Source organism: Aptenodytes patagonicus, chromosome 2 (assembly GCF_965638725.1).
Source record: "Aptenodytes patagonicus chromosome 2, bAptPat1.pri.cur, whole genome shotgun sequence".
Taxonomy (NCBI): Eukaryota; Metazoa; Chordata; class Aves; order Sphenisciformes; family Spheniscidae; genus Aptenodytes; species Aptenodytes patagonicus.
The window spans coordinates 120,786,418-120,857,391 of NC_134950.1; the positions used below are offsets into that span (position 1 = coordinate 120,786,418).

The 70,974-nt window shown below is 41.7% G+C and overlaps 3 protein-coding genes across 4 annotated transcripts; 2 read left to right on the plus strand and 1 right to left on the minus strand.

Moving 5' to 3' along the window:
• Window positions 1-2,648: 2,648 nt before the first annotated feature.
• GLB1 (galactosidase beta 1) lies at window positions 2,649-50,806 on the plus strand. The gene is made up of 16 exons (XM_076330980.1): window positions 2,649-2,751; window positions 14,708-14,877; window positions 21,860-22,010; window positions 22,305-22,365; window positions 24,139-24,233; window positions 25,533-25,713; window positions 26,984-27,042; window positions 27,942-28,063; window positions 28,163-28,203; window positions 28,682-28,794; window positions 31,828-31,902; window positions 36,891-36,980; window positions 38,924-39,037; window positions 40,164-40,295; window positions 45,391-45,630; window positions 49,708-50,806. The coding sequence occupies exons 1-16, from the start codon at window positions 2,698-2,700 to the stop codon at window positions 49,966-49,968; spliced, it is 1,959 nt and encodes a 652-aa protein (XP_076187095.1). The 5' UTR covers window positions 2,649-2,697; the 3' UTR covers window positions 49,969-50,806.
• On the plus strand, window positions 5,813-10,386 carry TMPPE (transmembrane protein with metallophosphoesterase domain). Of its 2 annotated transcripts, none has more exons than XR_012994695.1 (2): window positions 5,813-8,861; window positions 8,978-10,386. XR_012994695.1 is itself a non-coding variant. In XM_076330982.1 (2 exons), the coding sequence occupies exon 1, from the start codon at window positions 5,863-5,865 to the stop codon at window positions 7,180-7,182; it is 1,320 nt and encodes a 439-aa protein (XP_076187097.1). In that variant the 5' UTR covers window positions 5,813-5,862; the 3' UTR covers window positions 7,183-7,220; window positions 8,804-10,386. The 2 variants fall into 2 exon arrangements, 1 of the variants encoding a protein (XP_076187097.1); XM_076330982.1 differs by having other exon boundaries at window positions 5,813-7,220; window positions 8,804-10,386.
• A 16,136-nt stretch (window positions 50,807-66,942) lies between the features above and the next one.
• Window positions 66,943-68,049, minus strand: CCR4 (C-C motif chemokine receptor 4). The gene has a single exon (XM_076330983.1). The coding sequence runs from the start codon at window positions 68,047-68,049 to the stop codon at window positions 66,973-66,975; it is 1,077 nt and encodes a 358-aa protein (XP_076187098.1). The 3' UTR covers window positions 66,943-66,972.
• Between the last annotated feature and the right edge of the window lie 2,925 nt (window positions 68,050-70,974).

The window sequence follows — 70,974 nt, forward strand, 5'->3', positions numbered from 1 at the left end:
GTTTATTTTAAATAGAAATGTGCAAACTGGGCACGAGTAGAAACGCTATGAACTCTGAGCAAAACACAGAGCAAAGCAGGGAATTCCGGTACGATTGAAGCATAACTGATGCTTGCTTATTTATTTTCAATCTGGGAGCAGAGATGCATTAGGCTTAGTGGTCCCTTTACTTCTAAAGGAGCACAGCGTGCGATGTTTTAATCCCTTTTCAACTTAATTGTGTCCTGGTAGACCAGGATATGCTGAAATAGGTGTTGAGTCTTGGGAACTGTACACGTAGTGGAAGTGAGTAGCAAAACACAATGTGGGTTTCACTAGTTCTACTGTTTTTTAGGGCTTTGGGGAAGTCTTACTCACAACTGGAGGCAAGGGTATCTGCCGATACATCATCTGCAGTTTCTGGGACCACAGCTGCATCTGGCAGCTATTCAGTGGGGATTTCACTGCTGCTGTAGTACGTGTTAGTAGAACCTCTTGCATTCACTAAGAATGATGTAGGGTGATACCTGCTTTTAAAATGGAGCCAACTGCTTGGGAAGAAGAACAGAAAACACGTGTCCGAAGAAGTTAACAGCAGAAGCAGCTTAGTCACAGAACATGTACGGGGTTTACAAATACTATCATGATTGTTTGCAAAGACTATGATGATTGTTTCCAGCACTCATTGTATCACTGTTGTGATCTATTGCCATCTACTATAAGGAAGTCTTAATGAGGAAATGGCATATTAAAAAAAAAAAGGGGGGGGGGGGAGGAGTCATCGAGGAAAGCAGGCGGGGAGCTTGGAATTGCACTGCCAGAATCCAGTGTTTTCAGTTGTCTGATTTATTCTGCATCAGGAAATCTCCTCCCTGCCTTTATGATAGCGATTCTGCATGACCCGGTGTCCTGGGTAGTATGTACAGAGCAACAGTCCTTTATTGCAGTCTGGGAAAAAGGGAATGTGTGTAATATTTAAAACGGCTGATACTGGTTCCTGGTTGCAGGCTTCGTTGACCCAAGGCATCCCTTCATAACCACACTATTGCCTACGGGAGACTTCTGCAGAACAGAAGGGAACGGTCAGGAAGCAAAGATGATCTCCTTCAAGCAACTGCCTCTTGAAGCAAAGGCTGCAGGAGTGGTTTTCTTCTCCATGATGCTATCACGGAGTTACCTGGCAGAACAACTCGAGCTCAGGATGCGGCGTTGGCTTCTAAGGCTGCAGATGGCAGTATTTGCTAATGCACTCATGTTGATAGGATCTCTTCATGTTTGGAGAAGCACAGTCACCACGTTCTCCAGGTCTTCAGCTGCCAGCTCCTTCTTTTTCACGCCATGGAAAATAGCTGTGTGAGGGGAGGGGAGGAGGGGTGAAGGGCCGGGCTCACCTTGAAGTGGGCGAACTGCAGGTACTTGCAGGGCTCGCGGCGCTGGAAGTCCTCGAGCAGGTCGCGGCCGGGCTGGGCCTGGCGGAAGGCGGGCAGCCCCTGCTTGCAGCGCCGCAGGCACTGGGCCCGCCTCAGCACCCCGGCCAGGAGGCGCAGCTCGGCCAGCGCTCCCCCGGCGGCGCTGCAGTTGCGGTGGCAGAAGGCCTCGCTGTCGCGCAGCAGGCGGTAGAGCCGCATGCTGACCTCCAGGTAGTTGACGCCCTCGGGCCAGTTCTCGGTGCTGTAGTGGTCCAGGCCGTAGCGGCAGGCGGACTCGAGCGGCATGAGCTCGTCCCGCGGGAAGCTGCGGAAGCTGTGGCGCTCGTACTGCGCCGCCGCCAGCGCCAGCCACATGGCTGCGCCTTCGGCCGCCGCCCGGCCACCACGTCGCCGCCACGGGGAGAGCGGGGCGGGGCCGGGGGAGGGGTCGGGTCGGGGTCGGGGGAAGCCGGTCCGGCCCCGCCCCGGGGAGGGTGTGCGCGGCGGTGGGGGAAAGTCGGTGGTGGGGAAAGCGGGGCCGGGGCGGGGGAGCTAAGGGCGGCGCTGGCGCCGGGTCTGGCGGGGGAGCGCGCAGACACCCTACGCTTAACAGTGCCCGATCTCGGAAGCTAAGTAGGCGTGGCCCCAGTTACTACTGGGATGGGAGACCACGCGGGGACACCCTTTTTTGCCTCTGCCCCTTTCTGTTTTGGGTTTTTTCCCCTTCCTCTCTTGCCCTGGATTTCGTCGTCCCCCTTCTAAAGCCTCCTCGGCGCAGGATGTGGAAATCGGCCGCATGGGTGGAAATGGGTGAAGGGCCATCTGCCACCTCCTTTTTGTCCCGCCGGCGCCGCGGTCTGCAGCGTCAGCACCTCTGTTGCTGGCCTGGAGACCGGGAGACGCATCTTCCGCCTCCTTGGGGCGGGATGGGTGGAGGTGTGCGAGGCCTTTCTGCCCAGCCAAGGTGGCGGGGGGGCTTCCTTCGTCCCCTCTGAGGAGCTGGGGGCAAGTCCCCGGGCCTGGGCCGGGTGGAGCGTGTGGGGTGGTGGGAGGCGAGGGCAGCAGCAGGCAGGCGGGCAAGGCAGGGCACTGATGGCAGCGCGCTAATGCTGCGGGTGCCGGTGGGAAGGGGGGATGCCCGTGCTGCGCCAGGCAGTTCCCCGGGCAGGCGGCGGGGCGGGGCGGGGCGGGGCGGGGCGGAGCAGGCCCGGCCCGGCGGGGCAGTCAGCTGACGCCGCCGTGTCATGGGACGGCGGGCTGAGGAGCGTCCGCTCCGCCGTTGCTCCCTGCGTGCCCGCCGCCGTCCGTCATGCTGCGGCTCCTGCTCCCGCTGGCCGGCTTGGCGGCGCTCCTCCGGGCGGCGGTGAGTCCCCTCGGCTCCCCCTCCCCTAAGGGCACCCGCTGCGCGGCGGCGGCGGCGGGGGGCTGCGCCGTGCGGCCTCTTGGCTGGCTGTTGGGGAGGGCCCGAGCCCTGAGGGGCGCGGGGGGCCGCCGGGCGGGCACGGCTCCCGGCTGGTAGGGGGCCTCCTCCTGCCCCCGGAGGAAGCCGATTAACTTCGGTCCGTTTTTAATTCATTAGCGATTTGTGGCTCGTGGTGGTGTTCTTCAGAGCGCCGGTGCTGGGCCTGCGGCTGCGCCGAGGGGGGAGCTGCCGGGGCAGGTGCGGCGGCGGGCCGGCTCCCTCTCCTGAGCAGGCCTGCCTGCTCCCGGCCACGCCGGCCGCCGCGCTGGGCCCTCGCCCTCGCCGTTTTGTATTGAGGAAGGGCAGGCACCGCCAGCCCTTGCACCCCGGGCGGTGAGCTGTGCCGCCTTCTTCAGGGGGTGATCGCCGGGGTCGCTGCCTGCTGGACGTGCGGGCCGAAACGGTGCTGCCAGCTGTACTCCTTCCACCGTTCAGACTCTGCTCTGAGAAATAATATCTTACAAGGCCTCATTAAGCAACCCGGGGCGGGGGTGTGGGGGGGGAGGCAGGCAGAAATTGAGCTGCAGTTACCTGATACCGACACTCCATTAGCAGATGCCATGGGAAAACTTGCTCTTCCTATGGTGTGCGAGAGGAGGGAGAGGAGTTTTCCCTGTTCTGCCCAGGTTCAGCATTGCCTCTCTTGTTGCAGCTTCGTCCAGTGGCACGCCGTACCGCTGCCTAGCCAGGGGCCTAGGCAAATCCTTAGTCTTTGCAATTGCTGTGGGAGCCGTGCCTTGTCACTTACGCCTTGCGTTTGAAGCAGCGTGTCAGTATTATCTTGATAGATGTTGCAACTGAATGTTGCGCAGGTGGTTAAAGCTGTGTGAAAAGTAGCACAGCCTCATGGGAGACCTTTGTCACAGGGAAGATTGGGTGATAGTAAGTATGGTCTCTGAGGGGTGGGGTTACGGCTGAGACTTAGAAAATTCCGAAGAAGGTGGTGGGTAAGAGGAATGGAGAACCAATACTCAACAAATTTGGTAGTATTAGAAGGGGGGCACTTGGTGGATTTAGTAGATCAGCTATTTATTTTATCAGAGATAAAATGCTTCAAAAGTATATAGTGAATTTCAGGAATTTGCTGCTATAGGAGGTGGTAGAAGCGGACAGTATTTAACAGATTCCAAAAAAGGATTAACCAAATTACAATACATCAGGTTCATAAACAACATCCAGAAATGACTAGGCAAGGATTTGCCTTCAAACACCCCTAATGTAGCAGCTTTGTCTGCTGGAGGAGTATGAAGGAAGCAGACCACAGGCAGTGGCCGGGGTCATGTCGTTTCCTTAAACAGCATTTCTTACTGCTATTGTCCAGACAGAATATGGCCTGGCGTCTAGAGGAACTGTGGACTCAAACTGGTAGGGCATTTCTTATACTCTTATCCTGCTTAGCTTTGTTTATTTTCTATAGAGGCGCGTGTGTAAAATAGCACTGTTTTTTAAGAATAGTGTTGTAACAGCTGAGAGGACTTGAGGAACTGGGGCCGGGAGGCACGATTTCTCTACCAACCCACAGCTCCTGGACCAAGCAATGAGGGAAGGGGTCTTCTTAAAACTTGGTCTAGTTGTCAAAATATAGCAGGGTCCTCTCGTTACAGAGGTGCTAGTGTTCTTTTAAATTAGCTTGGGAAAGTGTATGCTGCAGATAAGCAACCTGGCAAACTCGGGTTTGTAGACTTCTGGACTCAAGCTCACTGCGGAGCCCTACAAGGCTGCTTTCATGCCCTAGTTCTGAGATTTCTGGCTGTAATGATTGCTTACTTTTTCTCTAGTTGAGTGTGGACTGAGAGACAGGAAGTGTTTTGAAAGCTATGCAGTGACATAGGCTTACTTTATTTAAAGAAGTTTGTTATCTCAAACTTGGTCTGTATTGTATGTTATGAAAGGCCATCCAAACTTTTTTCAAGTATGGTTAAAATAAAACAGTGGGTTTATTTTAAATAGAAATGTGCAAACTGGGCACGAGTAGAAACGCTATGAACTCTGAGCAAAACACAGAGCAAAGCAGGGAATTCCGGTACGATTGAAGCATAACTGATGCTTGCTTATTTATTTTCAATCTGGGAGCAGAGATGCATTAGGCTTAGTGGTCCCTTTACTTCTAAAGGAGCACAGCGTGCGATGTTTTAATCCCTTTTCAACTTAATTGTGTCCTGGTAGACCAGGATATGCTGAAATAGGTGTTGAGTCTTGGGAACTGTACACGTAGTGGAAGTGAGTAGCAAAACACAATGTGGGTTTCACTAGTTCTACTGTTTTTTAGGGCTTTGGGGAAGTCTTACTCACAACTGGAGGCAAGGGTATCTGCCGATACATCATCTGCAGTTTCTGGGACCACAGCTGCATCTGGCAGCTATTCAGTGGGGATTTCACTGCTGCTGTAGTACGTGTTAGTAGAACCTCTTGCATTCACTAAGAATGATGTAGGGTGATACCTGCTTTTAAAATGGAGCCAACTGCTTGGGAAGAAGAACAGAAAACACGTGTCCGAAGAAGTTAACAGCAGAAGCAGCTTAGTCACAGAACATGTACGGGGTTTACAAATACTATCATGATTGTTTGCAAAGACTATGATGATTGTTTCCAGCACTCATTGTATCACTGTTGTGATCTATTGCCATCTACTATAAGGAAGTCTTAATGAGGAAATGGCATATTAAAAAAAAAAAGGGGGGGGGGGGGGAGGAGTCATCGAGGAAAGCAGGCGGGGAGCTTGGAAGTGCACTGCCAGAATCCAGTGTTTTCAGTTGTCTGATTTATTCTGCATCAGGAAATCTCCTCCCTGCCTTTATGATAGCGATTCTGCATGACCCGGTGTCCTGGGTAGTATGTACAGAGCAACAGTCCTTTATTGCAGTCTGGGAAAAAGGGAATGTGTGTAATATTTAAAACGGCTGATACTGGTTCCTGGTTGCAGGCTTCGTTGACCCAAGGCATCCCTTCATAACCACACTATTGCCTACGGGAGACTTCTGCAGAACAGAAGGGAACGGTCAGGAAGCAAAGATGATCTCCTTCAAGCAACTGCCTCTTGAAGCAAAGGCTGCAGTGGCTGCAGGAGTGGTTTTCTTCTCCATGATGCTATCACGGAGTTACCTGGCAGAACAACTCGAGCTCAGGATGCGGCGTTGGCTTCTAAGGCTGCAGATGGCAGTATTTGCTAATGCACTCATGTTGATAGGATCTCTTCATGTTTGGAGAAGCACAGTCACCACGTTCTCCAGGTCTTCAGCTGCCAGCTCCTTCTTTTTCACGCCATGGAAAATAGCTGTGTTCACGTTTCTAGCTTTGGCTCATTCAAGCTTCTTTACATTGCTATTTCTTGTTGCAGAAGAGCCATATTTCTTGTCTTTAGCTGCCTACACTTGCCTGGGAGCCTATATAATTCTTATCTTCTTCCTCTTCACTCTAGGCTCTGTAGAGCAGGCTTACAAGTTCTTGGCTGGGAGAGGTGCTAAGGCAGGTACTGGCAACAAGAACAGCAGAACAGCAATGAAAGCAGTTTTGGCAGTCATGCTGACTGTTGTGCTGACTGTTGTCGGGCTGTTAAATGCTTCCCGGCCTCCCACTGTGAATTCAGTGGAGGTTCCACTTCACAAGCTGCCCTCAACAATGAATAATCTGAAAGTAGTGTTGCTTTCAGATATCCATCTGGGTCCTACAGTTGGGAAGACCAAGCTTGCCATGATTGTAAGAATGGTTAAGGCTTTGAAACCAGATATCACCGTGATTGTTGGGGACCTGACTGACTCTGAGGCAGAGATCATACGACCTGCTGTTGAGCCTCTTGGAGAACTTAACTCCCCTTTGGGGACTTACTTTGTCACAGGAAACCATGAGTACTACACATCAGATGTTAGCAACTGGTTTGAGCTGTTAAAATCATTCAACATTCGGCCACTGCATAATGAGAATGTGAAGATTGTTTCACCGAAGAGCACTGATGACTGGTTCTGCCTGGCTGGCGTTGATGATATTGAAGCAGATGTACTGCGCTACTCGGGGCATGGCATGGATTTAAAAAAAGCTCTCAGAGATTGTAGCAGTGAGCATGCAATAGTGCTGTTAGCTCATCAGCCGATTGCTGCAAAGTGGGCCCTTCAGGAGAGACCAGACATAAATTTAATTCTCTCTGGCCATACTCACGGAGGGCAGATGTTCCCACTAAATGCTGGGGCTTATTTTCTGAATCCCTTCTTTGTTGGCTTGTACAAAGTTGGGCAGAACACCTTTGTCTACGTCAGTCCGGGGACGATGTACTTTGGAATACCCATGAGGCTGGGCAGCAGAGCTGAAATAACAGAGATAATTCTATGTTCTCCTTGAGGAGTTTTCCATTTGACAGACTTCTGCCATCCTTTTTGGTCAGTATATTGGCTCTTCTGCTCTGAAAGCAAATCCTTTTTCAGGGAAGCCAGAGAAGATGTATTAGGGTGGACTTCAGCAGGTTCTGTTAAGTTTGAGCAGAACACACTAACTGTATCTTGGGCCTATGAAACAAATCGGGGGCATGTTAAAATACTGAAGAAATTAATTCTTTGAGTTCATTATTATTGAGGTTCTACATTTAAAGATAACACTGATGTCATGGAGATAATGTGTGTCCTGTGCATGTTTAGTAATATCTGTGTCCTGTGGCTGGTTCATGCTCCACTGTTTATTATCCATCAGGCAGTTGCCTTATCTAATCTAAGACAGGTGAAGTTCTGATCTTTTGCAGTGAAATCACTCATGCATGTTTTGCAGAAGGGACTACAGAGTGTTCACTGAGTACGTAAACTCTAGAAGCCTTATGCTAGAAATGTTACAGGAAGGGAATAATTTTGGTTTTTCTATTGAGGCTGGATATCTTTATCCTGCTATCTGTCTGCAGCATGCACTAGGGCTTCCAGTCTGAGCTGCTTACCAGTACAGTGAGGTGCCAGGCATCAGTTCCCGAAATTCAATTTTTTCCAGTTAAAAAGCTGGGGAGACTGATATCAAAGGGTGAAAGTAGCTGTCTTTCTGCAGGTGTTTTCCCCAGAATAACTGGGCATCTCGTAATTACTTTCTGCAAATAGCTCTAATAAAAGCAAATGAGAAAGAAAACTTGTAATTAACATAACTTCTTGTTGCTGTCTGAGCATACAGTACCTGCTGATGTGAAGCACAAAATCCAAAGCTGAAATACTCAGTCTCTTTCATCTTCATTCTGTATTTTTCTGTTTATGCTTAATTTCTGTGATTTTTCTCTTACAAGAATAAGAAGATGCTATTTGAAAACAATGCAGATAGGTTAATGCTTGAATTTTGTTTAAGGTTTTAATATTTCAAGTAAACAGTGTCCTTTTTAAGACGACTAAACTCTGCAGCAGGTGACTTTCCTTAATAGCATTTGCGCATCAATGTCCTGGTTGTCTGATAGGCACATAGCAGAATAACTGCTACAGGATAATGAGGTATGGAGAATTTCTCTCTGTCTTTCCTAGAAGGGCTTAACACAAAGTAGTATCATTCTGGGAAATTTGAGAGATCAGAAAATATTAATAAAAACATTCTTGCTTCTATATCTTTGTGTTCATCTAAGAAAGCCAGGATGTAAATTAATGTGCGTATATTGTCCAGGCTGATGAAAGAGTTTACTTCTGCGCATCTTCCCCTCTCCTCCCCTTCCACCTCAGTGTTGCTGTATGAAACACCACGAACAATACAAATCTGGGAATCCTGCCTCTGAGGTCCCCAGCTGTAGCCACTGGGTCTCCCTTGCACTGCCTTTCTGCCCACCCGTACGTGGGTTCCTCTCAGGCAGACCTGTGTAACATGGGGCAAAAGAGATCAGTGCTTATCCAGGAGGCTGAGGATGGCAAGACTAGAACTGCGGTGTTAGTCTTTTCCTGCCTTCCTGTGCGATACTGAACCAGACATACTTCCTCTGTTTTATTCTTCAGCTCCTGTTCTCGTTTTGCAGGAGGTGTGTGGGGCTGTATTTGAAGAGTACCATAGGCTTTGAAAAGTTGAGTTTTTCTGTAAGTGAAGTTTCACTTCATCTACTCCCTTCAGCCCCCCCCCGGGCAGTTTCTAACTTCTAAGCTGTTTTTGTATCCTATTCTTCTGTACAAACATCTTGCATTTTTACTCACAGGCATATTGAGAAATGCTGTGAACGTGTCATGTGCGCTGGAAGGTTGGTGGAAAAGCTGGAGAAATCAGTCTGCTTTTAGAAAACTGAACACCTGACCAGCCAGGCTCTCTACTTGCCGGGCTAGATAAGTCCCAGCACCTATAACTTTGTAAACTATTTTTATGCTTGTGCAATAATATCTGCTTAAGTATCCTAAAGTTTCCATGTGTATTTAATACCACTCACTGCCTGCATAGGGTCCTTCTGAGATTCTTTCCCATCTGTGGCGTAGTGTCAAATGGTCTTATGTAGAGAGAATCTTGATAGCCTTGATACTCTCTGTTTACTTATCAACATGCCTTCAGTTAAAAGCTGTGTTCTGGGTTTAGTGGTGCAGGGTATTCCCTCTAGGCCAGTGGTCCAGAAGGATAGCTTTTCATTTGTTACACTGAGGGTTATTACTGTGTTAAGACGACTAATTGTGAAGCAAGTTTCCTTATCGGGAGGCTTTTGTGGGACTGGTTTTAGATGGTGTTAGTTTCCCAGTGAGTTGCTAGTAGTATTTTTTCTTTTTTTCCCCCTACCCTTTTTATTTCTCTCCCCATTCTGTCCAAATGTGTGCAAAAACCTAGCTGAAGTGGTCCTTCCGTCCCAGGGGTGCATAGATGACTTCTTTATTAATTTGTACATGCCCTGCTTCGAAGATCTTTGTGTATCCTTTTAGGAACAGATACTATCCTTTTAGGAGTGGTCATATTAAAATTTCATAAATTTATTGAGATCTCCCCATGTGATTTAATTCTTGCTGTTTTTTTTTCTTTAACTCCCTCCCTCTGAAAGCTTGTTTGCTTGATGATGAGTTATCACTTAAAATGTTTTCTTTCTGTGCCAAAACACTTCAAAGACTTTTCTTATTTTGCGTTTGTTTTTTTTTTAAAGTATGAATGGAAAGTATCCTTTCAACTTTCTTTTTGATAGTAAGAGGAATTAACCTTTTCTGAAATCATTCAAGACAGCAATCCCTAATTGTCCTTCAAGGCTTTTTCTATACTTTTTCCAATTTGACTTGAATGTGCCTGATGTAGACCTGTGTTCAGTATTCCAGATGAAAAAAAATTGCTGTGCTGCTTATTTTGTAATTTTTTAAATTTTTTTTGGTAAATTTTTTTGGTGTGTATGGAATGTATTTGATCTGGAGAACTTAACTAAATGAATATATATTTCTTCCTATAAAAGGCCAGTTCACTGGGGGAGGGGGAGTTAATCACTGTCAGAATAATACCAGAACAGAATAGTATCATCAGTTCGTCAAAGTTATATTTATTACATTATATAATCAGTATAGAATGGATTTGAAAATATGTAAATTGTGGTATAACAAATGCTTTAAATGTTGGGATTTAATAAAACTTTATTCGCTTATCAAGAAAGATGCCTCTAATGACCTTTTATTTTGTACCAATGTTTATTGTAGCAGTATATGCTGAATAGTTTTAACACACGAATTCTATTTACCAACAAAAAGCTACTGACAATAAATCTGACTAGTTTTGGAAAATCTTACACCCACACTGCTAAGTGAGGCATGGTGGAAAGTGGGAAAGGTAAGGCCACTATTAAATTTGCCTGATGCCTACTAGGGGGAAGAAGTGCAGGCTGAAGAGATGTGGATGTGATGCAGAGAAAAGAACCACTGCAAAGGCAGAGAAAGGATACTAAGAGATGTTTTGTGGTTTGGGTTGGGGTTTTTTTTTGGGGGGGGGAAGGAGCAGAAGAAAATGAGTGGTTTGTGATTCTCAATTTTGATACTTAAGCTTTGGAGTAGAGAAAGGGATGTTCTGTGTTTGAATGGTCTACATAAGAGATGCTAGAAATCTTCACAGGTGGAGAGGTTCATTGAGGATTTGTATCCACATTTGTTTGCTTTCCAAATAAGAAAAAACCCTGTTTTGTAAATTTGGAGAATAAGAAATTCTAGCCACTGTTAAATAGTTTTGTGTGCTGAAGCTATGAATTTTTTTTTCCTATGTTGAGAGACATACGCGTTATGAAATGTTGAAAGAGCATTAACATTGCAAAAATAAATTCTTACTTGATTTAAGAAAGGATAAATTCTTTAGTTCTTCCCTTTTCCCTGCAAGTATGTTATAAGCATGTAAGATGCAATATTATACCATTGCCTCTAAGGGTCTGATTTTTCAGCTGGGCGTTAATATGATGTGGTATGAATGAACTGGCATCCTAAACAGTGTGCAGTTAGTTTTGTGTCTGTTGAATCTGCTTACCAGACTACCAGACCCACTACCCCATCTTCTAGGAAGATGCAGGGAATTAATTCCTGCTGTATATTCACAGCCGTGAGTATACAATATTGACAGTGCCAGACATAAATTCATGACAAGAACTGTTTTGTTTTTGTTGCAAACTCTGGTCTGCAAGCAATGGGTAGAGTCATGCACTGACAAGAAAAGAATGTTGAATAATTGATCATGAAGGGAATTCTGTTTAGAATGGGCAATGAATGAGGTGAATCAGAGTTAAGTACTCTGGAAGCTTCCTCATTCTCCTTTCCCCCATAATAATACTGTACCAGGAAATGTATGAGTAAGGAAGGTGATTTACAGTTATGGTCACAGCTCTAAAAGCATGGCCTTTAAATGGTAACCAGTTCAATGATGATCACTTTCATAATTAATATCTTCTATTCATTGTTTTATTGTTTTAAGAAATTCTTGTTTCTCTGCCAGAGGTCTGTCCCCTGAGGGTGGAACTATGTAAACAGTTGATTCAATGTTCAGCATCTCAACAGTTATCCGCCATAAATGGCGCAAGTGTCTTTTCCATAGGCCTCTTGATGTGGTTAGTCTAAGTGAGGGGGTTAAAATCCTCTTTCAGAGGAAAACAACAGCAATTTATTTTGACTTTCCTTCTTTATTTCCAGGGATAATGGCCTTTTAATGTGCTTTTTTTCCCTAATGCTTCTCTTTTTTTATTTTTTTTTTTTTTTTTGTAATATTGCAGAATTGTGTTGCTGCACCTGGGTTCTGAGTTTCATTTAATCATGATCATTTTGAAGCAGTCAGTTCTGCATTAATGCTGCAACTTATCACAGTGCCCTAGAGTAAAAAACATCCAAAGAATGTGAAACATCTGCTTGGTGTTCCTTAGGGTGAAAGGTTTCCTTGAGGGATGCATACACACAGTACAATTCCATCCTAGTGCAGCATGCTCAGGATTGAAGCTGCAGGTTATAAATTAAAGATCAGCAAAATGTCACTTAGATTTGAATTGAAAGGAGAGTAAGCAGATGGTAGATACCTGTGCATCCTCTGCAGCAGTAATTTACTTGAGGTTTAACAGCCTGGAGTTACTACAACAACATAATTTCCCAGGGAGAATCCCAACCTTTTGAGTTACTTTTGTTCCAGAGCAGTTGGTTTGTATTTCTCAGCTCTGTAAGGGCCTGATTTTGTGGACACCTGGCACATCCATACCTTTGTTTAGTCAAGATTTATTTCAACTTTCATGGAACTATTTGTTAAGTAATGTTAAGAATGGGTCTGTGTTTGTGGGATCAGGGCTTAAATAGCTTCCCCTATGCAATGCTTTGCAGTCCCTTATAGTTCTTGATTCCCTGCCAGCTCAGGGCTGTATCTTCTCACATCTGTTGTTACATGTCCACCGCAGACAATTTCACTTGTTCACTGTTGGCAGAATGTTTTGGATTGCTATGTGCATTTAAGACATTTTCCACAACTTTATTTTAGGTTGCCTTTATCACAGTTGCAACACACTGTAGTCTTCCTCCTCCTTGGAGTTTGTAGTCTTCAAATGTTTGTAGAGTGTTATCTCTCTCAGTTGCTCCGTTTAATGGCAGTCTAGGGATAGGCATGTTTACTCAGCAATTTCGTCCTCCAATTTTCAGGAGAGTGTGTTTTTTCTTTGTACTCTTGTTCTTTTGTCCTGTGACACATTGCACTGGCTCCTTTTTGCTGTCTTGTTGCACTAAGAGTATGGTCTTGATTGGCAGTTGTGTCCAGTTGTTGGCCAGGAGTCTCAGTACTTGCAGCTTTATGGTTATACATGCCTGCTGTATTTAACTTTTTCCATTCCTTTCTCTTTAGTCTACCTGTAGTTGTACACACTGTTGTAACAACATTGTTCAGCGGTTAACAGAAAGAAGTGGTTTCATGGGAAGGTTCTTCAAAACTGTGTGGTCTGTTGTTCCCTAATACCTTTGGGCAGATTTCCTCGGATGGTGAATGGCTCTTGTGGTGTGGGAGTCACCTGGGGTTGTATGGTGGTCTACCTCTCTCTTGCCTTTCTAATTTCATTGCTTTTGTTTCATGAAATCAGCTTCCTAATTCCTAAGCCCCATTCTCAATATGGGACAGGCCAAGGCCCATCTTTTCAAGAACAAGGCCAGTGTCCTTCAACAGCTTTTAATTTATGCTATTGAAAGGTGTGTTTCATTTGGACTAGTATAATGTCCAATGAATCATGAGGTTTGTTTGGTTGACTTCTGACTTATTTTCTGATAGGTATGGAGAACTAACTGATTACATTTGCTGACTTGTGATTTTACTTCAGAAATCCCTACTGATCTCTCATTGAAGGGATTTTTTTTAAATGCGCTCAGTAATGAATCTGATAAAATGCAAGTGAAAAGTTATAGAACACAAAGACAAACAAACAGCTATTCAGTGGTGTGTGGAGGACAAAAGTAGTACTGGTGACAGGGATGCCAAAGATACATGGGAGCTGTAAGATGTGAGATGTTAAGGTTTGTTTAAAAAAAAAAATAAAAATTAAAAGTTAAAGGTTCTTAGACGTAGGGCCAGGCACTTCAAAAAAGGTCTTCTGTTTTTTCTTGTCTTTAACAAGCAAAAGAAGTACTGCTGTTGGTCATACTAGTTTAAATCTTACTAAGATCATAGGCTCACTTGAGGGGTAATCCCATGCTCTTGAAGTTAAGGTATTTTTCTTATGGCTAGGAAGTGCAGATTCTTATTCTTAATTTACTTACTTCTTTTTAAGTTTGCTGGTTTGGGTGTGCTTAGCTGGAAAAGTATTGAAAGTAGGACTTTCTCAAAAAATGACTAATTTTTAGTGACTTACGTAACTGTATGCAGTTTGCCAGACTGATCTATCAAACAGTTTTATACTTACTAGAAAGTATACTTTACTATATAGTAAAGTATACTAGTAAGCTTTCAAATGTGTATGTATCAGTGTCCCGGGGCATTTAGAATGTGGTATTTATTCCTCAAAAGCTCCCAGCTTGCTTTTGCTTCTAAACTTGAGTGTGACATTAAGTTGGAATTAGGGTTGTGTTTTCCAACAGTTTAGTAAGTTGGAGCATTGAGTATGAAGTGTTGGCACTCACCAAATCTCCCCTAATTAATTCCTCATCATTTGCACTGGTGTAAGCAACTGCAAGATGTATCACTGTAGAAAGACGGTATATATACTCGTTAGAAGTGGAGAATGCATGTGGCATATTTTGGTATAGTAGTGAATCCTGTCATTGCTGAGTGGTTGGCAGATGGATTGTAGTCCTTCAGTGTGTTAGGCTCAGGTGGGCTATATGTAGCTAGTGGAGAGCCATTCACCATCAGTTATTTTACCACTATTCTACCTTCTGTTGCCGACAGCCCACAGATGTTGTATAGACTGTTCTCTGTGTCTTTCAAGGCAGAAAAAGATTATATTGTGGCTTTTGTTTGTTTGTTTGGGTTTTTTTGTTCGCAGAATATACCCCAGAGGAGTTTTGGGATTGATTATGACAGTGACTGCTTTGTCAAGGATGGGAGACCTTTCCGCTACATCTCAGGTAGCATTCACTACTCACGGGTGCCCCGGTATTACTGGAGAGACCGCTTGTTGAAGATGAAGATGGCAGGACTTGATGCCATTCAAACGTAAGTAGTTGTTGACTTTCAAAGTGATTTGTAGTCCTGGGAAATGTATGAGAAGTAGTTCAGTGGAATGCTACCATTGTTACTTGGCTTATTAATTTTTAAGTAATAGGTGAGAAACCTCCGGAGAAGTGAAGGGTGGTACAGGATGACCTCTAAGAGCATAGACTGGAACAACTGAGCAGGTTACAACTGATGGTCCACTTCCCTGCTGATAGGCAACACCTCTTGCTTCACAACCCAGGGTGCAAATATGACCTGAAATAAATTGTTGCACTGTGAACTTTGGCAACTATGAAACAGTTGTATGTGTTCTGCCTCTGCCAAGGGCATCCTAATCTCTGGTCAAAAGGCAGACGAGGTGAGGGGGGACAATAACCTCTTAATACAGCCTAGGTTATATCGCCCTGAAGCCTTGAAAATACTGGCAACGGCTGCAGTAATATTTAAAGCTATTTCACCCGGAGTGTTTAAATTTAGAAAAATGGTTGGGGAGTAGGTGTACTTTTAAAAAAAAAAAAAAAGAAGACAGTTTAAACAGCTTTCAGTTGCGTGTACCAAACCTTTAGTCCATCTTTCTTGTCTTTCCTACCTGGCTGTGTACTTATTACAACAGATGAGGCACAGATTAAAAAAAATGCAGCTTACTCTTATTTTTGCCAAAGCTTCCTTGACAAGGGGAGAGGAGTGGCAGAAAAATGTAAGGCACAGTCTTTTCAAGCAATGGTTGTAATTCCCAGACATGTTTGTTTTTCTTTCCTGAATCGTTACTAAGCTTAGAGCTCCTCTTTGAAACAGCCTGCTTGTGTGCTATGGACTGCCAGACAGTGTTTGTTCAGGCAGTGCGGAGCCTGTAGGCCAGGGCACTTTGCTCAGCGGGAGTGTTGTACCATCTCTCCTTCCCCTCCCTTGAAATCTGTATTTTGTTTGACCTGCAAGTTGCAGGGTTGCCTTGTACACTTGGGGATGTGATTAGTAAGGGTTAGTATGTGAAGAACAGATGGCAGGGAAGGAAAAGAAGTTGCTTTTTTTTTCAAATTTAGGGTTCTCTATTCTTTTGTATGTCTTAAAACTCTTCCCTGTGTTGTGATGTAGTAGTGACTTTTTGTTTGGTGAGTGTTTTTTGTTGTTTTCTAAGAAAGCAAGCAAGTTCTATCTTCCCTCACATAAGAACAATGAGATTAAGTAACACACTTGCTCAGGACAGAGTTGCTGGAATTGCCCATATAATTATTTTTTTCTGCAATAAAAGTAATCTTAAATGGACCTGAAAATTATACCTTTTGATGTCTGGCTTGAAGATCAGCCTGGGTCCTGATAGTGGCTCTGTGACTCCTACGATCTGTAGTGTCTCATACTTCCCTTATGTCTCTGATTTATTTTCCTCCTCCTCGCAACACCCATATATCTTCAGTGCCCTCTGTTAATTTCCAGCTTTTTCAAGCTGTCCCTTCCTTTTTTTCTTTGAAATTTCCTGTTCATGTCCCTGCTGCATCACTGGTCTTTTGAGAGAGGAATCTTTTCTTTCCTATTCCCCCCCTCGCTGTTGTTTAATGGCAGAATTGCTGTAAGGCTGGGTTTTTTTTTCCTGTTGCTTCCTTCTTCCTTTGTAATCTCCTGCTAACAAGGTGGTTTTTTTCCTTCTTATTTTCCTTTTTTTCACTTGCTGAGATCTCTTACTCTGTGCTTTACTGTTTTGCATTAATGTCCTGCTGTGCAGGAAGGAGTGGAGATTGTCTTGTGTTGCTGGTGTTGACTGGTCTCTCTTGGTCTTAGGAGAGCTGAGTTGTTTCTGTTCAGGCACAGAAGGTATGGTATAGCTAGCAAGTGTTGCCCTGTGGTTATGTGACCTATGGCCTTAGGTGTTGTTGCTGGATCACTGATGACAGGTAACAGGTTTTTTACAGCCTCCTTTTCTTTTTGTAGAGCAGACTGGGATTCTTTAACTTTCTTCCCCATCATTGGTTACCTTTGGATTTTTTCTACTATGGTGAAAGATAGTTCCTAAATGTGTATCTTATAAGCAGAAAGTACCCCTGTGCCTTGCATTTTCTACAAGAATCAAATCCATGCATCTTTCCATTTGACACTGATCGATCTCTCTCTTGATGCTAAAAAAAACCCAACAAAAAACCACCCACCAAAACCCTTTTGTTTTTCTTTGAAGTTTGCAGATAATTAAGCCTTACTGCTCTTGATTATTTAAGATAAAGCAATAAATTTTCGTGTTACCCCAAACAACTCTGCTGTGATTTTGTGTGGTTTTGGTGAAAATGGAAATTGGTCTAGATGATTATTAGTTGTGTTTTTGTTTGTTTTCTTCTGCCTACTCTTTCCTGGATCAGTAAAACTATTAGCAAGGGACTGAGATACCAGTTGTGTGAAGTTGTTCTGGAATGGGCAGCAGCACTGCCAGACCTTCTGGCAGAATGTGGTAGCTGGACTCCCAACCTTGGGGCCATCTCTGAAGACTGTGATTTTGCTGCTTGGGGTTTTTCCCCATGAGACAGGGAAAGGTCTTGCTATAATTTGAAATATGGGAGCCTTCCTTGTTCTTATCAAGGTGCTCCCAGTGAGGCTTACCACTTCAAGGGAAACAGGATCCTTTTATTACAGGATTGTCCTTGTAAATACCTTGTGGTCCAAGCAAGCCAGACCTGCTCTCCTTCCTGTTCTCTGCAGCCTCATTTCCAAAAGACTCGCTATGCCTTGATGCATCATTCAGCTAATGACTGAGTCAGCAGCTCATCTGGGACTCTTGAATGGGTGAAGTCAGTATATGTATATAACCATCTTCACCTGGAAACATGTTAAGCAATAACAGAATATGAGAAAACAGGTGATGGGAAGCTTGAGCTTACATTAAAGCTTAAAATATCAAGGCCTAAACCTTCCCAATAGCAGGCTGAAATTTGATGTTGTGGTTGGTGTGACATCCCAGAAGATGATGGAGGCGTACCTAGGAGCTCTACTCCCGGCCTCAGCAGGTAGCACGCAGAGGCATCTGGTCACACAAGGGTAACTGTCCTTGTTTTCAGTTCCTGAAATGTGTAAGCCAACTAGAAACGAATGCTATCAAAGACATCTGGAAAGGACTGAAAGTTAGTGGTTTGTTTTGGTTTTTTGGCATGGAGGAGATAAACAATTAACCACTAGATGGGGCTAAATATTTGCAGGATTTACAGATCAGTGGAGACACTTCCTGGAAGAATCGGCAGTTACCTTACAGGGTCATAGAAAGTTAAAGAATGTTGAGTGTTTTATTTGTTTTACTGTATTTGTTGACTACTGAGCAGAAAACTGTAAACCTGTAGAAACTCCCTCTAAGAAAGAGCTGCTGCTTAGCATATCTATTAAATTGTGCTTATTTTTTAATTACTTTTTCCAAAGACTCATAATTGTGTAATTTAACTAGCATGTATAAAATGCTGCTCTATTATTTATGAAATTAGTACAAGCTATTTAATTTTACACTATTAAAAAAACCCCCAACTGGTACTACAGAGAGAATTATGCTGCACACTAAGGTAGCTGAAGTGTGGGGTTTTTTGCCTGTTGACATCTCTCTGAAATAGGAGAGGAAAACTGTGACTTTTAAAGAAAAGGAAGGTTATAGGATAAAGCTCAGAAATTGTATGTAAACGGAGAGTAAATGCTATTACTCAAATACAGAAGAAACACCACGTTTCAAGTTTGAAAAAGGAATGTGGCATTCCTTCATAAATTCATTATTCTGTAGCTAAAGCAGTACAGCATTAACAACTGTCTATAAATTTGTACAATGGTATAAAGGAATTATACTTGCTAATAATAACAATTTCAAGGTAAAATGATTTAATTTGAGGATGTTGCTAGCTGTAGAAATTATACTGGGGTATTAAAGTGTATTAGTAACAATTATTAGACCAGTGTTTAAAATACATTTGTATCATGATTCATTCTGTAAGAAAGCATTTCACATAATTTTTTTTCTTCACTTTCTTCCCTTCTTCTCCACTAAAATCTGCTTTTTTTCTGGCCTTGTGGGGAAGCATGGGACATAAATTAAAACTGTTTCTGGAAGAATTTTTCTATCTTCTTCCATCTTGAGCGTAAAGGAGCTGGAGAAACCCTTTTGTCCTCACATCAGACGCTATTAAGCATATTTAGACCTTCAGACTTGTTTCTAGAACAAGTTCATAAAACTCTCCAATGAGTATATTTTTGTAACTAACAGGTTACAAGGTGTAGTTAAATTACAGATAGAATGCTTTTCTCATATTAACCTGTAATTTACTTACCAGTTATAAAGAACTTGTTCGGTAGCCTAGAGAGAAAGGAGTATAAGCAGTCGCTGTATTTCTGTAGTATTATTTTAGGCAGTGAGAAACTGTTACGAAGTTAATATCTAGTTGTCTTTATTTAGCTCAAAAAGGTGCAGCTCTCTGCTAGAAGCATTTTTCAGTGAATGAGTTGCTACATCAACATGCCTGTTAATTCCTCCCAGAAAGAGCTTTGTCTCTTACTGCAGTGTCATGTTGGTGATTCACAGTCAGATGGTATTTTTCAGTGGTACCTGCAGACCCTTTTCCTATTAATACCACTTCCATATGTCGTCTTTCTCATTTTGTATTTTTTGCCTTTTCCTATGCAAGAGAGAATTAAAAAGTGGTAACTCTTAATTCCTTGTTGATATCGGACTATGTTGCTCATTAGTTAAGAGCATTTAGAATCCTGATTATGTTCACTGATGGATTTGCAACTGCTCCCCATTTGCAAAGCGTGCTGTGCATTATATCACCCAGATGTCAATAAAAGCTTTGGATATAGTTAGACCTACCAAAGTGACTTGGGATACTCCTCAAAATATCCCATTGCTTTCCCAGCAAATTGTGGGTTGTTCTTTTGTAGTTAATTTTTATTCTATGTTAATGTTACACCAACTAGCCTCTAATTTTTTTTCCCCTTCTTTGCTTATAGGGATGTCATAGAGCAAAGTACCAAAAGTCTTGCTAAGTCAAGAGACATCACCTTTTTTCCTTTTCTCTAATCCTCTAGGCAAGTTTTCCTGTGAACAAATGGAGTTAGGTTTATCTGTCCTTGACAAATCTGTAGTCACATATATATAACTTAAAATAATTCTGTATTTCTAAGCAATAGTTTTGAAAATAACATAGCTGTTATGGCTTAGAGCAAACTAAAATTGTTCTGCAGTGATAACCTGGATAATGGTATATGGAACAGGGAAAGCAAGCAAAATATGATGCTCTGGTATTGGCTTCTTTGAGGTAGGTTGGTCATTTGTTTGTTTTAAATAGTTTTCTTCTTTATCTACTTTGATCTTAAATGTTACCAATCAGCTTGCTTCTCTGCTTGAAATTTAGACCAAGAGCACGAAACTAAATTAACATTGAATGTATTTTCACATGGTTCGTCTATTAATTAAATGCACATTTAGTTTGTTCTACAAGTGAGTTAATCATGTGCTTCGGAAACAATTAGAGCAGGTTGACAAAGAAATAAAATATACTACATAGAGGGGAAAATCTGCATTTTGATGCATGAGTGCATTGGTTTGACTCCATCCTGGCGTAAAAATTTTAAGCTTTACCTTTTCAAACAGAGGCTTAAGATTTTGGCATTTGTGAGGCTATAATATTAACCAATGTTTCTGAAAGATTATAATTTTTGTATTTGATGTTCGTGTGCACGTATGTGAGTGTGGCCATTTCAGTAGTGTGCTCATATGAGGGTTCCTGTTTTTCTTGCTTATTGAAAGCAGTGTTTTCTGCGCTTTCTTTCCCTCTTGGGTAGTTCTTACAAAACTAATTCTGGAACATATAAACAAACCCAGACAGTAAGAAAAGTGTTGCCTGAGAGGATCTTCACTTGACTAGCCACAGTTTTGGTTTTACAAATTTTTCTCAAATTTGTTCTCTCTGAAACAGTGGCAACAGTTTTCTTAGAGGAATTACAAACCTATGTGCAAAAAGGTAAATGCATGGAGAATGAGTTTTCCCATTCTCTTGAATCCTTGCTCAGGCTGTACTCATCCCTAATTTTAATGTCTGTCTATGCTATGACTGCCACTTAGTACTATCCCAAGCCAAAACTCTCATGGTTGTCAAGCACAGGCCATAAGCTACAACACTGCATAGTAGCTGGTAGATAACGTGTTTCTTTGTTGTCTTGCAACCAAGTGTATTTTTTTATCTTCTGTGAGATGCTCTGTGGTGAGGTTGTGGTTTCCTAAGTCCTGGAAGTAGCAGAGAGGTGTTCTCTGAAACGGTTATTGGCTTGTTTGGCAGCTTTATTACTTGGTTGAAATGAAGTTTTATTTTGTCCAGGCTCCTGGGCACCTTAGCATCCTCTAACTTGACCGTTCTTCCCATGCTGTTTTTCCAGAACCTGCATTGCTCCTGGTCAATGAAAACTTTCAGGACCTAGATGCAATACCATCTGAGGCTTGGACATTTTTACAAATTTTACAAAGTTCTTTGTAGTGGCAGCAGCATGGGCCTGTCAGCCTAGTTGGTATTTCCTGTGCAAACTGGGTGATCCATTAATAAAAGGTCATGCGCTGTTTTGGGCAAGCTTGTTCTTGACCGCCTTCTTAGTGAGTGGCTTACAGTATTCATCTCTTCACAAACCTCCCACCACTATACAACTGGCAGCTGACTTGCTAACTTCAAAACTGTTAACTACTTAAATTTTGGAACAGACATCATGGTTTCAAAATGGCACTACCAAAATCTGTTCTTGCATTGATACAGACTCCTGCAGACATACTGCAGAGTACTAAGCCTTATTTCAGTATTAATTTTAACACCTTTTGCCGTATGAAGTACCTCACAGAAGAAGGGCCCTAGAGTTATTCTTGTATGTTACTGATCTGAAGACCGGTTCAGCATTACAGATCTCTGGGGCGTGTAGCGCAAACAGTTGTTATTCAGAGTTCTGGTTTACTCTCAGTTTCCTAATAGAAGGTGATCTTCTTTCTTCACAGGTATGTGCCGTGGAACTACCATGAACCCCAGCTGGGCATGTATGATTTTTCTGGTGACAAAGATCTAGAGTATTTCTTGCAGCTTGCTAACGACACTGGTTTGCTGGTTATCCTGAGAGCTGGACCTTACATCTGTGCAGAATGGGACATGGTACAGCCTTTTGTAGCAGTTATCTCACTTCTAGGTTAAATCTAATGCAAGTATTTCTGTCTTAAAGTAGACAAACATACCTGGTATATCCTTGGACAAGACTCTTAGTTTAGCGTGTTAAAATCCATGCATCCTACGTGACTTCTTACAATGCAAGCTTTGTGTTTGTTTTTTCATTAGGAATTACTTGTAGAAAATCAATCTTCAGGTCTCAGTATATGTTTTGGTAACAGGCTAAATTGTTCTTACATTTCCTAAAAATGGTCACTGAAGTGATTCCTTTTCTTTTCCCAGGGAGGTCTTCCTGCATGGCTGTTGGAGAAGAAATCTATTGTTCTCAGGTCTTCTGATTCAGGTAGAGGCATCAAAAAGGACTAGCAAAAATACACTTTAGCAGCAAGGCAACTTGCTGTTTGAGGCCATTACTAGATAACTTAAGCTGAAATATGAATTATCTTGTGAGTAAAATCTTCAGTACTTTTAATTAGAAGTGTGCATTCAAGAAGGATGTAGAACGAACAAAGTAGGGTAGAAAGTTTCCAAGGCATTGACAGGTTTCATGAAAACTGGTGCCAAGAGAGAAATCCTTGTCACCATTGAGGAAAAGACAGGTAGCTCTCAGCTTTGAGTTTTTCGGTTTTGCAACGGCCAACTGGCCACTCATTGTGGGGGTCCTTCCTGGCTGGTCAGTGTGCATATAGTTCCAGAACTAGTTATAGCATTCTTATATGCTGCCTGGTCATGGACCGGACATGGGTCTGGTTGGGGCCGGTCTTGTTCAATATCTTTATCAATGATCTGGATGAGGGCATCGAGTGCACCCTCAGTAAGTTTGCAGACGACACCAAGTTGGGCGGGAGTGTTGATCTGCTCGACGGTAGGAAGGCTCTGCAGAGGGACCTGGACAGGCTGGATCGATGGGCCGAGGCCAACTGTATGAGATTAATAAGGCCAAGTGCTGGGTCCTGCACTTCAGCCACAACAACCCCATGCAACGCTACAGGCTTGGGGAAGAGTGGCTGGAAAGCTGCCTGGCGGAAAAGGACGTGGAGGTGCTCGTTGACAGCTGGCTGAACATGAGCCGGCAGTGTGCCCAGGTGGCCAAGAAGGCCGATGGCATCCTGGCCTGTATCAGAAATAGTGTGGCCAGCAGGAGTAGGGAAGTGATAGTGCCCCTGTACTTGGCACTGGTGAGGCCACACCTCGAATACTGTGTTCAGTTTTGGGCTCCTCACTACAAGGAGGACGTTGAGGTGCTGGAGCATGTCCAGAGAAGGGCAACGAAGCTGGTGAGGGGTCTGGAGCACACGTCTTATGAGGAGTGTCTGAGGGAACTGGGGTTGTTTAGCCTGCAGAAAAGGAGGCTGAGGGGAGACCCCATCGCTCTCTACAACTACCTGAAAGGAGGTTGTCGCGAGGTGGGTGTCAGTCTCTTCTCCCAAGTAACAAGCACTAGGACAAGAGGAAATGGCCTCAAGTTGCGCCAGGGGAGGTTTAGATTGGACACGAGGAAAAATTTCTTGACTGAAAGGTGGTTAAACATTGGAACAGTCTGCCCAGGGAAGTGGTTGAGTCGCCATCCCTGGAAGTATTTGAAAGATGTGTAGATGAGGCGCTTAGGGACATGGTTTAGTGGGCATGGTGGTGTTGGGTTGACGGTTGGACTTGATGATCTTAGAGGTCTTTTCCAACCTTAATGATTCTATGGAGGGATGAGATGAGACAGGAGATTAATGTGGTTATTGGAGTGTGTATTAGGGGACAAAGATATATATCATATTTGACTTCAGTTCTGCTTATTGTGGGATAAATTATTTAAAAAAATAGTACACATAGCAACATTCAAATTTGTTTTCCTGTTGAAATGTATTAGGAGAACCTGTGTGAGACATATTTAAGTCCCTCTGGTGATTTTCAAACTTCATCAGTATTTAAATGTTTTATTTTTTAGTAAACTGTACTGGAAGCTGACACTTATGAACAAGTGTAAGAGCACATCAGTTCATTAAATGCTGTTCTATTATACTTTACATATTTAGAACACTAGGTAAAAACTACCCATATATGATTTAAAACAAAAACTAGAAAAAAGAAAAGTTATGAAACATTTATACTTTGTGTATCACAGATTACCTGGCAGCAGTAGAGAAATGGATGGGTGTCCTTTTGCCAAAGATGAGGCCTCACCTCTATCAAAATGGAGGTCCAATCATCATGGTGCAGGTAACTTCCTGAAAATCAAATTAACCCAAGCAGTATGGATGCTTATATTGCTCTTGCACGCACTCCATGGGTGTTGGGTGGTAATGTCACAGATGGTCCTTAACAGTTTCAGGTAGCCGAAAGATTCTGATGAAATCCCTTATCCTAAAGAACCAAATGCGCTGTTTCCAGAATTCAGAGAGCACTTGTCTGCTCTATCAGAATTGTTTCCCACAACTATAGAAAGCAATAGAGGAAACTTGTGAAGCCTTTTAGATCTGAGTTTCATGCTGGTTCTCACATAAAGCCACAACACATTACAATTGCCTGAAACCTTCGGACAGGAAAAAAGGGAATAAGGATACCTGCAGATAGAAGCAAAAGCAGTATGGATTAAGCCTAAAATTTGTGACAAAAATGGCCTCAAAATTTAAGCTTTTTAGTTCTTAGCACTTAACTTGAGCTGTAAATGTTTCAGGACACAATGTTGTGCGTCCGTGGTGAGTAACTTCTTTCTTAAACTCCTTCTAGATGTGCAGTGGTGATTGTTCCATGTTCTTAGTATTTGACTGTAACAAAATCTTTGGTTTAAGTTTGCGGGGTTTTTTTTTTTAAACTCCCTGGTTTGCACAGAATGGGATAGGAGACCCTTATAATATGCCCAGGATCATTGTTCTTGAACAACGTATTATGTCTGTTGAGCAAAAGCACTGGGCAAAATTATTCCTTGGCAGAAATAAGATGTTTATAACAGGATTTTCAGAAATAACCTTCAGGTGTGCATGGCATTGGGTCTGGAGCTTGAAAGTCCATCCCCTTGGGAAAAGGGCAAGATGCATACCTCTCAGTAGTAGCAGGGTTGTCATTCTCCCCTCAGTCCTTTGAGTCCATTGCAGGGCTTTGCTGTTCATGTGAGCCCCTTGTAGGTGTTTCTGTTCTGGAAGTCCAATTTTGCTGCAGTTTTGATCATGTCACAACCTGTTCTATGGTTTTATTGTTCTGCTTTGGAGGTGGGTCATAGCTCTCCGTTTTTAATAGAGACTGTGTTTTGATCACTGTTGCTATGTGGCTAGGGTAGAGATTTTTATGTGGAGGGTGATTTTGTAGGAAAATAACTTATCTCCACACAATGATTGCTCCACCGTAAGGTACAGGTGAGAGGAATGAGTGCCTAGAAGTGTTGTCTTCTCTTACTCCTCAGGTCTGGAGTTCAGCACTGCTGTCAAAGGGAGAGGATGGTTGGATTTGGGCTTTCCATTTTTGGTATCAAATGCAGACTGAAATTGGCTACTGCTTTGCTGACTTGCTTTTACTGTGCAGGTAGAGAATGAGTATGGAAGCTACTTCGCTTGCGACTATGACTATCTGCGTTCCCTTCTGAAGCTCTTTCGCCAGCATCTTGGGGATGAGGTGGTGCTGTTCACAACTGATGGTGCAAGCCGGTTTCACTTGAGATGTGGAGCTCTTCAGGGTCTTTATGCAACAGTGGACTTTGCCCCAGGTTGGAGACTGTGGTTTGTTACCAAAAATTCTGTTGTGTGTGTTTGTGGCAGGAGAAACTGACCTGACTGCTTGACAAACCTGACGGCTTTGTTTAAATGGGGTAATAGAATTATAGAATATCTCAAGTTGGAAGGGACCCATAGGGATCATCGAGTTCAGCTCCCTGGCATTTGTGTATATTTGATCTACTCTTAAACGTACAAGAATCACCCACAAGTACCCATTTAGAGAGTCATAATCGCTTCCTCGCATAATGAAATCACGAATAAACAATTTGCGCTGCTCATAGTGCATATCTCCTAAAAATTAGCAGTAATTGTTGGCATTGATTCCATTGATTTTTTTTAATTTTTTTTTTTTGATGCTGGGTTTTTTTGTTGTTGTTTTTTTTTTTAATGTACTCTGTCTGTCCCAGAATCCAGCCCTCATAGCTAATTTCTTTTTAAGGCAGTGGTTACTGAAAAAAAAATTACTGCTGAAGATCATAATTAGAAATGTGCACACTGCCACAATTTGCTGTGATATAGGCCTGAAGAATGGCTAAGCAACCATAGTGTGGTCAGAAAGTGCCCTTTTGGTAGAAGAGGAGAGTTAAGGATATAAATGTTCATATACTGCATGGACTTGGGAAAATAGGCTTAAGGCAAAAGAAACAAACACCAAGAGATCTTTCAATTTTTTTTTTACATGTGGCCTCTTTTGTACATTATTCTCTCTACAGTCAAAGATGTGTGCTTAGCTGGAATTTGTTTTCTTACAAGTAGATTGAAATTGTGAACTCCTTCATGTGTATCGTTAATGAGATGGTGACCTACTCATGGAAGTAGTTATTTCCAGTCCCTATGGCTTCAGCCACTAGGATTGATCAGAAGTGAAAACTCCTTTTTAGAGATTGCCTGGCTTCTGTTCTTCCCCATTGTCTTGGTACCACAACCCCAGACCTATACTTTCCGATGACCAAGTAGCAATTCAGACACATCTCAGACTTTTTGGTGCCAGGATGTCATTCCTGAGAAAAGCTGGGTTTTCAGAAGATGTATCTCAAAAGCAGGCATACATGCGTGCATACATGTATGTTTATATTTTAAATAAGTTCTGCAACTTAAACACTGGAATCAAAGGTATCGATTCCTGTGTTTTCTGAAGTAACTTTCTTGTCTGGATTTTTGCTAGATGTTGGAAGGGTGATAAGACACCTATTTCAGTAAAATGAAGGACTGAAAAAGTCATGGGTGTAGCAACTCAATTTTATTTCTATCTGCTTATAGGTGGCAATGTCACAGCAGCATTCTTAGCTCAAAGGGGCAGTGAACCTACGGGCCCTTTGGTATGTCTTTTCACTTAAATTTCTTGTAACATTCCTAATCTTGCAGTGGTTAATAAGAGGGGAGTTGACAACAGTGTGTTGGACAGTTTTAGGGACATGTTTACAAAGACATAATTTCCAAGTCAGTCAGAAAAACTGAATAAAGGAGCTTCTGTGTGTGTTTGTCAAATCCACATTAACTGCTGTTCTGCAAATACTATTTTAGACTCAAAAGGTATTGATTTTGTTTCAGTATTTTTCCTTGCTAAAACAAATGTTTACAAAGCAGTGGAAACAGTAAGTATGATTAGATGAGTTAGTGAGGTACGTGTGTGGGTGGAAGTTAAAAGCAAAATTAAAAGGGCAGGTTAGAAGTTGCTTCCTGTTTTCAGCTACCCTAGAGGTTTTACACAAGCTATAATGGGATGTGAGATTGCTGGAAGCCATTTTGACAAAGGAAGAAGGTCCGTTGTGGGTATAAGATTGTCTCTGTGCTATGAAATTGTTTAGAATGCAGTTAGAGTATTTGAAAGACTTGTTTTCCATTACATCTAGTCTACATACGCTTTTCTGCAGATATTGTATTGGTTCCATCATTTATTTGAATGCCAAGCATCTGAAACATGTTCATGTTGACAGGTTCCAAGGAAATCCATGCCCTTTGGTACTTAAGCAATTATTTTCAAAGTGTCCCTGTAAAATTATTGAAACAATCCTTTAATTTTTCTGACCAGTAATCTGCTGAGGAGGACTGACTTAGTGTATACTTTGCTGTATTTATAGTAGTTTAAAAATGGCTCGAATGAGTCAAGGTGCCTTTTTTCCTTCCCTCTTACAGTTAGTAACCTTAAATCACATTGCATTATGTTCTTGTTCCCTCTTCATGTTTTCCCTTCCTCTTTTGCCCTTCCTCCTTTCAGGTTAATTCTGAGTTTTATACTGGATGGTTGGATCACTGGGGGCACCGTCATTCTGTTGTGCCTGCACAAACTATAGCTAAAACACTTAATGAAATCCTGGCACGTGGTGCTAACGTTAACCTGTAAGTGTGTGTTCAGTAGAGGTTAATTTTGGGGGGGATTTTTTTTTTTCCTGATTCAGCAAAACCTGATTTAAGCGGATGGCTTTTTTTCCTCTTTAGGTACATGTTTATAGGTGGGACTAACTTTGCCTATTGGAATGGTAAGAAATTATTTAAATGATACTAATGATGTAGGGGAGCTGTTTATGAGTTGGGTAGTAATGTGTTCTGTGAAAGAATAAGCTATGCCTGCTTTCACATGGCAAAAGATGACTGCTCTAGCTGTTCTCTGTCTGTTGCCAGCACATTGTACTAAACCCACATGGTATTTATCTTTGCAAAGGCTACTTCTGCTTCACTCAGTTCTGTGAAACAGTTGAAACATGGATAAATTTGTTTCTCTTCAGAATATTTCTGAAGACTGTATAGCAGAGCAGTGTGAGCTCAGAAGGACGTTGTCCTCCATCAGGAATAGTTTCTCTATGCCAAATCCCAAATACCAAGGCCTACATTGAATCTAAAAATGTAGCGGAGTCTGGCTGTGATTGGAAAGAATTCTGAAAGTTGATACCTTTGTAAAAAAACCAACTCTCTCACTGTTTCTATTGCTTTTTTTTTTTTCCCCCGCCCTTCCCTTAGGTGCTAATATGCCCTATGTGCCACAACCCACTAGTTATGACTATGATGCTCCACTGAGTGAAGCGGGGGATCTGACAGAAAAATATTTTGCCTTGAGGGAAGTCATTGGTATGGTAAGTGTTCCTAGGACATGTTTAGAATGGTTCTTTGAAACATCCCTGGCATGCTGCAAACTCTTCTCGCTCTTGTGGTGGTATAAGTTACTTCTGAATTTACTATTTTCTGCAGGTAAGGGAAGTGAAGTAGAACAAGGCGATTAGGCCAACCTAACTGCTTGTTGTTACAAAAGGGGGAAGATCTTGCACCTCTCTGGCTATCTGTTCTGTCCCGATGGCTCCCTCCTTCCTTTCAGGGTTGGGGATACAGGTGCAGGTCTGACACCGAAATGATTCAGCTCTGCTTTTTTGCTGTGTTTGTTTTCTTTCAGCTCAAGGTCAGTAAACTGAATTGGCTGGCTCAGTCAGATGAGAGCCAGTGCTGGCACAAGAGGAGCAGAGGGAGGCAGGCAGGGAGCAGAGATGGAGGATGAGTGAACAGAGCTTTCCCCTTGCAGCATCTATCAGCCATTCAGTCAGCTCAGGCTCATCACTCGATGTCAGCCTGATGCAGTGCAGCTTAGTGCTTTGGCTGTCTGTATCCCAAGCTTCATGTTGTGGTTTTGGGCCTCTGTGAGAAGAAGCATGCTTATTCAAATGAACACATCTTTTTTTTGTGATGCCACAAACGGTAGCTAGTGGGTGAGACCAGCTTTGCCTTTGCTGTAAAAATGCACAGTATCTCTACAAACTGGAGATTGAAGTGAAACATGGAACCTGTATCTAGATTTTTGAATAGCCTTGCATTGGAGGCTGTTCAGATGAGGCTTAAAAACAGATTCCATGGAAATCCCAAGGCTCAGGCTTATACTTGTTGTCCTGTTGCATGCCAGCAACATTCCTATTCACTAGAAGACATTTTTTTGATGGGAGTAGATCTCCCAAAAGTGTGTTACACTTCCTCTAGGGTTGGGCACACCTTTACCTCTGTACCTGTGGAAGGCTGGCTGTGGATCACTTTCTTCAATTTCTCCATTATCCCTAAGCTTTCCATTGATGGGATAATTTTGTTAGCCTTTCAAGGGGAACGTCCTGTCTTGATACAGCTTTTCTCACCAGAGAAATTCCCAGTCTTCCTATTTTTGAGTTGTTTTCTTGAAGGCGCGATCCGTATCTGAAATGTAAGTTGTGTTCTAGTGCACTGAGATAGCTTTGATAAGGTCTGAAGTGTTCAGTATAACCTAAGGTGTGTTGGGTGATGGTACAGCTTTTTTTGGTGTGGTTTGTTTATCTCTTAACCTTCTATATCCATAGGTTCTTAGTGAAATTTTCCTGTCTCTGCTGTGGGTTCTAAACCCATAACACTCTATCTACTCAATTGCAGTTTGAGGTGGAGCTGATGAAAGAAAACTAAGTTGCCTGTAACTAATGACTGCGTTCAACATGTTAGCTGTGCTACCACGCTAACACATTATAACCTTCCTTTACTGTTTCCTTCAGTTAATAAATGTAATAAAGAAGAAGGGTTTCAGTCTACAGCTTTTTTCAACTGCTGACAGCATTCTCTATTTTTTACTATTTGGGCTGAAACTTCCTACTTTTGACTTCTTCTCTTGGGTGAATATAGTTTTTCTTTTCTTTAAGCCTGAATATCTTGATTATTTTCAAACACAGAGAGGAAGAAATATACTTGTTACTGGAAATATAAATCAGGCTTTCATCAGTCCATAGCTAAGATTTGACAGGAGGGCATTGGGAATTATTCTGCTGTGGTCTTTTTTTTTTTTTTTTTTTTTTTTTTTAAAAAAAAGACCAACTAAACAACAAAAAACCCCAAACCCTTGTCTTGGTGCAGAGGCGAGCTTTTGAGCATGAGTTTTATGCTGGATATACCATGCATAAGCCCAGTAAATCATGCCTTGTGCTAAAACTTTCAAGCTGAAATTGAAGTAAAATCTCTCAAGAAAAATGCCCCTCACCAAATTTATTTAAAAAAACCCCTGAGAAGCTGCCAAAGTAAGCACTCAGAAGTCACTGAATGTGCAGATTAAGATAGCCTTCACAAGGGTGGTCATTTGTGCATGTGTATTAAAATGTAGGCTTAGATTGCTTGGTCACATGGATTATCTCGTTTGCAGAAGTTTTTTTTTCTCTATAATGTGCAGACAGGGCCATGTTCAGTAAATGAAAGAACAGATGGGAAGAGTGGACATTGCAGGAGACAAGTAATGGCAGGAAAGGGATAAGGGGACGATGGCAAGGAGAAAAGAAGGTTGTAGGCTCAGAAAGGAGGAAGCTAGGGTATGGGGCAGAAAGCCACTGTCTAGACTTGCCACTCCTCAAAGGTGTCCAAGAAAGTGGTGGATATCCTTCACCCCTTCTCTCTGCTGATCTGAGGTGGTTCTTCCTAGAGATACAGGGCAAGTAGTAAACAGAAATAGCCCGGCAGTCAGAATGTTTCCTTGTCAAGTTTCCCTATGATTGACTGGGCAGTTGTCTAGACCAGGACCAGAGGGAAGCTAACGATGGGATCTCAAGGATTCATGGAGCTGTGGAGGAGGCTGTGGTCTCAAGGCCTGCTTCTCAAAGAAACCAGCCCAGGCAGTAGTGGATTAGCAGGTGGTGGTGGACTATAGTAACACTGAAAGGAAAGGCACAAGAGGCTAATAATTCCCATATGGAAGTGCTGCTAAGGAAGGCTCAGGTGGAAATACTGCCCTACAGACTTGGAAAGGTTAACTCAAGCTCCCATGGACTGGGGAGACGACTGCAGGAGGGTTGTAGAAGACAGTAACGCAAGCTCTAGCCACAGGAGGGCTCCAAGGGCACTGTGATTCTTTGGCAGCTCGTTTGTTTGCTATGCTTTTTTCCATTACTTCGAGTTGAATAGTTATTAAAAATTGTTTACCATAAGTGATCGAGTCAGATGGTTTGGTTTTTATTGGAAAAAAATCCATCTTCAACTAGATGCAGCTGTAGTCTTTTAGCACAGTGAGATTATCTACTTTTAGCCAAAGTTCTAATTTTGTAAATTGTGAAGTGGAAAGTAATTCAGTTAAAGCAAGTTTGTATTTAAGTCTTGTGTGTTTTTTCCCCTCCTTCCCTTTCTAGTATAAGCAGTTACCAGAAGGTCTTATACCTCCGACAACACCCAAGTTTGCATATGGGAAGGTTCGCTTGCAGAAGGTAAATTAACATCTGTAATATGCTGTGTGTCTTTCTGTAATGCTGTATGTTTGCTTTTTGCAAAAAATGTTTGAGGGTGTCATGGCAGTCTCTAGATACCACACAAAATACAGAGGAAAACCTTGAAAGCAAACTTTCAGGAGGGAGGGAGTAGAGCTTGGGAGTTAGGAGTCATGCCCATGGTGGAAAATGAGAAAATGTATGTTCTCTGGACATAAAAAGATAATTTTTACAAGATGCAGTATATGCCTGAAGTTTTACTAAACTGAAATTAATATATTATTAACACAGCAGAATCATAATTGTCTAAGATAACTCATGTATGAGTAATGTAGCTGGGGGAATGCTAGCATGAGAGCTATGAACAAAGAGTGTTTTTGTAGCTGGTGATGCCTCTGAAGTAGAAGCAGCAGGTAGGATATATCTTTTAAATACTTATAGGTGTTTAAATTCTGAATATGGAACATTTATCAATAAGACTTTCAAATTTATTGAAAAGTTTCTTACAAGATTTGTGAAAATCTGTAGCTGATGAGAGAAATTAAATTAGTTTCCTGCCGAGGGAAAAGCACGTAGAACCTAGCATGCCGAACCCAGCCTTGCTATATCCTGTCTGACAACAGTGGTATAGCTGGTCAGCACATGAGTAGCTGGGGTTTGTCCATAGCACCATCATTTTAGGACCAGTGACAATTTTCTGTGAAATACAGTTGAGAACTAGGTTCCTGCAGTGAGTGTAGAGGATGGTTTAAGGGGGGATGGAAGAGACAACAGGTATGAACTTGGCTATATTCATTCTGCTGGGCACAGAAAAGTTGTTTTGAGGTGGAGGATTACTGCAGTTGGTGTACTGGAAACTGTAATTCATATGCTTTGATTTTATACTTTTAATTTGGCAGCCACCTTTCCAATCAGTGATGTATCTGATCTCTTACGCGCTGCAGCTGAAGCGTTGCAAAATTTGGTAGTGATAAGGCTTTGCAGATGTCTTCAAGTCATCCCGCTCAAGTGGTGGGCAGAAATACTTTTTGTATAAAAGTGATTCACCAGTGAAGTTGAAACAGATCTGTATCATTTTCAACAACCTTTGAGTATCTTCAGACCTTTTAGGACAGGGGTTGTCATATGAGGTTTCACTCAACTGGCTTATATTTGGTAGTGACTAATTATATACCATTATCAGTACACCCACCACTTCTGCTATCATAGGTTGTCAGCATTTGGGAGTCTAGCAATCAGATTTTGACTCTCCCATCTCCTCATGGTTCATGGCCCTCAGATAGGGCTGTCCAATTTCACTAGAACAATGAACTTTCATGCCTTCAAGAAATGAATGCTGCAGGGTGCCTGGCCCAGACACCTGTCTTACAAAGGAGGAGTCAGATGACTAAACCTGCTCAAATATCACAGCTTTGACCTGGCCGTCACACTGGGAGCCCTGTTCCTGCACCTTCTCACCTTTTACACTTGCTGCTTTTTTGAGAGGAGGTGTTTTACTCTCCACCCAACAGTTTTAGGAATCCAGATGGCATGTCGAAACTGCCAGGTGTGAGGTTCCTATCATTGCCTGTACATATACTGCCATCTGCACTGAAAGTCTCTAGAATTGTTTTCTGGGAAGAAGGCTGCTTTTTGCTTTGTGAACCTACTGCTTAACTTCAGCAGCAGTTTACTCCTCTACTTGGTTACCCTGCAACACAGGATGAGTCTCAAATCACAGAGGGTTTGTACTGTTCCAGCCAAAGCTGTCCTCCCAATTCTGTCGTTCATTCTAGTCTCTGCTGGGTCCAGGTCCAGTGCACCTTGTTGTATGGAGAAGCCTGAATGTATTTGGGTGAATATCAGAGACTGAATATTTTAAATGATAAGACTTAGCTTTGGTAATAGTAAACTTCCCAGCTATATCGTTTGCAGTGACAGTGCTAAAACAGGTACTATGTGAAGCTTCACTGTGCAGTCAGAAGTCCAGCAGCCAGCCTGTTATGCAGGGCGTTGAATCTACTGCAGTGAACCAACTCCCTTGATACTTTTGCAGAAAGGAAGAGGAGACTCCAGAGTATTTTCAGGAGTCATATGGTGTACTTTACAGAGGTACATGTAACCAGAGCAGGCTGTTCTCTTCCACCCCCCAAGATACTCTGTGACAACTCAGTCCTTAAGTACCTGATCAGCTGCTCAGGACCTAAACTTGAGGAAAAGAGATCTTTGCCCTTAGCAGTGCTTCCTGTCATGTTTGCTGTTTTTTGGAGGTTTGCAAATAGGTTGCCCCAGATGAAAATAATTGGGGAACCTAGGCTAGTTAGGGAGGGAAAAGAAATAATAAAAAAAAAGAAAAACTCCCCTGCTGTTCCCTGATCAGGCAGTTGTTAGTTTTGAGCTATTGAATTATTTTAAAGAATGCTCCTGGGTGGGGAAAAAAGGTAATTTATTAAAAGATGCTGGGCACACTGACATTGCTACAGAAGAGCAGAAGACAGGAAAGCAGGCAAGGAGGAAAAAATGTTACTGCATAGATGCAAAAGAGAAGTGTTGAAGATGAGGAATGAGGGCAGGCAAAGGCAGAACAGCAATAGATGGGCTCAAGAAATGTGAGCAAGGTGACAGGGTTTAGGGGTTTAAGACCCAGAATGGGGGGAGCATCCTTTCCAGAGGGAAATGAGTGAGTTTTAGTGCCTGCAATGTGCCTGCGTGGCTGTGCAGGCTTGTGAGCAGGTGGTGGTTTCTGGTCACCGCTTGGAGGGCCCTGAGGAGTGCTTGGTCACAAGGAAATGCCTGCCCCAGCACTGCAACTCACAGACTCGTAGGTTCTGGAGTTGTACTCAGTTCTTGGGATATGGAGAGCTCAAGCCATAGCAAGTAGCAGGCAACGCTGATATGAGTTGGGGCTAGAAAGGGGTTAAGCAAAGAGGATGCTGCCAGTAGTTGATATCATTCCTGTTGGAGCTATTTTGTTTCTTTTTTTTTCTTTATGCTTGATCTTACACTTTGGTTTTGAAGACCTTGCTCTTTTGGTCAAAGCCATTGTTTGACTGACAGCCTTCTTGCCAGGGTGAACATGCTTACTTATGGACTAGTGAGGGTGACCCAACCTGCAGGTAGCAATGGCAATTACCCTTTGCACACTTATGGCGTCCTTTTGCTTTCTTGTTCCTAGATAAAGAGTTGAGATAAACTCATTTCAAAAGTCCATTTAGATCTATGTCTACCTGCTTGTTGTGGTTTAACCCCGGTAGGCAGCTAAGCCCCACACAGCTGCTTGCTTGCTCTCCCCCAGTGGGATGGGGGAGAGAGTCGGAATGGTAGAAGTGTGAAAACTCATGCGTTGAGATAAAGACAGTTTAACAGGCGAAGCAAAAACTGCATACACATGTAAAGCAAAATAAGGAGTTCATTCACTACTACCCATCAGCAGGCAGGTGTTCAGCCATTCCCAGGAAAGCAGGGCTCCATCATCTGTAATGGTTACTTGGCAAGATAAACGCCATAACTCCGAATGTGTGGGCCCCCCCCTTCCTCCTTCTTCCCCCAGCTTTATATGCCGAGCATAACGCCATATGGTATAGGGTATCCCTTTGGTCAGTTGGGGTCAGCTGTCCCAGCCGTGTCTCCTCCCAACTTCTTGTGCACCCCCAGCCTACTCGCTGGTGGGGTGGTGTGAGAAGCAGAAAAGGCCTTGACTCTGTGTAAGCACTGCTCAGCAGTAATGAAAACATTCCTGTGTTATCAACACTGTTTTCAGCACAAATCCAAAACATAGTCCCATAAAGCTACTATGAAGAAATTTAACTCTATCCCAGCCAAAACCAGTACTATGCTGAAGGAATAATTGCGTGTACATAGATGATTCATGCTGACTTCTGTCACATACGGCATTTTGCACAGTGATGTACATTTTAATATATAATTTAATATTTCAGCACTGCTGAATTTCATGTATGCTCTGCAAAAATTCCATACTTCTGTTACTGAAGTAGCCTCAGAAGTCTGTATTGCTGTGACTGCTTTATAGTATACAGTTTTATATGATTTTAAATGCCTAATCTTTTTTGCTGTTTTTTTCCCAAGCGTTTGAAAGTAAATCTGCATTTGAGAAATATTTTGAATGTCTGATGTGTAATTACCACTGAACAGTGACAATACTTCTGGTGAAAAAGACTGACATGTTGCATGAAAAATATGAATGCAGTTGATTTTTGAGCTTGTAAGACACTAGGCATATTGTGTGCATGTTAACTAACATAAAATTGATAGTGGACTTTGAGAGAGAATTGTAGATGAGTAGAAAACTCTATAATCACAAAAGGAAATTGCAGATGGCAACAAAAGGCAATTGAATTGTACACGTGTAAGCCCTTATTCAGCAAGGTACTTACGCATGTGACTAACCTAAACCTTGCTCCCAGGCTCACTAAAATCAGTCCAGCCACTTATACGTGACACTGAATTACAGCCTTAAGGTTTCTAAAATTATTTAAGACTAAATAGGGTAAATTCATCTTGGATAACTCTTGATGGAACCAAATTGTATCCCTACTTATCTCAAAATGATTTCAGAGTAACTTGCTGGAAATCAGTGGCATTTTCCCTAGCTTGATTGTAAGTAGAATTGAGCAAAATTTAGATAATACAGTTGTTTTGTATTAATTGTCCAGAGCTGTTGTGTTTGTTTATACAACTTTTGTGAGAAACTCCTGGGTTAGTTCTCATTAAATAATAAAGGGTCACTTTTATTTTTATGAATGCATACCAAATTTAGAACGTCTGGATTTTTAAAACATTGCTCCACATGTAGCATGTTTCTTTCAGGGTTCATTAGTTCTCTGTACTGTATTGTATTATTAATGTGTCTGTAAGGATGATGTAACAGCTTAAGATTTCTTTGCTTTCTGGACAGATGCAGCTAGCTGGCAAAGTGGCTGGATATGCAAGCTGTTATATTTGTATTGAAATTTACTGACCTTCATATATCTGCTTTTTCTATGCTGCAGGTGGGCACTGTGGTGGAGGTTCTTGACAGGCTGTCAGCTGCGGGACCAATGAAAAGCACTTACCCATTAACCTTTGTTCAGCTAAAGCAGGTGAGGATTCCTTCAGTAGGCACTTTGCAGTAATTTTGTGAAGTTTATTTGAACAACCCTCTGTGGTATGACTCTTATGTCCAGTGTCTTACACCTTGTCTCAGCACAGAAGTAATAGTATTATAAAGGTGTACGGGATTTTTGCATTGGAGATCTTTCCATATTCTACAGTGCTCCTGTTTTGCACCCGAGGTTTTCCTCTTTCCGTGAATGTAGGTACATATGCTGTCCAGGCTTTCACCTTTATCTGACTCCTCTCTGAAGTATTGCTTTTCAGGTTCTTAAGAGACTTTTTTTTAATCCATCTCTTTCTTCACTATTAATTTTCCTTATCCTGTTTTTTTTTCTCTGCCTCTCCTCAACCTGCTATCAGAGTGAGCATAGTGGCTGAGACACTGCTTTCTCATATAAGTCAGGGGACCTGGAGATTAGGGAATGCAATCCATTTGACGCTTCTGTGGGCCTCCTACTTATTTGTAGTCCTTTACTTTTACTACATGTATGGTGAGGCAAGAGAATGCGGTGAGAGAAACCTTTGGGAGCAACCTCTTGGAGTTGTTGCAACCCACTGTTGAGGTCATTCACCCCACTGGTTGAGACAGGAAAAATACCTTTCTCTGTTTTCCTGTGGCTTCTGCTGACTCCCACTCTCCCCTATGTTCCCTCTGTGTCAGTCTCTGCATCAGTTTCCCTGTAAATTTTGGTGACTTTCCATATCTTCCCTCACAGTCAAAGATTTTTTCCCTTGCTGTTGAGGGACTCTGTCTTTCCATTAAGGTTACATGACTCCTTGATTGCTTCTGTGCCAAATTTCGCAGAGACTGGAGCATGGGTGCTAATTGCCTGCAGCTAAAATAAACTACTTGGAGAGAATGTGATGGTAGTAGTAGCTGGGGGAGGGAGAAGAGGGGGGAGCAGTTGAGCAGATGCCTGGCATATGGCATTAGTCAAGCAGGGGTTCAAAGCTCAGATTTTTCCTTTCCAAGCCACTAATACAGAGATGTGAGAGAAGCTGCAGGTAGTACGTTGTGGCTGGATGGAATTTCTAGTGGGCTTTTCTCTCTTGTCCTCTGGCCTTCCCACCCTTAGTACTCTGCTTAGGAAAACTCCTGAGAGAAGAGGGCAGCCAGCAGATCTTCCTAGCATAGAATTAATTTTTTTATTTTCCTTCCCTCCCTGCCCCCTTCCCCCTCCCTTTTTCTAAGCACCTTGTCGTAAATGTAATAATTATAGCAGAATGGAAATGGTTTACTCTCACTTCTTCCTGCCAGGGTTATGTTCTAATCCAAGTCTTGAAGATAAACGGTTTTGTGGCTACTGAGTGAAAGAGACGATGCATTTTTTGACTTGTTTTTAACTTGTGTTTCACTTTGTGATGAGAACAAATCCAATGACTGTGACTTTTTTTTTTATTTCCTGATGGGGAACTTAGTGAAAAATATTCCAAAATGTTCCTGATGTAAATCAGGTAGTTTTTAAAATGGATAATATCAACTTGATGAATATGTCAATTTATGGGCACTGGGTGACAAATGCACTTTCAAGTTTGTTATATAAACTCAGTTATGAAGGGATTTTTCCAGCTATCTTTTCATTGATTTTAATGAAGAAATAATACTGTTGGTCATTAACTACTTTGTTTTTATTGAGGAAATACCCTCATAGCTAAGACCCTTATCTTTTAAAGTTACATAAATGTTCTGATGAAACATTTAAAAATGGAAACTCTGTGGAATTTACACCCATTACTTAAAGGTCAAAGTGAACTCTAATCTGAAGCTGGTATCTGTGATAGATGCTATCTGAAGTGAATGAAAGTTAACGTTTCAATCTGAGCATGTAGGCAGGAATGTGGGATTTCTAATTCATGACCTGAACTGAAGCTACGGAATGACTTGGTTCATTAATCTGTTTGGGTTTTTTCCTTTCTTTTCTTTTCTTAGTATTTTGGGTTTGTACTGTACAGAACTACGCTTCCAAAAAACTGTACGGAGCCAACACAACTGTCTTCACCTTTAAACGGAGTCCATGATCGTGCTTATGTCTCTGTCGATGGGGTAAACATTGTTTGCTGGTATTCATTTCTGCTATGAGTGGCCTTCACAAAAGTCATGGATACAGTCTGCCTTTTTTTTTCTCTCCTTTCTCCAGCTTACCAAAACAACTTTTAGATAATCTTATTTAATAAGATGAAGGAAGTAAGAAAGTATATAGTTGATTCATACTAAATGTTCATATTCATATTTCAGAAAATATGACTATCTGTTATTTCTAAGGAAAATGTAATTGTTTCCGTTTTTGAGATATTTGAATGTTGATACAGATTCATGACTTCAGTGGGAAAAAAAAAACCCAAAAAACTAGAAGAAGGGATTACTTGCAGGTTCATGAAATACGTTAATGATATGCTCGGTGGCTTTCTACAGTGTTTCCATAGATTTTTTTTTTTAATTTTTTTTAATTCTTTTTTTTTTTTTCCTATGAGGGTAGGGGGAAGTGGAAGCCTGAGCCTATGACTTACCTTATGAAACTGGCTTCTGACCACAAATTAAAAAAAAGTTTATTGTACAGGATGTGAACTTCATCTTTCTTCCTTTAAGCAGGGTTTTGTTCCTGCTTAATGAGAATTAATATCAATTAATGGACTTTGATAGCCTATTTTTTAATTATTCTTTGACGTGTGCTGACTCTCATCACCTTTGTGTCCAGGTCAAGCTCTTCTTTCCTTATGCTCTGGGAATGGGAATAAATAAAGCTAAATATTGATGTGAGCTTAATTGGAAGATGAAGCCCCTCTTAATCACTGATATTGCCAAAATATTTTCAGTCAGTAGACTAAATTTGAGAACTTGCTTTTTGTGAATCAGATGCATCAAAAACACCAGGGTTCTAACAGCTGCTTGAGTTAGTTGAATTCAGCTAAGGAAAGAGATGGTGTCAATTAGAGAAATGCTGCCTAGTAGCACATGCAGTTGAGGGACTAAAATGTGAATATTGACATAGCAGCTTTTTGTGTGTGTGTGTGTGTGCTTGCATGCAAGAGGAAAGGAAAATTTTTTTTTTACTTTTTTTGTGTTTTCTTTCTTACCTTTCTTTTCTTCATGCAAGTTGAAGAGACAAATAACAGGGTTTTGTTGGTTTTCAATGGTTATTGTTTTCTTCCTCTTGGTGTAATTCATATAGGTTCCTCAAGGTGTCCTTGAAAGGGACAAATCACTTATGATAAATATAACTGGGAAGGCTGGAGCAAACCTGGACATCTTGGTAGAGAATATGGGCCGAGTCAACTTCGGTAGATACAATAATGACTTTAAGGTAAGTAAAATCAATTGAGTTACTGGATTGTGGTGGCTTTTCCTCTTTTCCACAGGTAAAAGATAAAGTAGTGGGTTAGAGCAAAAGGATCAGGATTACACAGCTGTAACTTTACTTCAAAATATAACTATTCACTAGTTTTCATTTGAGTTTTTCCAGTCACTGAAATCAAAGTGGAATTAAAAACTGACAGACATCTTTTAAATTTTTTTTTGTTGGTTCCCTTATGTTGTCAGCCAGAGTGTCGCCCACAAGACTTTCAGGTTGAGTTGAGCCTGTAGCTAACATTTTAAAATGTGCAGAGCTATTTGGATAAACTCCAAAAATGGTTAGAAATTGGTCTAGATCCTGGTTGTACTTGGAGGCTTGTGAATCCTGGGGTTGTATTTGTGCGTGTATGTGTATATATATACACTTTTGTATCTCTTTCCATGTCCCATTTCATTTGTCAGCAGCATACCCTTGCAATATTTTCAGTGTGGCTAGGAAAAGCTGTCTCACGAGCGTTTTACCATGCAAAATTGGCAGTTCAGATTTGGACTGATCAGGTGTTAGAGATAATTATCAGAAAGCTTCCGAATACTTCTGGGTCCATGCTACACTTTGGGACTATCACCTCCCTGCATGAGTGCCTGTGGTGGGTTGATCTTGGCTGGCTACCAGGTGCTCACCAAGGTGCTCTATCACTCCTCCTCCATCAACAGGATGGGGAGAAAATACAACAAAAAGCTCGTGGGTTGAGATAGGGACAGGGAGATCATTCAGCAATTACCGTCATGGGCAAAACAGACTCAACTTGGGGAAATTAATTTATTGCCAGTTAAACAGAGTAGGAGAATGAGAAATAAGAACAAATCTTAAAAACACCTTCCCCCCACCCTTCCCTTCTTCCCAGGCTCAACTTCACTCCTGACTCTTCTGCCTTTTTCCCCTGAGAGGTGCAGGAGGATGGGGAGTGGAGAATGTGGTCAGTTGACAACACTTCATCTCAGCCGCTCCTTCCTCCTCACACTCTTCCCTGCTCCAGCGTGGGGTCCCACCCACAGGATACAGTCCTTTATGAACTTCTCCAACATGGGTCCTTCCCATGGGCTGCAGTTCTTCAAGAACTGCTCCAGTATGGGTCCTTTCTACGGAGTGCAGTCCTTCAGGAACAGACTGCTACAGCGTGGGTCCCCCAAAAGGTCACAGCTCCTGCCAGAAAACCTGCTCCTGCATGGGCTCTTCTCCATTGGCTACAGCTCCTGCCAGGAGCCTGCTCCAGCGCGGGCTCTCCACGAGCTGCAGCTTCTTTCAGGGCACATCCTCCTGCTCTGGTGTGGGGTCCTCCACAAGCTGCAGGGCGGACCTCCATGGGCTGCAGGGGGGCAACCTGTGTCACCGTAGTCTTCACCATGGGTTGCAGGGGAATTTCTGCTCTGGTGCCTGGAACACCTCCTCCTCCTCCTTCACTGACCTTGGTGTCTGCAGGGCTGTTTCTCTCTCATATTCTCACTCCTCTTTCACAGCTGCTACACAGTATTTTTTACCTTTTCTGAAATATGTTATCACAGAGGTGCTACCAACATCACTGATGGACTCAGCTTTGGCCAGCGGCGGGTCCATCTTGAAGCCGGCTGAAACTGGCTCTGTCTGACATGGGGGCAGCTTCTGGCATCTTCTCACAGAAGCCACCCCTGCAACCGCTGCGCTACCAAAACCTTGCCACATAAAGCAAATGCAGTGATGAGGCCACTAACATTAGGAAGGGCAAGGGCAAAAAGGAAACTTTCCTGGTTTTAGACTTTATGGGATCCCAAGCACTGTGTGATATTTGCTGAAGAGATGAGTATTGTAGAGGCCAGTCTTGTGTTGTTTTTCTGCCATATTCAGTGCCACAGCGCGGTATTTTTTTAGTTTTTGATATTATTGGGTTACAAGTAATAATGAAGTAATGACAGAGCTTTACAATTAAGAAGAGATATGCAGCCCTCTAACTGCAAGAATCTCTTAAACACCCCCTAGATTTGACTTGGCCTAAATTGATTTGGCAGCGTTCAGAAGGCTTGTCAAGTGTTTAATGACTGTCCAGATTAATAGCTGTCGGGTGACTGTGGTGCCTTTTGGTGCTAAGGTGATGCCAGGTAAATTAAAGCTTCTGTTTCCTCTCAGTCTAAATTCTGTCAGTGATGGGTGTCTCAGAGCAGAATTAAGACTTGTCCAAAGTGTTTCTCTGTTAGTTTGGATGCAAGAGCTGGAGAAAGATAAACATTACAGGAAAGACGTGCCTGAACAGTGCCATTTAGTTATCAAGCAAAGGCACGCATGCTGTGAGGAAGTAGGATTTTTAAGGTTGTAAGCAGGGGAAAAAGTAAACCCAAATGTGTCTACATCTTGAGTAGTCTAGTTGATGAGACCACAAACTCTGGTTGAGTTTGAACAGAATCCAGTTCAATCGTAAAACATAGACTGGGAAGAGACTTGCGAGATCTTCAGTAGGCAGAATCTCCCGTTCTCACACTTGTGTTGCCATGAGTAGGATGGGCCTGTTTGCATTGTTAAAGAAGGATATATTGGTTATGATTAAGCAGCATGGAAGAATTGAAGCTGAGGCTTGTTTTAAAGGAGACTAACTGACCAGTTATTCTTAAATGTGATGTGATGAGGCTTTTTAGGTGTATTTCCAATTATGCTAAGACTCTAGTCAAGGCAAAGCAATATAACTCTCAGCATTTGCAAAGCTGGTAGCCTACAGGCTTTCACCATATCAAAAAGCAGTTTCATCTGTCTTACGCTTTGGAAGGCATACAGTTATTTAAATCCTAATCAGAACAAAACTAAATATATGTGGGAACTTTTAGGATGTATGAAAACCTCTGAATTAAAAGCATCAGCAACTGAGGGTTTTCTGTGCTTGTGGCATATAAATTCAGTGGGCAGCAGGAGTGCCAACTCTGTTTATACTGTCTTTTCAAGGTACCTTGCCTTTATCTGAGTGGCAAGAGAGGGCAGCTAGTTCCCTGATGTTTTGCCCTCATGTAGAGGCAGCAGAAATGTTGCATTTATTTATTTATTTAATAACAGGCCAGGTGATAAGGAACCTATGTGCTTAGTGCTAAATTAAGGTAACAGAATAAAGGGTTACAGGTTGGATTAGGGAGGTGCTCAGTGTTGCTGTGGTTGAGCTGCAATTCACACTTATACCAGGGTTTCAACCTTTTAAAGATTTAAGAGTGAAAGCAAGTTTAGTAGACGTGCATTGTGAGAATAATCCTTTAAAAGCAGGATCCTTCCGTGTAGAATAGGCAACCTTTCTCAAGTAGCTGTGGAAAATGTGCATTTCCATCTTCTTCCCATAGAATCCCTCCCTCATGCTGTTCTTTGTGTTGATTTTGAAAACTAGGAATAATTATGCCTTGGGTTTTAGATATTTTGTGCTTTCAAAAATAACTTTAGGGGAAGAGGTTCCTACCTTGTGAAGCCTCACATTTTTAAGCAAATAGGGTAGCTTTTCTGGGTTTTGTTTGGCTGGGTTTTTATCACTTTTTTTGAGCTTGAAATGGAACTTGGCATCTAGCTTTTGGGAAAGGATCTTAAAAGGGTTTGGTTTTAAAACATCCTGCTGATCTAAATCTTGTTGTTGAAGGACACAAAGGAAGGAAGAGTGTGGTTTCTGTTTTTTTCTGTATTTTTTCACATGCTCACTGCCACCTATATCTTTGTTTTACTTGGAAAATTTATATCCATATCTGGACTGTTGAATATGCATTCTTATTCAGACCAAAGTAAGAATGCTTAGTAGGCACTTCATCTCATTTGAAAAAATCACACCGTTCGTAGTGCCTGGGGTACTACTTACTGGGGTACTACTACGTAGCCCCCAGTAAGATGGGCTTAGGGAGGCAGGTTAGAAAGTCTGGGCTAAAGTTTTGTTGCATTACTTCAATGGATTGCTAGACAGGGTAAAGTCTAGGCTGTATAGAAAAGTTTTGCCACTTAACTCTGTGCAGATATTTTATTTTGGTATAAGAAAAGTAAGTTCCTGTTCTGTAAAGTGAGCATCTAGGTAAAGGAAGAGAAAACCAATTAGTGCTCGTACTGATGATGAGGCTTGTGGAGTCAATGCAATGCTTATTAGACATCAGAACAGACATATGACATAGTATCAGCCCTCCAAGGCCATAGAAAATGTGGGTTTGCTTGTTCCTGTTTGACATGTGGTGTTTGCAACAGAACTTAAGTTGCACTGAAAAACATCTTCTATGCAGGGTCTATTCAAATGATTATATGGATGTAGCAGCAATGGTTTAAAATCAGCCCCTTGCATTGCACTGAAACACAACTTCAGAAACTATTATTATAACACAATTAGGATGCGTGCAGGGGTAACTTAATGTTCCTTTCACTTTTCTTAAATCATGACCTTACCTTGCTTTTGCATTCATTGTGTGAATACCCTGGTGTGCTGCACACATGGTTCCATAGAAATGAAACAGAACTCCGTGGGCTTGACGCTGACTGTGGGCTTGACGCTGACTGTGGGCTTGACGCTGACTGTAAGCTTGAAGTACTTCACTGAATCAGGGTCACAAAGCATGTGCCTTGATTTTGTGATACTGTATGTTAGCTGTGGAAGACTTGTAGGAAGTAAATACTGCTTTCTCTGCTGTTGTGCAGGTTAATATCTTGGGTTAGTGACTCAGTGTTACCAAATCCCTTGATGGTATCTCAAGCTTACGATATTTAATGCTTTTTCTGCTTTTTATTAAGCCCCAGGTTTTGGAATTGTGTTCATGCTAAAGCAGAACAAAAATTTTCACAGTTATGGGGGGAAAAAAGTTTGAAAAAAAACCCTGAACATCAGTGAAAGCTCAAAACTTTGAAGAGGAACAGATCTTTCACAGAGAATAAATGAAACCCTTTATTCTTAAGCCAAGCTTATAACTTGGTGAAGACCAGATGCTTGTTTTTTTCATACACAGGTTGGCAGCTGTTGCAAGTACTTTGATTCAGTTTTTATTCCTGACCGATTTATAGTTGCAGCCAAATAACTTCAGTAACGTGAAGCTTGTTATGTTATGTTTTGGTGGTGTTTTTTTTTTCTTCCTCCTCCTAGGGTCTAGTTTCAAATTTAACTCTTGATCAAGATATACTTGTTGAATGGGAAATCTATCCTCTAGACATAGATGGAGCAGTGAACCATGACATTAAAGGCCACCTTGACCAACCAAAGAGATCTGTTGGCGATCCACTGAGTTATGAAGCACCTACTTTTTACACTGGTAGACTTTCAATTCCTGGAGGGATTCCAGACTTGCCTCAAGACACCTATGTCAAGTTTCCTGGCTGGACAAAGGTACAACTTTTTGCTGTAAAAACTTGAAGTCCACTCAGAAAGCTACTGAAACTTCTATGGATGATCAAAGTCCACCTCTCTTGGATGGGTAGAAGTTGGTTGTAGTGGTGGGGTGTCTCAAATATATTTAAACGACTAGGAAATGGATTCCTTGCTTTAAGTAAATCTGGAGATAAACTATTAAGAGAAGGGAAACATATTCAAAAGATACATGGTATTGGTCTGGAAAGTGGGGCATCACAAAAAAACCCCACAACCTAGTTTTTCAACAGTGAGAATGATGAACTGTCAGGCTATTTAGAAATGCTGCATTTAGTTGTGTTGGGTTTTTTTTGTCTTGAGATGTGGAGCAGAAACAACTTTTTGGAGGGAGGGAGTGAATACGTGCCTGGAGATAAAACAATTTTATTCTGGAGGAAGTGAGATGCTACAAGACACTTTCCTGGTTATGTTGATTGATTAAAAGTAACTAAGAACATATTTGCGGTGTTGTATGAGGAACTATGGATCCTGTTACAAAGCATAGAGAGTGTTGGACACAACTGCTGGTGGTGTGCCCATAGGTATGGATCCAATGCATGGAAGATGTTACTGCTTGTCTTCTGGAGGTTACCTGCACTGAACGGATCAGAGAACACTGCTGTGAGAAGCTTGTGGGCAGATCTTTGTTAATGGGAACTTCTTATAGGGCTGGAGCGTAGCTAAAGCAGCGAAGAGTGTGTTTTCACAGTGCCATGTTTGAAACGGCCAGCATGCAGGATGGGTAAGGACCAGCTCAACTAGCTGGTGGGAGGCACAGAGAGCAGAATGCGTGCACTGAAGTGCCACTCTTCTTGGAGGCCTAAGCATTTAAGTCCAGGCTTCAGGGAAGTGATTGTGATAGTGTTAGGTAGCAAAATTATTCCTTTCTGAAACAATTAATTTACTGCTATTAAAATAGAGTGGGAGAAGGAGTTGCTGGTGATCTATCTATAGTATTGTAGTGGTTATAGCACTTCCCAATTTGCAGAAGACTGATTCATTGCAGGCACTTAGTGTTGCTGGCACTGAGCTTGGATGAGGAAGTCTGACTTAGTCCCTGTTCCTTTATATGTGCATATCTTACACAAGCACTGAATAAAATCCTAAAATAGCTCTTTGCACAGGAACTGGAATCTGAGACTTTTGCAGTAAATTCTGTGACCCTATGAATTACAAATCTTCTTCAGGAAGCAAGATGACCATACCTGCCTGTTGGCAAACTCATCTTTGAAATGGCAAATGAGTTCAAGAATTCCCATGTATTGGTGGGAATCTTTTCCTCTGATCTATTGAACATAGAAACCTCTGTTTTACATAGTTTGTATACCCTCTAGAGCAGTCAAGGTGAAGAGATCCCAGACAAACTGTAAGTAGGGCCATTGAATTGATCCTTTAAACTTTATATGGATTGGACGAAAGTTTTAAATAAGATTACCAGGAGTAATAAGGTTGAGGTGATACTGAGTGTGGAAACTGAGACTTCCAGATAACTTTACCAATGAGCAAATGCCTTTAAGGCAGAGGGCTGAAAAGGTTTAAATTCCATTCAGGGTCCCACTGGATCTGAGCCTTAATTCCTTGAGTGGCACTGTATAAATTGCTGACGATAAGGTGTGGAGAGAGACTTCTAATAGGGGTTAAAACCCACCTGTTTGAGTAGTTGGAAAATCATGGAAACAACGCTTACCAAGAAAACATATAGTTCTAATGATGATCTTGCCTTTGCATATTAAGACAAGGAATATGGCATGCTGGACTGCCTGGAAGAAGGGCGCAGCATTAACAGTCATGACCTGTGTGGTAGCTCACTTGCCTTCAGTGGTTTTTAAACCCTTCACTATTAATAAAACTTCCTCCAGCCTCGCTTGAGGAAGCACGATGCTCTTAAGCGTACATGCCCCTGAATGTATGGTTAGTTTTATTGGAAGTTTTTTTTCTTCAACAGAAAAGACGATTTGGAGTCAGGACTGTTCTTGATTTCTGTGGAATCATGGGTTGTAGTTGCTGACCCTAGTAAAGGAAATCTTGTTACTGAAGATAGACATCCCCCCTCCTTTATTTTGTCTAGGGCATATTTATTGGTGGTGTGTATAGTGTCATGATTTGCTGGTTTAGGGCATACAAATTCCTGAGTGTGCAGTCTTTAGAAACTGCAATGTTAATAAGGACAGTTTGGAATTGAGAAATTAAGTTCATAACTTTACTGGAAAAATGAGTTACAACCAGTGACTGATTAAGATCAGAAACAGACACCTGTCTGATCATACCTCCTGCATTAGAACTCTAATACAGTTGATTCCTATGGTAAACTCCTACTTCCCCCAGGGTTACAGTCACTCTCTGTAGTACGTAGGCTGCTGTCTGGTGGGTACACTCACTAATTCATCTTGTGTGTGGGGAGATTGCATGTTTTCTTCTAAAACTACTACAGAAGCAGAGTAGTGAGCTTGAATAAATAGCTCTTCTCTTGCCTTTAAATACAGCAATAACAAGCCACAAAGCAAGATAAACTTGATTTAAAAGAAAAACCTAAAAAAAAAAAAAAAGTTGTTTGAGGTCAAAGTTTATTAACACCTTGACAGAACTGTGCAAGATAGGATCTTGTACCACGGAAGTAGATACAGAGCTGAAATAACTCACTTGCATTTGCAAATGTGCCAACTCCTTATAAAATTTCTCTTGTGAGTTTCATAAAATTTGTTTTCATAAATACTTGAAAAAGAAAACACAAGAAAAATACCTCAAACACAGCTTGAACAGCAATACTCGCTATATTACAATTGTGCTTCTGTAAATCCTTTAAAAGTATTATTCTGATTTCAGCTATCCCAGACAATTTTAGAAATCACCAAGAGTGCAGTAAAAGTCCTTATTTTCCACTGATTCAGACTATTTCATTATTTTTATCAGTGTACATCAATGCCACGAGTGAGTTTGTTTTTCCTCTATATTCTGATTACCGAAAGCTAAAGCTAGAGGGAAAACACAGATGCAGCTATCTGTTACCATCCCTTTTCTTGTCCACAGAACTCTTGTCTGACATACGGTGAAAAGACATTTAGGAGAAGTATAGCAAATTATTTGTCCAAATCAGCTGTATATCCTCCCTTATGTCTTGTTTAATGAACCAAGATTCAGCCCAACTCAGTAGGAGTCCCTTTACAGTTTTACTGAACGTTCTGCAACTCACCAATTTATAGACTTTCGGAAGAATCTGCATTTATGTCACTTCAGTGTGTCTATTTTGTGGTGTATAAATGACTGTTTTGACTTTTTTCTTTTTCCTCTTGCCCAATTTTGTTTTATCTTTTGAACTTAAGGTATTTATAATGTTAGAACAGTATTTTGAACCAGCGGTTCTGGCCACATCCACTATAAAAAGTAATTTAAAGAGTTTGTATGACAAGTTAACCACAATTTCATTGTACTTAAATTAATGCTAGCAGACCCCCAAAGATTTTAATGGCTGTAGGTAACTACAACAAAATACAGTACTCTGTTGCAGTGTAATTTTACAAGTTCTTTTGTTGACTAAGCTATTACATCTGAATTTCATGTGTCTAGATAAGCTGTATCGTTTTCATGAAATCATGCAAAAGGAAGGGACTAGCAAGATAATGTAGTCTTACACTTGTACAGACAGCCGCAACAGAATTAGGATCTGCTTTTTTCTTTTGTGAATTCTTTCGCCTTTTAACAATCAGCTTCAAGCAAATAGAATTTTCAGGTTTGCTTTGGTCTGAAGCTTGGTGCAAAATTCAGTGCCAGGAACCTGCAATTCTGTTTTCCTAAGTATTGTCATATTTGGAATTACTGCAGTATTTGACCACTTTCTTTTTAAATATTAATGATGGCTTTAACTCATCAGGGAATTTAGATTCTTTTGACTGTCATTAGCATTTTCTTGAACAGATTTTCTGTTCTTGTGTTCTATCAAACTGAAGGATGGAAGAAATTCAGTTACTATGTAAAGAGCGTTATGCTTAAAGCTATTTCACCATTTGATCTCTGTCAAGTTATTAAAATGTTGGTTTTTTTTTCTTTCTTTCTTAACAGGGGCAAATTTGGATCAATGGCTTTAATCTTGGTCGCTACTGGCCAGCCCGTGGTCCTCAGTTGACCCTTTTTGTTCCAAGGAATATACTTGTTTCATCAGTGCCAAACAACATAACAGTGTTGGAGCTGGAGCGTTCTCCTTGCAGCACCCAGGCATGCGAGATAGAATTTGTGGACAAACCTAATATCAATGCAACCGCACACTGTGAAAATGATGCCCCCCAACTCTTTGTTAGAGACATATGGCTGAACCATCTATAATGATTTGAGTATTTCCTTATTTTCCCTCACTTTGCTTCCCTTTCCCTCAAACCATACTTCCCTTTTTTAAAGACTCAGTGTTAATCAGTAAGCGGTTTAGCTGAGGCAACTTTTTAAATTCTTCAAAGACCTTTTTTTTTTTTTTTTTTTTTTTTTTTAAAATCTGCCAGAGTTAAATACTGAAATTCTCTTAAAAAATAAAAGCTGTAGCTTTAGAATTTGCCTTGGACTGTGAAATGGAACTCAACTGGAAGATAACTAGTAAAAATGTAGTCCTTGTAGGCTGCCTACATTACAGTAACCCTCTTATGCTTTTCTTTTTTTACCATGCTTTGCAACTGGAGAGGAGCCTACAAAAGGGGTGCACAGTCCCGCTAGCTTGCTGTTTACTCATGTGGACTGGTAGGTCAGAGCTGCCAATAGACTAGACGCTTTCAACTGATTTTATCATCTGGTTAGTATCAATACTCTGAAGGAGCTCACTGCCAATGTCGAGTGGACCTCTGTTTTTTTTTCACCTCCGTGCAAGTGACCTTGGAAAAATTTCAGTTGGCTTCTCATGGGAGCAGTGAGAAGAACCATGAACAAGAGTGCTCAAATGCAAGCTGGTCCAAACAGCAGTAATGTGGAGGGACCTTGTAGTCTGCATTTGTCCCCTCTTGGAAAGCCAATTTACTGCTTCTCTTCTGCTATCTCTGAAGATTTTAAGTAAATTGATAAGGACATATGTAAAATTTAGGCTGTTTTGGTTGGACCATAGCTTCTGATTAACCTGCCTGGAGAATGTAGTCTTAAAATGAGTAATTTTTCCTTTTAATGGATCCTTTTTCTCCCCCCCCCCCCCCCCCCGCAGGCCTGGAGTACCTGTTTTTCATAGGCCAGCATCTTGGAAGTGGAAGGCTTTAAGTTAAAGAATTTTAATTCTCTTTTAGTCATTGATTCACATCTTCTGTTTTGTTCCAATAAACTGATGATCTTTAAGTGCCTGATATTTGCAAAGATGCCCAATCTCTGTCAGTAAAGCTGACTTTCTACAACAGACTGAATCTTCTTTTTGATTCTTAAGGGTTTGACGTCAATCATGCAAACTCCTTGGTGAGATTTAAACAACGAAAGATTAAGATCATGGAATCAAGTATTTTCATAATCTGTGGTTTCTTCCTTTGATTTTTGTCTGACATTATTAAAATGGTTCTTTAAATCCTTCCTGTGTTTGGGAAGGAGAAAGGGAATGAGGAAGAGTTATGAGCAGTTACAGTATTAAGGGAGAAATGAGGTTGTAAAGTCTCTATGGACAAGGAGGAGTTCTTGTTGATGTCTCATTTTCTGTGTTACAAAGATGTGTGCAAAGTAAAGCAAAACGAAGTAGTTGTAATGGGGTTTGTGGACCCTGGAGGTGCCACCCTTTTCTGAGATGGCCAATGCAAAAACTTATTTCTTCTCAGCTGATGAGGACTATTACTGTCACCTGAGGAGAGAGTGAACAGGAGCACCACTCCCTTGAGTATCTACATCTCTGCTGTGTGTTTGACACGTGTTTGATGGGCTTTCAAACCAGACACATGTGGTTCACCTCAGCCAGAGAGCTTCTACTCTTAAATTCTCACCTCAAATGCAAAGTCTAATGGCCAGGAGCTGTGTGTCAGTACCTGACACACTTCATTCTTGGAATAAAGTGGTCTGCCCTGACCAGATTTGGTTTTTTCTTGGCACCATCCCTATGCAGACCCCAGAACATGTTCTGCAAGCAGTTTATTATGAAGTATTAATTACCTCAGAGCCAGTAAGGAATGGAACAGAATTCGTTTCATACCGGTTGTGGGGTTTGTGGCTTAAAGGGTGCAGAATGACAGTAAGTACTATTTAGGTATTATTCCTACAACAGTTCAGTGCTTTAACAGCCAGGAGTATTTTTATTTTTCTGGCAGTTAGTGCTGTGAGGGGAGTGGAACTCCTGGCTCTCATTCTAACTTCATTTTGTTTTACATTGTACTTGTGAAAATGTAGTGTAATCCGTGAGACTTTGCTTTTTGCCATAACTCTAATATTACATGCATAAAGGCTTTGCATCAAGGATTACAAATATGCATCTGGTTAGATGTAAGACTAACAAGGACGTGGAAAAAACGGGCTTAAAGTTTTTCAAGTAGGACTCTAGATAGCTTCATTAACACACCTGCCTATTTACTGCTTTCAGTGAAGTGGTCTCTTGTCTACAGAAAGGAACTGAAAGTTGGGACCTTAATTCCTTATCCTGTTCTAACTACATGAAAACACTGCTAGAGGTTGCCAAGCGGTGTGGTATTTATTTGAGTATGCAGCAGGGAGGTCTCTGTGACAAGGGGCCTTCACAGTACAGCACTACCAAGAAGAACCTGTTGCCACTTGCTGCTGCTTTACCCAAGGATGTGTCTGTAGGTGCTGCAGGAGGGTGTGCTGCCCTGCCCATGTCTCATACTGGGTCGCTGTGCCCACACCACTGCTGCTACTACGTGGCTGGGCTTATCCTAGGTTTCCTAGCCTTGGCGTACAGTCCTCCTGGGACTAAGTATGTGATACAAAATGGGACAGCTTGGCATTTGCTCCTTTTTGCAGTCTCGAGCAGGTGAGTTATTTTAACCTATCCTCAAATGTGATTCTATTGTCCGTGTCCAGGAGTGGAAATGAAATCAGAATGAAACCTTCTGACCGAAGGCCAAATGCATAGGAGAAGAGGGGCTGTGGGGACTTAGCTGGCTCACCTTGACCAAGTTTCAATTTGGTTTTGAAGGGCATGATGTGAAAGCATTGTCAGACCCCTGGTTAGTATCTGTGGTGTAGCTGTGTGATCTGTTCCAGATGCTGAAGCTCAATGGGATGGTCTGTCTGGTGGAGCCAGCTGCCTCCTGAAGGCATGGCAAGAAGGAATGTTCCTAATTCTAAAATTGTGGCTCCTCAAATGCTCCCTCCTGCCTGTCCTCAGGAATTTGCAAGTGCTTTGCTGGCACAGCAGCTGAATAATGGGCACAGTGTTACCTGCTTTCAGCAGACCAGGGCAAACCTGGTATTTAATCAGAATCAGTCTGTAAGGAGAAGTGGAGATTTTACACTGGTCCCATCTGGAAGGTAGGTGTGATCTTTGCAATTTTGCAATTCTGTAGGGGAGTGCCATTTGAAATCTGCCCCTAGAGTTTAGCTGTAGGGGCTCAGCTTAGCACATATCTTAGCTTAGATATTTTTTCCAGCCCTGGAGTGGGGTTTGTAAGCTTAGATTGTAATCCTGCTTACGCATGAATGAAGGCCTTTTAAATGTGATTACCTGGGATGAATGAGCAAGTAGGTGAACATGAACTGGTGAATAGTGTGCAGTATATAGTTGAATTCTCTTTCTTAATCTACATACGAGACTACTCTTTCCCTTGTATTCATAATATAATTATCTTCCAAAGTGTTAACCAAAATTTCAGTCCTTGAATTGCTTGAGACTTGACCTTGTCCATACCCCTTTAGACTCTCCGTGCCCTTTGTAATTCTCCTGTGTAGGCAGCTCTCCCTGCTCTCCCATCTCTTTGGGGGCTCCGCAGTGCCTGTGGTTTTCTTTTGCAGTTTTCTGACGAAATACTCATTTGTTTGCACAGTTTGAATGTTTACATGAGTCTGACTCTAGAAGTAATCCTCCTGACTGGACAGCAAACACTATCCACCTGACAAATGTGTCAGGCATTCGGAAGTGGCAATTACAGAAGAATCCTGTGTTTAATGCTCTGAAGGAGGTGATACTGAATCATCCAGGCTGAGAAGGCGACCTGTTAACAAAACACTAAGTTTGGACTGCAAAGGGAAGAAATCTACTCTCTTTGGATTGATTTGGTCACTTTGATATAATTGGATGACTGACTAGACTATTGCAGTCCCCTTGTATTCTTATTTCAGGTATATTGAAATCACTGGGAACAGCATCATCTCCGTACATGTAAAATGGATATGCTGACAGATCCTACGCTGAGCCTCTGACAGCAGCTTGGTTATTTACTGGGCATTGTTGTCTCTGTACCAGCAGGAAACTACTTGAGAATGGTTTTCTGTTACATGGCTTTGCAATCACTCATCTTCTTCCTTTTTTTGCTTGAAAATGCTCTAGCATAACTTCCCAAAGGAACCACTGATTGATGTGCAGTCCCCACATTTTTGTTTTAATCTCTTCTTGTATGTATCTTTTCCAGACTGCAAACACCATCTTAAGAGATAATACAAGATTAAAGGTTTGTGAGAGATGATCTAGCCCTATGTCCCTCTACCCTAAGCCAATGTAATCTGTATCTAAAGTATTCCCAGTGTATTTGTTTAACCTGTTCTTCAAAGTTTCCTGTGATGGAGACCCCAGACTTCCCTAGGCAAGCTATTCTAGTGTTTACTGTTAGGAAACTTGTCAACAGCTAATTGAAGTCTTCATTGCTTTATGTAAGCCAGTTACTAGTTTCACTGTCCACAGCCAACATGAAGTATGTCTTTGTGCTCTGAAACTGTTTTGTGCCCTCTCTGTTATCTTCTTACCTCCCTGATGGACTGGATTTACAGAAATTTTAAAAGGTGCAGAGCAACATAGAGAAGACTCAGCAAGGATGTGAAAGGGTGACGAGGTCCTGAATGACCTGGTCTGGGTGCTGCAGCAGCTTTTTTTGAAAGAAATGCCTGAGTTGCAGGAAAGCTGTCTTGCAGGCCAGGACTTAAGAGCATGGTAGCCAGCCTCGAGGTCCTGGCTGGAAGATTGTTTGACAAAGGGAACTGGAAGCTACAGAAGAATGAGGTCTGCTTTAATGGTTATCCTTCAACGAGAAGGCAAAACTGGGCAGGAAGAGATGATCTTGAGGCCTGATGCAAAGGGCTGAATGGAAAAATGTTGGAAAAGATGTTACAGGGATCTTTGTCATGCTTTTGCTGAATAAAGTATGTATGTTTAAAAATCCCTTTTCAGAAGGTATTTTCTGTTGCTTGTTATGTCATCAAAGATGAGAATAGTGAACCAGAGTCCCTAGCTTTGGGGGAAGTCTTGAAGGTGTGTGTTACCTACAAGAGGTTTCACAGGACCAGTGCTAGTTTCAGGCCCTTGGTAAATGCAATTCCCTTTCAGTAGGATATATGATCTTTGTGGCCAAGGAATCAGCAACATATTTAAGAATTCCTGTTTTGGACTTTAGCACATACACCTGTCCCTCAGGAGCCAAATATAGATAGGACTCCAAAGTCAGTATCTTAGGAAGGTCCCTCTTTTAACTCTGTAGTGTTGTAATGGGCAGCACAGTCTTCTTCATGAAACTCCCCAGCATGTGTTCATAGCAGACGCTCTGCAAGCATCATGATAAGATCGCTATCTTGCACTTTGGTAACGTGCTTACAGCTGCATGACCGTAATTTAGCCTTTTTAATCTTTTTTTTTTTTTTTTGGTAGACAAGGGGAAAAAAAAAGACTCCCTAATGGAACTGGGAATTGAGTTTGAAACTCCAACAGAAAGGGCCTTTAAGTAGAGTGGATCTGTTGAATACTGGTCCAAATCCAGTAGGAAAATGCAGCCAGTATCTATGGTTTGAAAGGATTTTTCTGTTAAATTTCTTTAGTCCTTGTAAGCGTATACACTATTTTTTTTAAACTTGGAGCTTCTATACTAATATTAACTGAGCATTTTCAGTGTTGTCTGTGGTTGTGGGCCAGAGCACAGATCTGAGCACAATGTGGGGAAATGCCTAGCAATTGTGGGTCATCCCTCTAATGCAATAGCTAAGAAATTATTATTCTCTGTTTCCTGTTTCATTCTTCCTTAAGTCTTTCTGGTTCTTCCTCTTGTACTAGGGAAGTCTTATGTGTAGAGAAACTCAAAAAATTTCCTTCAATGTGTCTTTGAAATGTCAGACAACTGTCTGAAGGGGAGTTGATCTCCACCCCTTCCATCTATCCATTGTTAGTTTGCAAGCTGGATGAAGATGCCTTTGCTTCCAGCTTGCTTATACCTTTCTCCTTTCTTCCAAATCCCACTCAGAGGTTCCTTTTCGCAAGTCCCACAGATCTTGGTCAGGTGTACAGAGTGAACACTCTTTATGGATCTCTAGTCTAAATTTAGCCAGAAGTCTCCCCTGGTTGTGGACTTCTGCAATAGCGCTCTCTCCAAAGCACTTGCCTTGGGAGAAGGTCAATGGCGGTGTGTTGTGTGTGGTGGCTGCAGGATCTGGACGTGTTCCTGCACTACGGGTGAAGGGGCCTTCTGAAGCATAGGTAGAATTGTTGAGGAGAAGGAGGAAAAGGAACTGATAGCTTACTCTTAACCTTCCTCATGCCCTGTCTGTTGCTGAGCTTTAGACTGTAACCTTTCTCCTGTTTACTGAAAATGTTAGTTGCTGTTTTCACAGCAGGCACATATGCAATAAGAAAGAAGCTGTGCAGAAGGAAAATTTGCACTCCTTTCTTGCCTCTTTCACGTTAAATTTTATTTCTGGATGTTGAAACACTCCGCTATACCAGCGAGACTTCCTGGGAGACTTTTGGCTCTGAGAGATTGGTCTGGATCCTGCACACACTGTACAAATCTTCTTTCAAGCTTTCTGACTTTTTTTGTTTTCCTCAGTTTTAGGATGTGGTTTGCACTAATCACGAATAGGTAGATCTGATATGCCGAAGAACCTGAGAACCTAGTACTGAACTCATGAGGAGTTAGCGTGATTTCCTGCAAAATTTTGTCAAAGCAGTGACTTCAGCTATAGTGCATTCCTATGTTGTTCTTTTGGTCCTTTGATCCACAGCAGTATCTACTTCAAAAGTTGAAGTTAAAACAATGTGAGTCTTTTGACTACAGCCAAATGTAGACACCTGCAGATGTGACTTTATTTAAAGCACTGAGTCCACCTAGCTTATGCTGAAGTAGAAGAAAATTGCTGCTGGTTGGTATCTGCTGAAGCAGCACTTTTTTTTTTTTTTTACTTTTTCAAGTCTAACCTCTCAGGTCTGTTTGCTTTGACTCAAAAGCTTCAGAGGTGTTGAAGAAAACCTAGAGGTTCGACAGATCCTTTCTAATTTTAACTGTCTGACGTCAAGACAGTTGGTGTTTTAGTCTTAGCCAAATTTTGGACTCCTCTTAATGTCTTCTATTGGAAAAAAAGGGACACTGCACACCCCACCACCACCCCAAAATTAAGCTTGATCACTCATCCTAGGAAATAAAGAGAACTTGGACAGAAGGTGCCAGTAATTCAGATGCAAGAGAAGAAGCTAGCTATGCTGAAATCGCCCAAAAGGCCTTTTTTAAAAAAAAAAAAAAATTCTGAAAAACCTGGTCTGTACAAAGATACTGAAATGAGATTACAGTAGTAGCATACCTGACTTGCATGAAGTTTGTTTCTCCTTTGTACTGTACCTACCGGAACAGTGCTGAAACAGGGGATGTTTAAGCACTGTGGAGGTACAAGCAAACAAGAATATTCAGTGTTATAAAACATGATCTGGATGAGAAGTCTTGTGAAGATGAGGGGAAAGCATAATAATGTGTCAAGTAAATAGTGGGTTGTTTGTTGTTTTTTTTTTTTTCTTCTTTTTTCAAACCCAAGCAGGTTGGCAGTGGAGAGGGCAAAGAAAATCATCTCCCTTTTGGTGCCTCCAGCCACCAGCAACCAACTACAGGCTGTGGCCTTGCATCTCACTGAACTGGCAAAGGTGAATGATGCTGAGCTCTGTAGTTTTCAGATTTTCATAGCTACAAGTGGAAAATTTTACATGAAAGAAAGGAGGTGAACTGAGGTGAAGATTCAACTCCCCTGGCTGGATGTGCAGGATGGGGAAAATATATCCAAATCCTAACAAAAATCCACCTAACCGCAAGGTTGTGAATACCCATAGCTCTGCTGGTACTTGCTCCCCAACTGGTTATCACCATCTTGTCTTCCATTTTATCCTTGCAATTCAAGGTAGAAACCATGCTTTTTCTGACAGTCCTTGATATGCATCACATATTTTCAGTTGTTCACAAAATAATAAGGCTAGATGATGCCTGGTTTGGTTTCACTATGGTTTCTGGTGAGCAAGTACCTTCAGAAATACAATCACGCTGCTGTTCTTGTCCTGCAAGGTGGGTGAAAGAACATTCAGGGATTCCCATCATGTAATGAGTTTGTCAAGGGTCTGCCCCATTGGCACAGCACACGAGAATGCTTTTGTCTCAGAGGCTGAGGGCTTCAAAAATACACAGAGCTCAGCTCGTATTGTTTGTTGTCTTTGTTTTCTTTTTCTTATTTAATAAAAGTGTATTTTTTTAATATAAGAATAATGGTACTGAGTTTGAATAAGGTCAGTCTAGCCCTGTATCCTCTTTTGAAGGTGAACATATCTGATCATCTCTTTCTGAGTTTCAGCACCTGAAACTTTCAGGTGAAGTCTTTTTTTCTTACTAAGTTGAGCTGGAATTTCAGTGCTTTTAAAGTCTTTTCAGTAGAAGAGACTCAGCTTTGACTGCTGATTCAGCTGCTTGCTCACCATGACTCAGTTTGCAAAAAACACCCCTGAACTCCAAAGCTCACACTCTGCAGTGCAAACTGGTGTACAGCAATTGAGATTATTTAAAAGTATCAGCTCTCTTTTAACAGCCTTGGTCTGTGCTCCACAGTGTGTTTTGATTTTGGGTCTTACTTGCTTATTGTCAGGCTGTATGCCTTTTGATGCAAAAATGTGATTCTGGTTTGACTTGGAAGGAATGTTCCTGTTCTTATGAAGTACTTAGTTTTTTCCTGCTACCTGTTTTAGTGTGTTCATGCAAATTGGTGAAACCCCCTGCTGATAACAAAAGTCAAAATGTGAAGTAAATCAGGCAAGCAAGTCTAAAAGGGGTAGGGATTTTGTCTGCAAACCTTCATGATTCAGGACAACAATCACCCGTTGACTAAAAAGTGTTAGGAAGAAATTGCTCAAAACCAAAGGCTTTTTTTAGAATAATGCATTATGAAATTGTTTTCATCTTCTGTGGAAGGAGATGAAACTTTTTGGGCTATGAATAAAAGAGTATGCATAGTTCTTGATGTCTTGAGACAAGGCAAGAAATGTAGCAATGAATACACAGATTTTTGTCTCTATAATAATAAATACTTAGTTTCATTGTATTACTTTTTGTCTGCAAAATGCCTTGTTTTAAAAAGGAGGGCAGAGTCTTGATTTCCATGTAGCAGATGCAGGAGTTGAATTGACCGAGATCCCTGGCAAGGCTGAAAACAGCACCTTAAAAAAGGCACTTTTTTTTTTTGGTTGGTTGGGTTTGGTTTTTTTTTTTTCAGGGAGAGGTAAAGGATAAGGGTGCTACAGTCTCTTTTGGGCATATCAACTCTGGTTGATAGGTAGCGTTGGACATGCTTGGAATACTTCTGCCTGGTTTAAGTCTGTAGCCCAATACAATAAGGAAGCCGGTGCAGACAGTGGAAGCCATCTAGTAAGCTGCAGGTAATAAAACATGGTTTTTTTCCTAAGCACGAGCATTGCCCGCATGAACACGAATGGGGCCGGTTGCATTCTACCCCTGTGCACCGTGGTCTGTCTGCGTGGGACTCTCTGCATTTGCTGTCACAAAGGAGAACCGCCCTTCCGTTCAAAGGGCACATCTGGCTGGTGGGTCTGGACGAGGTCTCACATACCTGGTCCTCAGGCGCTGCTCTTGTTGGAGTAGACACATCTAGCTTGTGCTGTTCACTGACCAGGCAGACGTGGCTTTTGCTGTGAAGGATCTCACTGATTTTTTTTTTTTAACTGTGTTTTGTTTTGCTTTTGCCAAAGCAGTAGCTTTGAGGGATCTTGTAGCCTCAAGTCTAGAAAACACGACAGATTTTGTTAGGAGGTGTCACTAAAATAAACATTGATGCTAGCTGCCTATTTGCTCCATTGTTAGGGAGTATCAGCTTTTCTACAGCTATTTCTGTACAAGTAGTTGACATTTCTAGAGCTCTTTTTACATTTTTCCAGGAACCTGGAAGCCTATACGTACCCAGTGGTTTATGTTGGCATGACAGTTCATGAATTGGGCATGTGCCCTCCTGAAAATCCAGGCCACATTCAATCCTGTCATATTATGACTGAGTTTTTTATTGTGAATTACCTTATAGAAAAGGTGAGCTTTTTTTTCTGTTTATGGCACAATTAGTAGTTACCCTGCATCTGTACAAACCCATTCCTGGAATTAAAAAAACTACACACACGCTCCTCCCCAAAAAAACCCAAACGCAACAACAACAACAAAAAACACGCAAAGAACAGTTTTGCAGAATCTTGGATATCTAGTGCTGACCTTGCTTTTTCAGTCCCTGACACAAATTGTTAAATAATTATCACTTAAGAGTTGACCTTTCATAAACGCTAATTTGAGGTTTGATCGTTTAAATTTTATTCACATAGTCCCATTTTGATAGAGTCTATAAAACACTGTAGTTTTTTACACTATAGAAGCAACAAATGTTCATTTGGTAGGCAAATTCTCATGAACGAAGTCAGTAGATTAAAAAAAAAAACAAACCCACAACAAAAAAAACCCCTTTTCTGTCTGGTAATCTTCTACAGTAACATTCATCACTTTACTGAAATTTTGCTTCTAATGCTAGCTCTTTTCTAAATTCTGGCACGTTCCCATGGGTATGTGGAATAAGCTACTGATTGAGCAATGCGGTAGATTTATTCTATTGAAGTTGTTAACAAAAAAAATGTGTTAAATAAAACAAATGCATGAGTTCTTTCTATAATTTTTGGTTACATGAAGACTTTTGAAATTACTTCCCCCATCAGAATAAAATTTTAATAAGAATTCAGAGCAGAAATAATTAAATATTTGATTTCAATACTTTTGAAAACTAGGCTGTGCTTACTCTAAAGTAGTTTTAATCTGAAGCTGAAACAATAGCGTCGGGTTAAAAAGTGTTGATCACTAGCCAATGCAGCTGCCATCAAAAATCTGTTCTCTCCAATGTTCAGATTTTCATTAAACTGCCTCTTCAAATGCAAAATGTTCTGCCAGTGTAGTCACCAGACAGACATCCTACTTGCATGACCGCTGTGCGCGGAGAATGTGAGCTTAAGCTGGTGAGGAAAAGAATGGATTTGGTCTCAACTCCATGTGACTGTGGGAGAGGAGGTTGTGGCATACTCACTCATGCAAAAAGCCAGGAGCAGATGGGAGCCAGCCTCCCCATGGGGTTTTTGGGGGTTCCCTAATATTTCTGAGGAAAGGAAGCAAGTACTGACCTGCGTTATGCGAGGATGGGTTGGTAAAGCAGAACTGAGGAGAAAACGGCCTAAATCCAAACTTCCTTTTTCTTTCCTTTTGTAAACTCTTCAGTCCCTTCTCTTTAGCATTGCAGGGTTTTGTGTGATGCCTCGCGCTACGGGTTTCACTCTTCTAGAAAGCGTAAACAAGATTTTTGATAGCAAGTGCAGACCTGTGCTCTGCAGCTTCTCAGCACTGTTTCTCTGCAAGGCCTGCAGACAACGTTGTTGTTCCTTGCAATCAGCCAGCCTTATTTTCCTTCCATTCTTGGTGCTTGTGAATGAGCAACAAGGGCATGAGCAACAGGAAAAGCCATCCTTCTTTTTCTTCTCTACATGCTTTTTTACACCTTTCCCACATACTTGAAAAGGCAAATCAGTCAGTCTGCGGTCATGGTCTTACTTGTCAAACTTCAGTTTACCAGTTATGAGCAAGTAGAGATACCTGTTGTGGTCTTTCTTCACTTTGATAAAGATACTTTTGTGTTACTACTAGCTGGCACTGCTCTTTCTATTTGTGTGTGATGGTGACAGGTTAAAGGTCAGGGAGGGACCCTCTCTTCGATCTACCTCCCCAAACCACAATACTTCTGTGGAGATATTTTAAGGAGTCCAAAGTCCCTGTGCAAAAGTGACAAATAACACTTTTCATGCAGGAATGTCCACCTGTTGTTCCAATCACTGTCCCAGGTACATAAGTCTCTTCCTGAACTTGGCTGCTTGGAGCTTTTCAGAAAATGCTGATCAAATGCCACTGGCCTCTTTTGAGCAGAAGAGTGGATCTGGTAAGGTCAATCTTCATTCAGTCTTTGTTGTCTTACGGGTTGCTAGCAGCACCGAGCGTGCCTTTTATGAGGGTTTCATATCTGTGGAAACAGATCAGATTCTTGCAGATCAGATTCTTGATTACTTGCTATAGTCGTTAAAAGCAAAAGCAAGGAAACAAACATCTTCTTGGAATTTTAAAAAATTGTTAGTGCCTTAGTAGTTTTCATTTTGCAACACCTGCTGATAAAAAGCTTGCAGTGTGCAGTTACTGAGCTACATACGCTGAATGCATGCTGTTACTCTGAAAGAAGAAACTAAAACCCAGAGAAAATGCAACCTTTCCAAGATGACTTGAAATAAAAAAAAAAAACCAACACAAAACCTAAAGGAGTATGATGCACTGATCAATCATATATTTGGGCTGCATTTATATAGAGGATTAATTTTTTTTTGCTTTTGGTCACCTGCGAACAGGAATCTTTGCTCTCTGGTGTTTTAAGACAGAAAACACCCTCTGTTATCTGCACCAGTGAAGAACATCTTTTATTGGAAGATGATATTAGCTGGTCATCTTCATCCACTTACCTCCAGATACCCTTCACGTTAACCTGTGGTGGTTCTCGCAGAACCTGGATCCAGATGGGGACTTTCCTGGCTGGGCCATTTCAGATTTGGCTACCAGAAAGGGCACAGTGTGGGCAGCTCTTACCTGGAGTCCCCCTCACCAAGCTGAAATGCAAATCCTCCCCAAGGAGAGCTAGGAGGGTCCTGAGATTCTGTCAAAAATGTGCATTGTGCTCATAATGTCTGAGCTCTTGCTCTGTGCCTCAGCTCCCCTAGCTATAAGACAGCAGCTTTTTAAAAATAAGGTCAAATGGGCAGTGATGCAGCAGAGAAGACATTAATTACTCTTTTCAGTAGAGATATCCTATGCTACCAGTTCAAAGGAGGATCAGAAATAAATTAAGACAAAAGCCTGAGCGTGGCCTGTGAGCAGTCATCTTCTGAGCTGAGCACGTGAGGGATATGTGGAGGGATATGTTCTGCCAAGGAAAAGAGAACAGCAGCATTGGTCAGTCATGCCAGTGCTCCATCAAGGAATTGGCAGAGGACTTGGATTTTGCTGGTCTGGAACAGACAAAGGGCTTTTCCACTTTTGAGCCTCATTTCTATGAGAAGTGTCTTTGACTCAATGACTGTCACAAAAGATGGGATTTGGTTGATTTTTCTGATGGATGTTGCTGCTGAATGACTGTGAAAAAGAAAATAATCCTGGAAGCATCTAACTTGGTGTCTCCTCATTGATAGCGCCTGCTCCATTAGGAGTGATTTCTCCATGACTGCCAGCGGCACCTGCACACATCATTGCTGTGTTACAGTAAGATGACTGCAGATACAACCAGTACTACATCACCTTTGAATGGTCTTACTGGCTATGCAAATGCTAGAAATCTCACCACAGTTACGTTGACTATTCATTTCCAGTCTCCTACTTAAAAGCTTCTTTCGTGCCTGGAGTAGCAAAGTCCTGTTGAGCCCTGTAGGCATTGCCTTAAGCACCATTTTAATGATAATTTTGAATGACATTACTAAATGGCTCTTGATTTCTAGCTGTAAATCAAGTCAAATGGAGATATTTGCATAAGGGATGGGAGTTGATGAGGTTGGTCTCTGGCTGTGTTGATAGAGAGATGTTGGATAAAACTGGAAACCATTAAGAGCTCCTGGAGGAAAATGTGTGAGTGTAGATATCTGCTGGCAGTTTTAGACTGGAAGCATCCTAGTAACAGAGGAGCACTGAGAGGAGCAGACTGGGAAGGAGGCTGCTGACCATAACGCTTCTGCACAATCAAAAGGGATGAAGCCGTCTTCCAGAGTAAAAGATAAGTGTGTAATTCAGCTTTATGTTTAGGGATTGACTGTGGTGGCCTAAGTGCTGTATGAAAACAAACCAACCAACTTGTTTTTACCTTTTCATCATTATTTATATTTAATATAATTAAGCTGATTTTTCCCCTTGTCTACCTTTCTATGGCAGCTTAGTGCAACTGAAGAGAGGACGCAGGCTGGCCTTCTGAGGAACCCCGATGTAAAGATGTGGGTTTACAAATGAGTCAGCTTTGCTTCACTCAAATGTCTATCCATTCTCTTTCATGGTTCAGTAGGTCTGTACATACTGTCATTCATTGCTTGGAAACTCTTGTTCAGCTAAAATGACACCTTTTGGTCAACTGACATTTTGAAAATCCCTGCTTTATTTTTGTCTATATTAATACTATTATCTCGTCCTTTCTCATCAGCAGATTTCAAAGTCCTCTCTCAAAAGAGCAGTGGCATTATCCACTGTACCTTGGTGGATGGGGAAGGAAGGTTTGTTCCAGGTGACACAGAGGACGAAACCACCCAGGTTTGGTGAGCTCCAGTACAAGGACCTGGGTTCCCGAGCCTATCACTTAAAGGTGAGCTCTCCCTTGCACCCAATTCGGCAAACCTGCTCAGAGCACAACTTTGAGCTCGGTTGCTCATCCAGCACACACACTGAGTAGCTGTAAGTATTACTGGGAGGACTGGAAGGGGTTATTTGGGCAGAGAAACAAGGACAACGTTCACCCTGGGGGAGCTCTGGCTGCACCAGGCACCCTTTGCACCAAAGGCACACGTGCACAGGCTGTGGGGCACAAAGCTGAGCAGCGATGTGAAGCACCTTTGAGTTTTGTGTGGAAAAGGGGCTTTACACTAACTCCATTTATGGCAATACTGCACAGCCGCTGGGTGCGGCCCGTTAATTCCACACATGAGCAGATTCAGCGTCCTCCCCCACCACAGGGTGTGTGCCCAGAGCCAGACCAGCCTGTGAGCTGCTGGCCATCTCGGTGCCATTCCTCAACACCGCTCTTAGCCCCGGACCTCTCTTATCTCACGGTCGTCAAGAGCCTATGCTTGCTTTTTGCTTGCTGACCATCATTTTTGCTAGGCCAGCGCAGGCAGCTCTTCCCCTGGTCTGGAAGGCAAAGTTTCTCAAAAGGACCAGTTTATTCTTACTGACTAGAAGGATCACAGAGTAGGATCAAGAAAAAAATAACTGCAACGTGCTGCCTGGCTTCCAGGTTAGTCTGTGCACTTGACTGATGAATAGGTCAGCAGTTCACAGTGCCTGCACCATCAGTATCACATCTGTGAGGACAATGTGCCATGCCGGCTTGGGAGTGACATGTTGTTGGGTTCAATGACATCTGTGAGACTTTGAAGCACCTGACACTTGCAATTTGTCTTCCTCTTCCTTTTCAAAATAGGTAATGGATGGCTTAACCCACCCCTTGCAGCAGTTTTCCCCAACTGATTTACTCAGTAGCTTGTAAGGTTTTGAGTAGTAAGAATTTATAGTCTTTTTCTTGGGAAGGGAGACACTTTCTTACCGCAAGTAATGTCTTCCACAGCTATTCTCATTATCTGCGTTAATGCAGATCCTTGCTTGTCAGCCTCAGTGAACTGCTAATGGTAATGCATTCCCAAAATTAATTATGATGGATATGTGCGTGCATGAGTATTTAAGTGTGCTGCTTTTTATTTTCAGTCTTTTATCACGAGAGCGGTCACATGGAGGTGAGCTTCCACTTAACGTTTCTTATTTAGGGTGATGAGAACACTACAGTATTTTTATATTTCTTCTCTAGCCCTTTCCTGATGCATTTTAATGTCTTGTCTACTCTTTGCAGCCATGCCTGAATGCTGAGCAGGCACTTTGTTATTGACAGACTAAGAAAAATAAAAGGCTTCCTGCTGAATGGTTGTCGTCCAGCAAAAAGACATACCAGAAATATCTTCCAATACCTATTTTTCAACTCTTTGTCTGCTACCACATTACTGATTTTTGCCTCTCTTTAAACTATTTTTGTGCCAAAATCTAAACATTGCTGTGTAAGTTTCCTTCCTGTTCAGATCTCTGATTAATATAATGTAGATCTGTGAGCAGCTACTGGGGCATCAAACTCTTCGCATTTTGCTGTTATCAAATGCTAGGATACTGTGTGCGGTTTCTAAGCTATGACAGACCGTTTCTACACAATCTCTGTTTTTACTTTCTTTTGTTTTGCCAGATACATCTCCAATGAATGAAAATTGAGTCTTGGGGTTAAGTACTTTTGGAACAAAGAACATTCACTTTAAAAGATATAGTTTTAACCAAGATGCTTCAAATTTATTCACACATGCTGGAAAATAAGTTTTTAAAACCACTTTTATTCAAAAATATTTTAAACATTTTCTATGTTAATTAAAATACAGAATTGCTATCCTGAATTACAGTGATAAAGTAATTCAAAATGCCTATATATACACCTACACATAGGCATATGTGGCAACTTGGATACCTAAGAGAAAACGTGTCTATAGCACAATGTAATACATTTGCTTTGCGTCTTTGTGCACATAAAGAACATATTTTGTGTCCTTAATGACAGAGGGATATCCTCTCCCTGAGATGAAACATTTAACAGTAGCAGGGACTGTTAATAGCTTGCTAAGGGTCAGCACGAACAAGTCCTACACAGATCAACTGTAGAATAAAAAAATACGGTAATAACCATCCTTCTTGAATAAACGACTATATTTTCCACACGCACGTGCTGATGACAAGCAGCTGTCTCTCCTCTGCCCCTCCATACAGGCCAACCTCCATCTTGATGCTGGTGAAAAAGAAGCAGCACGGCACAGTGCTTTGCGGGGAGCTGAGGCTGCTGTAACATCTGAGCAGTGATTTGTAATCGCAGCAGATAAAACTCGTGTGTCCATCTCTCACGTTTCACATCCAGGACACCTTCTGTCATAATATTAAGAAAATCTAGAGGCAGAAATCAAAGCTGAAGTAAGTAATTATCTGGCACTAGCTTATTGTTAAATGCATGTGCATTTGCTTAGCTTTTCAAAGTTCCTGCTTTTGTCAGTTTGCTTGCTGGTGAGTTCAGTGGTTGGTCTGAAAGACATTACAGAGCGTCTTGATCCCCCGTAGATTGTGTGTGGAATGAATTGGTAGATTCGGTCTGGTAAGTGATGTGAACTCCACACCACTTGCAAATATCTCCAGGTAACCACCAGTTCTTAAAGAGCATCTTCAGGTACTTCTTAAATTTTTCCCCCATGAAGAAGTAGATGACTGGATTGAGGCAACAGTGAAAAAGGCCGAGGATTTCCGTTACCTGGAAAGCATAGTCCAGATTCCTGCTCACTTGACAGTCTCTAATGACTCCCGTAATTTCCAGCAGTTGTAAGAAAATGACAATGTTGTAAGGGGTCCAAAAGAAGAAAAACACGATCATGACAGCAAAGATCATCCTCACAGCCTTATTCTTTTTCTCATTTCTACAGTGACCTAATGTTTTAATGATCATAGAGTAGCAAAATGTCATAACTATAAAAGGGATTAGGAGCCCTAAAATGTTGATTTCCAAAGTGGAAAAAAGTTTCCATGTTGTGAAATTGCCTGGATATCTCGGCTTGCAGGTAGTATAATTATGTTCGTTAACAGATTCTCTAAATACAAGTTCTGGAACTGAGGCTGAAAGAGCTACTAGCCATACAACAAGGCTAGTAATCAAGCCATGGAAGGCAGTCCTTGCTTTCAAGGAAAACACTGCACAAACGATTGCCAGGTATCTGTCTATGCTCATAAGCATAATAAAAAATATCCCACTGTAAAACCCAACCAGGTAGATCCACGAAATGATTTTACACCAGGGAGTTCCAAAAACCCATTGGTCTACTGTGAAATAAGACCAGAACGGCAAGGATAAAACAAAAAGCAAATCTGAGATAGCGAGGTTTAGTAGGTACACATCAGTCATGCTCTTCAGCCTCTTGTATTTGAAGAGGACCACAATGACTAGAATGTTTCCCATGAGCCCGACCAGGAATACTAGGGTATACAGAACAGGTAGGAAGGAGGCTGCAAACCTCTTGACGCTTTCCTTACTGCATGGCTTTGGAGCATCGTTATAATTATCGTAATAGTCATAAAAGGTTGAGATTTCAACTTCAAAGGACTCTGTACTTGAAGAACTCATGTTTTTTCCCCAGTTCCTGAGAAAGAAAGAATATAAAACTGTCAGTGACTTTCAGTGCGTGAATACCGTGTGGTTACTCTGCAAGCCTGAATCACTAGCAATGACTGACTTGCAGTTCAAGCGCACTTCTCATTACAGGTTCTCAAACACTATTTTAGCATTATGGGATACATATGCACATTTGCAAAATGTACTGTCCTTAACATGCCTGTGCTTAGTCCTTGCAACGCTGTGCAACTTGGATGTCAAGCACACAGAACACTGTTCAAATGGCGGAGAGGAAAGCAAATAGGAATGAAAGATACGGACCACAGATATCAAATCAGAGAGGGTGGAATACGGTAAAAAGCAAAGCCACTATTCATAGCAGTTCAGGATTTCACCCACCTTTCCAATCAGGCAAACATCACTGTAAGAAGACAGTAATAAAAACCCATCTGACGCTTCCTTCTAATGAAATTACGCTTACTGAAAGCTGACATGAGTTTTCGGTAAGTGCTGTCTTCAGTGGCTAAATGAATAACAGGAATTTGTCATTTTTGTATGCATGTTCTTTTCTAATAGGCAGAGACAGAGTTTTAAGTGTTGTTACTTCGAGGTAACTAACTTGGACACAGTGCAAATATATTGCGGATGTATTACTGTGTGTGTTGTTCACATCACGGCAAGTGTCATTTTTTTTAGCCTAACATACCAGAATTTTTCTAAGCCTGAGTTATGTCCTTCCCCTTTGTCTTTATTTTTATGAACAGAAAGCAGAAGAAAAGTATTATTGCTTTATTTGTCTTTGCACTGTACGTTGCTGCTATATAACAATGAACATTGACTATCATTAACCTGACCCCTACTGTGTGTAGTCCTAGGCATGACACCTCTCCAGGCTACAGTTCTGTTCCATTATACACAGAGGAATTTAATCTGAATTACAGGTCACAGGGACAAAACTGTTTGACACCAATGGTCTAGAGATGACAGCTTTGCAACAACTGCGCCTAGACATACCTGAATCTAATCTAGGTTCAGCATAATATACTTAAATATTTAAAACTGAGAACATACGCTCACGTAATGCACATACACCCACTTCTGATGATGCAGGAGTTCTTAAAACTGCTTTATAAATTATCTGAGTAGCAACAAAAGGGAAATGAAAAAGCATTACATTCACACACATGATGAGCGTACATGATACACAACTGTTTCAGCAACTGCATTTTGTGAATTTTACCTTTTCTCCTCCTTTCTTCTCAGATGATGTGAAGAAGCTTCTTTGCTCTAAGGGTGCAGAATCACTTGCTTCTCACCAGGTAGCTCTGTCAGGGAGGTGCTGCCTACACAGTGATATCCAGCAGCTGCAAAAAGCAGGTGTCACTAGGTAGCTGTGTCTCTTAACGGAAACTTCGTACTTCCTTATAGATTGTATCATAAGTACTTCTTTCCTCAACGCTCACTAGAGATGGTCCCTTAAACTCAGAAATAAAATTAAACACATCTTATAATGTGTAAGGTAATGCAAAGTTTCCACTGAAAGCCTGATTATTGAGTTAAAGCAGCTTCATCTTACCCAATAGTCATTAAAAGTAGATGTCACTAAGCAGCTCTCATTCAACAGAAACCTTGTTCTTTCTTATGGGTTGTAAAATGCATCTTAATCTCAGAAAAAAATAATCAAAGGATCATCTGTAGTGAGCAGAGAGGAGGAAGGCATTTGGTGGGTGTGTGGGAGGTGTGTTTCTAGTCCTTCTCTGCCAGTTAAGTAATTTTGCAAGTTACACTATGTAATTGTAGAAGGAAAGAGCTGTATAGATTTAGTGCAGGGAAGGCGCCTTTTATTCATTGTTGTTTGATCTCCCTAACTCCTACCTATCTTGCTAAGAAAAGAAATGAAGGCATGTTAATTCACGCTACCTTTTTGCTTGATGTCTCCCGTAGCGGGTTTTATATACAGCAAATCTACCTTCTACCACTGACCTGCCACAAACGGTAATAGTGGTCAAAACATCAAATAAGTAGTACGATGTGCATGCGTGTGGTGTAAGGGCAGAGGGTGCGGAGGTTTACTGTGGTTCTTGTCACAGCAGGAAGCTCAGCAGCTTGTATGAATTTCTCCTGAGAGTGTGGTGGGCCCTGTCTGTCTTTTGGGGGATCCTGGGAAGGGAGAAGAGAGCACAGAGGACATGCGCTAGTGAAATGGGATGGTTTTGAGTCCCGCCAGCAGAACAGCTGTGCTAGCAGCTGGCAAGTGCTACTCTCCTCTATGTCCCAGAAAAGGCCAGCCAAGCAGAAATAAAAGCCATTTCTCAACAGGAGAGGCTGCTTGCTTGTCAGCAGGAGAAACTGAAGAGCCACAATGAGAAGCAGAAACAGGAAAGCTACAGGAGGTGGTTGGGAGGGTAGGAAGAATCATAGATCTCAGTCCAGGAGAAGTGATAGGTCTTCTAGGTTGACCTCCTGTATTATTCCAAACACAAGTATAACTTTTCTTTCAGTTATGCTATTTGCTGCTATCCTATATGCCTCTGACATTGTTACTTTGCCCAATAACTTACGTTTGGCTGAAGTGTTTCTTCCAGAAAAGCTTGATGTGAAAACAGCATGAGATGTGGGATCTACTGATTTCATGTTTCGCCAGAATAAAGTACTTTTACAGGAAGTAGATTCTCAGTCGTCTTCCAAAAGCTGCATCTGTGGAAATTTTTAAATCTGGGAGATGTTCCTCCGGTGCGGGTAATTGATCTGCAGATCATGTATGTCTTCTCTTCAGTTTACTAGCAGTCCTTTAAAGATGTCAACATCAGATGAGCAGGCAACATTATGGTGCCAGTTTCATCGGCTCTGCTCACAGGAACTGGAAGCTGTTCCTCTTGCTGCTCTTTTGTCCATGTAAGGGCCTCATTAATCTCTTCTTTGACATGTTGTTGCACT

Bases quoted from the DNA above. Each gene is read 5' to 3' on its own strand.
- GLB1 (XM_076330980.1), top strand. From the start codon at position 2,698: ATGCTGCGGCTCCTGCTCCCGCTGGCCGGCTTGGCGGCGCTCCTCCGG. The intron at 14,878-21,859 runs GTAAGTAGTTGT...CTTTCTTCACAG, and splicing joins GGACTTGATGCCATTCAAAC to GTATGTGCCGTGGAACTACC. The intron at 45,631-49,707 runs GTACAACTTTTT...CTTTCTTAACAG, and splicing joins AGTTTCCTGGCTGGACAAAG to GGGCAAATTTGGATCAATGG.
- TMPPE (XM_076330982.1), top strand. From the start codon at position 5,863: ATGATCTCCTTCAAGCAACTGCCTCTTGAAGCAAAGGCTGCAGTGGCT.
- CCR4 (XM_076330983.1), bottom strand. From the start codon at position 68,049: ATGAGTTCTTCAAGTACAGAGTCCTTTGAAGTTGAAATCTCAACCTTT.